The sequence below is a fragment of the Littorina saxatilis genome, linkage group LG9, assembly GCF_037325665.1.
Source record: "Littorina saxatilis isolate snail1 linkage group LG9, US_GU_Lsax_2.0, whole genome shotgun sequence".
Lineage (NCBI taxonomy): Eukaryota > Metazoa > Mollusca > Gastropoda > Littorinimorpha > Littorinidae > Littorina > Littorina saxatilis.
This window is the reverse complement of record NC_090253.1, coordinates 26,015,656-26,087,744: the sequence shown is the minus strand read 5'-3', so window position 1 is coordinate 26,087,744 and position 72,089 is coordinate 26,015,656. Positions and strand designations below refer to the sequence as shown.

Here is a 72,089-nt window from a genome sequence, read left to right as displayed (position 1 = left end):
AATGCTATTAAATTAGAACTTACAGGCTCTTACGTCGGACAATAACGAACGGATCCTTACTTAATGTATTATCTTGTGGTACATTATCACCACCTTGAAAACACTCGTTAGGGGTATGTATAATAATAATAATAATAATAAGGTTATTTATAGGGCGCAAATTCTAAAATAGTTCTAAGCGCCTTACAATCAATCTTAAATATAATGATCTCAAAAACAGCAAATGTACACATAAGCGCCTTACAAAGCGTATAACTGTAGGAGGGGCTTGGAATTCTATTGTAGAAAAAAACCGCCTTCTGACAAGTCAAACTACGACTACAAGAGTACTTGAACATAATTATTGAAACACTGTTGAACTTGCTGGGTAAAAGAACATTATAAGGAATTAAGGAACATGCCCCACAATACGCACATGCCAGATGTTTGACAAATGCAGATGCAGATTAATTGGTAAGACACTCTTAAAAAAGCTTTGCTAAAAGAGTTGGTTTTAGGACCAACATGAGTGGAGTAAGGCAACTTTGTTTCCAAGCAGACTTACAGGAATAACAACGATCCCAACGATCAATATCTTAATTCCCACGCATTGTGTTGTATTGGTGGTATTATTATTGGCAAGACAGACTAAACTGATATAGCCAAATCCACGAGATAAGAGACCCCTCCCCTGCACGCACAGAAACATCTTCAAATTGTGTGACACGCCATGCCAAGACACACTTGACAGCTGTATAGAAACACGACAAGAAAAGAGAATCGTCTCATGCATGTATGCCCACACAAAAATGTGTAGTCATTCATGCAGAGAGAGAAACATCTTCACAATACAGACAAGAAACTCCAGACATAAAACAATAGATACCTACCAGCAAAGGAAACGGGGGGCAGCGAAAAAAATCTGAAACTCAGCAGAGCAGTAGGATCTGAAGCGAAGTTAGCACTACACAGATAGGATGAGACGAGATCTATCGGACCGCCCCCAGTCCAAACGTGAATCAGAGAAAATGGAGAGAGGCTGCAGGTTTTATTACCTCGCCGGCCCTCGATTTCGGGTGGATTCTCCTTCCAGTAACGGTATGGGATGCTGGGAAACGGGTAAAAAAGGGGGGGGGGGGGGGGCGGGAGGCGAGAATAGGAGGAGATGGTTGGAAGAGGGTGGGTGGGCAATGTGGTTTTAAACGGGTAGATGGGAGGCTGAATTGAAAGGGGGGTTTACGCGGGTGGATGAAGTCAGTGACAGCGCTGGTTGACCGAAGGCGTGGGTAGCTGGCGAGAGGATGGAAGCTGCAGCACTTGCAGCGGGGAAGGAGGGAGAGGACGAGAAAGGAGAAGACGGGTGGGGGGTCAACTTCGCCTCAGCCGAGATGTAATCCAAACATCCAAACCAGTACCCTGGCAGTAGCGAGAAGAGTGTCGAGACGAGAAGGAGGAGAAAGCGGAGAAAAACAAAGAGGAATAAGGGGAAGAGGGATGGAGATACGCGTCACCTCAGCCAAAACGTAATCCAAACATCTCCGCCACTACCCTGCCTGAAGCGAGAAGAGCATCGAGACGAGAAGGAGGAGAAAGCGCGGAAAAAAGAAGAGGGGTGGAATCAGCGTCACCTCAGCCAAGACGTAATCCAAACATCTCCAACAGCAGAGCCCTGGCCGCAAGACGGTCTGACGGCAGCCCTCCAAACCACACACTCGGGTGACAAGGCGGGTAGACTCTGACTAGCCTGCTGCTTTCGTTCGGGTGGCGAATGACACAACACGTCGGGTCAGCAACCTTCCCCACCCCGGTTACATTCATACCTTACTCCTCGCGGGTGTTCCAAGCCATCGTGGTCAAGGATCAGTGTGTTCGGATTGGGGTTTACAAAGGCACCAGCAGAAGAGAATTAACACAAGAGGTTAGGGTCACTTTGTTCGTGTGTTCCTTCGAACTATTCCCTGCTGGTAAAGACACACTACCTCCCGCGTGAAAATTCGACTCACCATCTCAGGCCTGTCAAGAGGTTAGGGTCACTTTGTACGATGCATGGTTCCAAAGTTCGAACGAAGTCCTGCTGTTAAAGACACGGTCCTTCCTGTGTTAACATTCGACTCTCCATCTGAGATCTGTGGAGGCTTGTACAAGGGATAAAACCATCCCTCCACTTAGACACATACGAACAGTCAACAGCCAGGATGCTGTTTGTGCAGAGTGAGATTTTATTAAAATAATTAATTCCTTAACGGACGTTAGTGATTTTTATGAAACTATATCTAATGAACGGGAACCACAATAAGGATGTCCATTTTGGGTACGTAGCCAAGTGGAGGGACGTTCCTCAAGTCAATTCGGGGTGAAGTCGACTTCGAGAAGTCCATTTCACGAAGCTGGCTGCACGAAGCGTTGGCACTGAATTTTCAGTAAAGACTTCGCGACTTCAGCTTCAATTAAGGACTGCCTCTATCCTATGTAAAATCCGGGCAGGATCTAGGATAGTGATTCGAATAGTTTTCACGAGAAGTACGTTGTCTTGAAGTTCACTTTTTTCGCTGGTTCCTTCGAACACACCTCTGCTCTTTTCCTCACAGCTTGAAGGGATAAGGAGCCGACGCAGGTGTACTTTGAAAAGCCTGGTCGAAAACTGTGTCGTTTAGTTGGACAGCAAAAGTCAGACATGATGCGGAGGCTGTTTCGATGTTAACTCAGAGATTTGGCAGCTAGTGAATAGGTCAGAAAAGATCACTTACGTGCTGCAAACATGCCTTGATTTCGCTTTGTTCTTGTTTGCAACGCCTCTGCAAATACCTTGACCATGGTTTGCAGCGAGTTTTAATGTTTGAATTACAACGACATTTACTTATGCTTGGTACGGTTTTACACGTTAAGTGTTCTGGACAGGAACAAAGTGACCTCAGTATTAAATTATACTTTTGTGTGTGTGTGTGTGTGTGTGTGTGTGTGTGTGTGTGTGTGTGTGTGTGTGTGTGTGTGTGTGTGATCGATATTGTCGCTCGAAACTTGTAAACAGCAATGCACTTTGGCTTTGAATGTATTTCATTTGACATTTTTTTAATCCTTATATTCCACAACAGCGGATGCTTTAGCCATATGATAATAAGGTAACGAAACAAGCGTAGAGCGTATACTCTTTACTGCATTTCGTTTACCAAGGGGAAAAAAAGAGGAAATAACATTGTATTCTCTTGTCCATGACACTCTAATTGTCCTGATTAAAGGCACGATCCTTGCGATGAAAAGAGATCTTCTCACTGTCTCAGAACGGGCCAGGCTAGTACACGGGATCAGATCATCCCTGCACTTGATTACATTCCAACATTCTTCTTCTGCTTCTTTGTTCATGGGCTTAGACTCCCACGTTCACTCATGTTTTTAGCACGAGTGGATTTTTATACCGTTTTTACCCCGCCGTTCAGGCAGCATACGCCGATTTTAGGGGAGGCATGCTGGGTATTTTCGTGTTTCTTTAACCCACCGAACTCAGAGATAACAGGATCTTTTCTGTGCGCACTTGGTCTTGTGCTTGCGTGTACACACGAAGGGGGTTAAGTCACTAGGCAGGTCTGCACATAAGCTGACCTGGGAGATCGGGAAAATCTCCACTCTTAACCCACCAGGCGGCAGCGACCGGGATTCGAACTCACGACCTCCCGATTAGGAGGCCGACGTCTGACCACCCCGCCACTGCGCCCGTCACATACCTAGATTCAACATCTTGACTTCTTCTTGTGCAGTGTTGTCATTTTGTGATGACTGAATTTCGCACAATGGCACCGATATCTTTTTTTTAGAAATGAATTCATCAACAATGATTCTCCCTCCGCACTGGAAGCAACTTGGCTCTTGATTTGTGGCTGTTCATCTTTGGTATGTGCCCAAGTGGAGGGATGGTCTTATCCCATGTAAAAGTCTGGCCACATCTCAGATGTTGAGCAGGACTGTTTTCACGGCAAGTACTGTGGCTTAAACTTTTGTTTGTTTGTTTGTTCGTTCATGGGCTGAAACTCCCACGGCTTTTACGTGTATGACAGTTTTTACCCCGCCATTTAGGCAGCCATACGCCGCTTTCGGAGGAAGCATGCTGGGTATTTTCGTGTTTCTATAACCCACCGAACTCTGACATGGATTACAAGATCTTTTTCGTGCGCATTTGGTCTTGTGCTTGCGTGTACACACGGGGGTGTTCGGACACCGAGGAGAGTCTGCACACAAAGTTGACTCTGAGAAATAATAAATCTCTCGCCGAACGTGGGGACGAACTCACGCTGACAGCGGCCAACTGGATACAAATCCAGCGCGCTACCGACTGAGCTACATCCCCGCCCTGACCCTGTGGCTTAAACTGACGCTGATACTATTATCCATTATCTAGTCCCCAGTGGGCTGTTTCCATGTCTTAGTGAGAATTCCACATGTACAAGCTGAAAGTAATTTTGGTGGAAATGTGTGGAAAATGATTTAAGATTGCTGACTTTTGTTATGTTTGATTGTTCATGATAAGAAAAGTTCGGGTTATTTCTGCTTCAATGTTCCTTTGAATGGACAGGAACATATTGTATGTTGTAACACTTTCAGAGGTTTGTTTAGTTTATTGTCATTGCTACTACCTACAAACGTGTCTCTGTTTTTACTTTCGCCGTGAGAAGGCCTGGAAGAAAGAACATAGAAATCAAAGAACAGACAGATTTCCAACGTTCCAAAATTCAGAATAAAAAAACAAAAAAGGTTAGTTATTTGAACGTTTACTTTTTAACAAAGCAAGACATTCACAAGTTGATCAACCTAACGACGGGCGCAGTGGCGGGGTGGTAAAACATCGGCCTCTTAATCAGAAGGTCGAGGGTTCGAATCCCGGCCGCGGCCGCCTGGTGGGTTAAAAGTGTGGATATTTTTCTGATCTCCCAGGTCAACTTATGTGCAGACCTGCGAGTGGCTTGTACACACGGAGTGGCTTTGTGTGTACACGCAACCACAAGACCAAATGCGCACGGAAAAGATCCTGTAATCCATGTCAGAGTTCGGTGGGTTATAAAAACACGAAGAAACCCAGCATGCTTCCTCCGAAAGCGGTGTATGACTCTGCCTTAATGGCGGGGTAAAAACGGTCATACACGTGACATTCCACTCGTGCAAAAACACGAGTGTACGTGGGAGTTTTAGCCCACGAACGCACAAGAAGAAGAAGAAGATCTACCCAATACTGTTGATACGAATGAAGCTAATGAAAGAAACTTAAAAAGCCTTTCGACTCTGATCTTCTCCTTGCAAGAGATCGGATCAAAAATATACTAACATATTTTTTTATTTTGTTTATATTTGTCTCATAATTATTTAGGTTTATTTGTTTTTCCAACCTGAATACCATTGGGTCGATGTACTTGGGAACGTCTTGTTACGAAAAATATATTACATGATGCATTAACTAATCTTGCTTGTTTTGTTGAAACAGGAAATAGCAAAAGTCTATCACAACGACACGAGCACAGTTCAGACGCAGTTCTCTTCATCTCCTCTCTGTGCAAGTTGACTTAGACAGCCAACTCTAATGGTCACCGGTGTGACGATGACATCTTGGCCCCGTGGTCATATTACGATTCTCGGCCTCGTTGATCTTGTATAAACTCCACACTGAACAAAAAAACACCCTTCGATAGTACTGATGAACGACCTTGGGTACCTTACATTCATGGGGCCAAATTTGTCCAACCAATTTTTTGTATTTAACTTAGAAATTTGATTATCCTAAAATGTTTCCCCTCTCACTCAAGGGACGTAACCACTCGGTACACGTTTTCGAAGAAATCGATTGTTTGGGTAAAATCTATTAAATTTAACCACCAATTTTTTTCACATGCAAAACAACTGACATGCTGTTCGTCCTTAAATAATTTCACTTCATTATTTTTACCAGGAAACAACATTTCAGTCTCGAGTATATATCGAGGGGGTAATATTATGACCACGGGGCCAAGCTGTCATCGTCACACCGGTGTGCGAAAAATATGCTGGAATTTTGGACCAGCTGAGTTAAATGCACATACCCTTCCCATTTAAACGCTTGGGCTCACCATTTCAGAACTGGTCAGTTTTTTTAAAGTTTTTTTTAAAGATGGGATAAGGTCATTCTTTTGCTTGGATACGTTCCAAGAATGAACGACCAAGGTGCGTTCTGTGCAGCAGGGGAAGTTCTTGATGTATTAATTCTTTAAAGCCTCATAATTATTAATTGTGCAATGTCGACTTCGCAAAGTAAATTTCACGAAACTGGTTGCACGAAGTTTGGCACTGAATTTTTGGTCAACACCCCCTAACTTTGTGAAGTCTTCGCTAAGTCAATTTCACGAAACTGGTTGCACGAAGTTTGGCACTGAATTTTGGGTCAACACCCCCAACTTTGTGATGTCTTCGCTAAGTCAATTTCACGAAACTGGTTGCACGAAGTTTGGCACTGAATTTTGGGTCAACACCCCCAACTTTGTGATGTCTTCGCAAAGTAAATTTCACGAAACTGGTTGCACGAAGTTTGGCACTGAATTTTTGGTCAACACCCCCTAACTTTGTGAAGTCTTCGCGAAGTTGACTTCGGACTCAATTTAAATTCAAATTAAATCAGCAACAACAAAAAACACGAGGAAAAAAAACCCACAAACACCCAACACGTGCTCAGGTCAAAAGCAGTTCTCGTAATCTCTTTTCCCTGTGCAAACAGACATGGTCACTGGTGACAGAGAAATACTCCACAGTTTTCGAACAGCTGAGTTAATCGCAGCAACACGATTCTACACAAACCAAAGCTAAATGCCTTTGCTTGCAACAAATATTAACCCTACCCGTTTTAGACTTACGGGTGGGTCTTTTTCTGGGATGGTTTTGGGGAGAAGGCACAGCGGGGGTCAACAACACGACACTGACACAACTACAAAGGGCTTACCTCTTCTTTCTGACACCTTCTCACTGTCTCGACTGCAAATTATTGCAGATCCGGGTGGATGATGTCGTGTGTCCGTTTGCTGGGGTAGATGTGGAATACAGTCCAGTTGGATATGTGGATGATTAGTTTATGGAAGTCTGCTGATAATCACAAATCTGGGTAAATGTCGGGTAGACGTAATATGTCGGGTGGCCGTTTTCTGGGGTAGATGTAGAATATAGTCCAGTTGGACAGGTGAATTAATAGTCGATATGGAACTGATAATCACAAATCTGGTTAGATGTCGGGCGGATGTGTGATGTCGGGTGGCAGTTTTCTGGGGTAGATGAAAAGTTAAGTTGGATTTGTGATTGAATAGTTGATGGAATTCTGCTAATAACCACAAATCCGGGTAGATATCGGATGGTCGTTTGCTGGGGTAGATGTTGAATATAGTCCAATTTGGATATGTGAATGAAGAGTTGAATGAACTCTGCTGATAATCACAAATCCGGGTAGATGTCGAGTGGACATGTGATGTCGGGTGGCCGTTCGCACGGGTAGATATTGAATACGTATTTGCTTGAACAGTTGATGAAGCTCTGCTGATAATCACAAATCCGGATAGATGTCGGGTGGACGTGTGATGGGATGAAGGCTGGATAGCTGGATGAATAATCCTGTTGGATATGCAAATGGATCAATAACTTGATTTACAATTTAATGGATTCCTTGTAGTTATTCAGATCGATCTCAAGAAACTACAATGCTCAAAAGTGACACTGTCGAGATGCTAGGGTGATTTATAATTTTCAATTTACAATGTGACGATGTTCAGAAACTGCCTAATTTATGGTTCGGTTGATTTTACCTTCACAACTTCTGATTGGAGCACCGTTCTGGTCGTGGATGAGGTAATCCAAGGAAAGTGTAGCTTATTTTCGAATTTGCACTGTTGCGAGGTTGCAACGGAATGACAGCAGCGCGGTATCTATTTTCTTCACAGAAAATTAATGTTGAATAGTATGAAGACAAAAGCACTCTCCCGTCATGGTTGATGTCGCTGTTGTTCTCGTGGCCGTGTGGTGGTGCGGGGTGGTTGTCGTTGTTGTTAGTGTCCTCGTCGTTGTTATTGCTACAGCTGACGGCTTAAATGTTTGTTCAGGTTCTTTTTCTCTCTCTCTCTCACCGTTTAAGCCGTTGTATGTCACAAAAAGCTCATTTTCTGTCTCAGTTCCGCACATTTGTTGCTTGAACCCATCCACCTTAATTAGTATCTAGTCTTCAGTTTTGATTCTACACAGACACATCCAGCAGACGGAGAACACGACCAGAAGCGTTGCCAGGGAGAGCAGACGGAGAAGGCAGCAAGACGGGAACGAAGACAGCCCTGGTTCTTGCCACAGAGGGGAGGTCTTAGCGCGACAGGGGTACGAAAGTGTATGATGTTGACACGGAGCGAAAACGGCTTGTGCATGTCTTGTTTGCAAAGATGAGAGAAAGACGGGCGACAGTGTCAGGAGAGAGAGAGAGAGAGAGAGAGAGAGAGAGAGAGAGAGAGAGAGAGAGAGAGAGAGAGAGAGAGAGAGAGAGAGATGGGTTCAGCACACGTATGAGAAATATGAAAGAGAGAGACAAGGAGAGAGAGAGAGAGAGAGAGAGAGACAGAGAGAGAGACAGAGAGAGAGACAGAGAGAGAGAGAGAGAGAGAGAGAGAGAGAGAGGGGGGGGAGTCGGAGAATAAAAAAGAAGCTGGGTTCAGCACAGGTATGACAAGTGTCGGCGCGGCATTGACAACGGCGTTGACACAACTCGTTCAGTCTCATCGCCACACACTGCACTAGGCACAGTTACAGCGTCGAGAGGTGGATTGGCTTTGAAATACAGGCGGGAACCTAATCCTACATTTATTCTAGCGCAAGTCTCGAACTGCAGTCGAACTTATGGCGAAAAGTGTGTACTTTCAACTGAACTAGTTCCATTGCTCAGGCTGAGACTCAAATTCACAGGTTGCAAGTACGCCCCCCCCCCCCAAAAAAAAAAAAACCAAAAAAAACCCACCCAACAACAACAACAACAACACACTAACAACGCAATCGAAACAAAGCAAAAAAACACAAAACGCCAACAACAAACAACAAACCAAACAAACGAACAAATAAAAACAGCAAAGCTATCAACCAAGTTCCTGGGTTGTTACACCCCCGGTATAGGGGTGTGTATAGGTTTCGGTCGATGTGTTTGTTTGTTTGTTTGTTTGTTTGTGTTCGCATATAGATCTCAAGAATGAACGGACCGATCGTCACCAAACTTGGTGAACAGGTTCTATACATTCCTGAGACGGTCCTTACAAAAATTGGGACCAGTCAAACACACGGTTAGGGAGTTATTGGTGGATTAAAATTATACAAGGACTTATAGAGGGACATCTTTATGGTCAAAGGGAAATAACCATTCTCACTCAGTCACTGCCACCAACTGAGAAGGTTATTTCCCTTTGACGGGGGTGTTTTTCCTACCTCGGAGGAATTTCTTGTTTTTTTTAACTTCCGCACCTGACGTCAGAATTATCGCAACGCCGACGTTTTTGCAGGTTTGATTTCAAACACCCTAAAATTCAGGTCATCTCTCGTCACAGCGATGCGACATAATAAGACAGAAAGAGCTGCCCAGAAAACCCTGAAAAAAAAGGTGTTAGGAAATGGAGAAAGGAAGGTTTAGTCGACACAGAAAGAAAGTGAGATGGGAGTGGAAAAAGTTACCACGCAAAGGAATTGAGAAGGGCGGAGTGTTTACCTGTGTGGAAATTGCATGGGACCTTGTACTGGTTGAGTCAACACTGGATCACTGAATTTATATTCCTTGTGCTTTCTTTTCCATCACCAAACTCTCCGCTTTCTTTCCTTGCCTGTATGCTGACTTTAAACGGACGCAGTCCTTCTTGTGAAGACAATTCGAATCGCCATCGCAGATCTGGCTAGGATTTTGCACGAGATAATAATAATAATAATGATAATAAAACATTCTTTTATAGCGCTGTTCACCGCCAAATGGCAGTCTCATGGCGCTTTACATTAGACATTAAAATTTAACATTTTACATATAAAAAGCTTTCTCGTGAGAAATAACATGCAAGCATTAAAAACAACTCAGAGACAACGACCACTTATTAACAGCTATTGTGTTTTCAGCGTAGCAATAGGGTCCGATATTTAGACGAGACAAGTATAATGCCGACGAGTCGAAGACGAGTCGCATTATACTTGTTCGAGTCTAAATATCGGACCCTATTGCTACGCTGAAAACACAATAGCGATTATATAGCTGTTATGACCTTGATTTGTTGTTCCAAACTTACAAAATGACAGTTTTTGCGTCGATGCGTTGATCTCAGGTTTTGATAGCAGACAAACTTCTTACGCGCATCATGTTCGCGCAGACATGCACACCGCTACACGCTTTCTGACTTTGGAAGAAAAACTGACTCCAAGTGCATTCGACTTCACAACACAGTTGTTGAAACAGCTTTTTAAGTTGTCAGTGTATGCTGTTGTCGATAGAAACATCGCCGTGGTACAGATGGGTAAACCGGAATCATGCGTCGGCCATTTTTCTCAATATGCTTTTGGATATTGAGTAAAATGGCCGACTTCCGCCGCATTATGCTTTGATGATCGGAAGAGACCATCCAATCACAGCCCCCGAATTCCCCCACGTGTTCATCAGAATAGCTATATAGTTATATAACTTATAAGATAATCTAGAAAAATTGTTTTTAAAAATATGAAAAAAAAACCACGTCAGATAAGTAATATACACACAGTTACACATAAAAAGTCTGACAATAAAACAGAACTCACATAAAAGCGTACAGATTCAAAACAGAACGAAGATGTAACATAGACTGTGGGGCAACAAATTAAACAACTAACAACAGGCATACTGTATTATAATACTACATCAGGACTTTTAAACCCAATACACATTAAATCATCGAATTCAATTCATCATACAATACAGAGATATATGTATCCTCTTGGATACGTACAGAGAATCAGCATCCTGGCGGCTTCCTGCGCAGTCAGAATTTGTTTGATGAAAGGATTATAAAAAAGCCTCGAGCGACCGTTCAAAAAGAAAGGAAAAAAAAGTCGCGTAAGGCGAAATTACTACATTTAGTCAAGCTGTGGAACACATAATGAAATTGAACGTAGTCCGCCGCTAGTGCAAAAGGCAGTGAAAGGGACGAGCCTGTTTGGCGCGGTAGCGGTTGGGCTGTGCTTCATAGCACGCTTTACTGTACCTCTCTTCCTTTTAACTTTCTGAGCGTGTTTTTAATCCAAACATATCATATTTATATGTTTTTGGAATCAGAAAATGATGAAGAATAAGATGAACGTAAATTTGGGTCGTTTTATAAAATTTTTTTTTTTTACAATTTTCAGATTTTTAATGACCAAAGTCATAAATTAAGTTTTAAGCCACCAAGTTGAAATGCAATACCGAAGTCCGGCCTTCGTCGAAGATTGCTTGGCCAAACTTTCAATCAATTTGATTGAAAAATGAGGGTGTGACAGTGCCGCCTCAACTTTTACAAAAAGCCGGATATGACGTCATCAAAGACATTTATCAAAAAAAAGAAAAAAACGTCCGGGGATATCATACCCAGGAACTCTCATGTCAAATTTCATAAAGATCGGTCCAGTAGTTTAGTCTGAATCGCTCTACACACACACACACACACACACACACACACACACACACACACACACACACACACACACACACACACACACACACACGCACAGACAGACAGACACACACACACACACACACATACACCACGACCCTCGTCTCGATTCCCCCTCTATGTTAAAACATTTAGTCAAAACTTGACTAAATGTAAAAAGCCTCGAGCGACCGTTCAAAAAGAAAGGAAAAACAAGTCGCGTAAGGCGAAAATACAATATTTAGTCAAGTAGGCTAGCTGTCGAACTCACAGAATGAAACTGAACGCAACGCAACGCAGCAAGACCGTATATATACTCGTAGCATCGTCACTCCACCGCCCGTGGCAAAGGCAGTGCCCGTGGAATTGACAAGAAGAGCGGGGTATTCGTTGCGCTGAGAAGGATAGCACGCTTTTCTGTACCTCTCTTCGTTTTAACTTTCTGAGCGTGTTTTTAATCCAAACATATCATATCTATATGTTTTTGGAATCAGGAACCGACAAGGAATAAGATGAAAGTGTTTTTAAATTGATTTCGAAACAAAAATTTTGATAATAATTTTTATATATTTAATTTTCAGAGCTTGATTTTAATCCAAATATAACATATTTATATGTTTTTGGAATCAGCAAATGATGGAGAATAAGATAAACGTAAATTTGGATCGTTTTATAAATTTTTATTTTTTTTTACAATTTTCAGATTTTTAATGACCAAAGTCATTAATTAATTTTTAAGCCACCACACTGAAATGCAATACCGAAGTCCGGGCTTCGTCGAAGATTACTTGACTAACATTTCAACCAATTTGGTTGAAAAATGAGGGCGTGACAGTTCCGCCTCAACTTTCACGAAAACCCGGATATGACGTCATCAAAGACATTTATCAAAAAAATGAAAAAAACGTATGGGGATTTCATACCCAGGAACTCTCATGTCAAATTTCATAAAGATCGGTCCAGTAGTTTAGTCTGAATCGCTCTACACACACAGACAGACAGACAGACAGACAGACAGACACACGCACATACACCACGACCCTCGTTTCGATTCCCCCTCGATGTTAAAATATTTAGTCAAAACTTGACTAAATATAACAAGTCGCGTAAGGCGAAAATACAACATTTAGTCAAGTAGCTGTCGAACTCACAGAATGAAACTGAACGCAATGCAACGCAGCAAGACCGTATACTCGTAGCATCGTCAGTCCACCGCTCATGGCAAAGGCAGTCAAATTGACAAGAAGAGCGGGGTAGTAGTTGCGCTGAGAAGGATAGCACGCTTTTCTGTACCTCTCTTCGTTTTAACTTTTTGAGCGTGTTTTCAATCCAAACATATCATATCTATATGTTTTTGGAATCAGGAACCGACAAGAAATAAGATGAAAGTGTTTTTAAATTGATTTCAAAAATTTAATTTTGATCATAATTTTTATATTTTTAATTTTCAGAGCTTGTTTTTAATCCAAATATAACATATTTATATGTTTTTGGAATGAGAAAATGATGGAGAATAAGCTGAACGTAAATTTGGATCGTTTTATAAAAAAATATTTTTTTTACAATTTTCAGATTTTTAATGACCAAAGTCATTAATTAATTTTTAAGCCACCAAGCTGAAATGCAATACCGAAGTCCGGGCTTCGTCGGAGATTACTTGACCAAACTTTCAACCAATTTGGTTGAAAAATGAGAGCGTGACAGTGCCGCCTCAACTTTCACAAAAAGCCGGATATGACGTCATCAAAGACATTTATCAAAAAAATGAAAAACAGTCTGAGGATAGCATACCCAGGAACTCTCATGTCAAATTTCATAAAGATCGGTCCAGTAGTTTAGTCTGAATCGCTCTACACACACACACACAGACAGACAGACAGACACACACACATACACCACGACCCTCGTCTTGATTCCCCCCTCTATGTTAAAACATTTAGTCAAAACTTGACTAAATGTAAAAAGTGCATATAATCACGTCATGTCCCAAATAGTCGCTAGTACTGGTAGGGACATAAATAGCAAGTTAGCAAGCGTAGTGTTAAACAAATAATGTATCAACAAAATCCCCGTTCCGCACAGAGAGCACCCGGGCTGTGAGTTTTGGTATGTATCCAAGTGGCGCGATGGTCTTACTCCCGTGTCAAAGCTTGACGAGATCTCACATTGTGAGCTGAACTCTTCACGGGGGATAACCGGTCATAAGCGGGACTGAGGCTCTACGCGGGGTCTGACAAAAATGTCATAGGGCGGTTCATATGTGTCCGTAAATTACCATCAAAGCTGAACATGTCGGCGATCGAGCGCCGGAAATGGCTTTTTTCATTGTTTTCTCGCTCTCTCTCCGTCCCTCCCTCTCTGTCTCTGTCACTCTCTTTCTCTCTCTCTCTCTCTCTCTCTCTCTCTCTCTCTCTCTCTCTCTCTCTCTCTCTCTCTCTCTCTCTCTCTACACTCATTCACATTCAACTTCCACACCCTCACTCACACACATGAATATATACTTGCACAATTTCACATTTTCAGAGCTAAAGCCTGTAAACCCATTTTCTCAAAAACTATTGGGTGGGTTGAAATTAAAGTACATGTATGTGTTATGGGTTCTTTATTTTCAACTTTGCCATACAATTTGAGGTACATCGCCTGGTTTCATGGCCTTGAAAAGGAATGCTACAGGCCAAAAATAGTTTTACCTGAAAGAAGCGCGCAGTGCCAGTGGCGAAGCCACAAGCCTGAGCCTGCAATGCAGGCGAGCCAACTAGGGGGGTCCGGGGGCATGCCCCCCCGGATTTTTTTTCAAAAAGCGGTTAATATCTGTGCAATCTGGGCATCATTTTCAGGGCTGTAATAGTGTTGTGATCTTGTTAAAAATCCCATTTTAGCCTCCCCCCACCACCATTCAACACACCTCCAAACTGGTGAAAACAACACTACTGTGCGCTGGCTTCATTGAGACCGGCGCCCGGTCGCATTGCGCGATATTCACATGGATCGTTTTTGCGGAAATTGTTCAACTTCACCGGAATAAATTTGACTTTACCGGATTTTGGAAACGGCTTTATCGGATTTCCGGCAATTACCGGAAAAGTAGGATGTCTGACAAAATCCCCAACGAACATGACTTTGATCGTCTTTGACATGAGGATCAAGTTACCCGGCCAAACTGGCACGTCTCCCCGCCATTGTTTCTGAATTTAATTGATATTAAAGTTTACAGGCGCTAAAATAAATCCAAGCTTAATGCAAAGAAGTGACAATTAGAATCTATGCCAAGCGTGTCCACGTTGCTGGGATGAAAAACACATTTCTAGTTTCAGTTTTGGCTACACGCAGACTCGATCTCGAACCAGTCGAGGACGGTCACACTGAGCGAGTGACAGCCGGACGTGGCAATGTCGACAATGTCAATGATCTCACTCAAACTCAAAGATCTTGAACAAATTTCAAGATCTTTGCGGCCTACATTCAGAACAGTCATACAGCAACATAGATCAACATACCTTGATATTTCGTCTTCGGAAAGACCTACCCGAAGCCTGACCTTTCCACCAAGGAAGGCATTCTCGCCGCCTGCTTTGGTCTGGCTTGAATCCACAAAATTTAACAAAAGTTCGATGACAGTACCGCTGCACGCCATTTTTGATCTTCGAATTCGAATTTGACAGAATGCACTCAAAACTTTTGCACGAAGCCCTTCCATTGGATGAAATTTGGCAGACTTTTGCAATTTGCCTTCTGATTGGATCTCTTTTTGTGTGTGATTGGTTCTCTTAAAGGGAAGCAATCGCTGTCAAAATCATATTTCTGAATGTGTTGTTGCTTCCCCTTCAATCGGGATTGGCTCCTTGACGAAAAGAGGATCATAGAGTGATACAGCTGTGAAAAATGTACGTTGAAAATAAAATGCTTTGCAATAATGCCCATCACGATCACGAAAACAAATGACGATCACGATCACGAGACTTGATTTTTTTGTCATCACGGATCACGGGCAAAGTCCCATCACGATCACAGAAATGGAAATTTCGGCAATCACGGTCACAGAAAGGTCAAAAAACGCCAATCACGATCACGATTTTAAACCCTTTGGGGCCCTCATGTATGATTGCCTCCATGCCTAATATTTGCAGAATTATTACTTGAAATAATTGAACTTTCTGAGTTCTGATTACAATATGTTCAGAGTTTAGTGAGATGTTATTACTCCAAACTCAAAATGGAAGTTTGTACTTCTTGTGGCTATTTGATACACATGTTTTGGCGAAGCATTCTTAGCCATGTTGCCAGTGTTGTTGTTTCTTCTGTACATATCTGGCGATGAACAACATTGAGTGCTTTGAAATTATTTCACATAATCTATTTCTTCTTCGTAGAAAAGCTTGATACAGATTGGAAACCTTTTGTTGTTGTCAATTGTGACGTAAAGGTCAGCGGAAATACTTTTGCTTCAGAAGAAGGATGCAACGAACATGCTTTATAAACATGTAATTAATGGACTTTTAAGGACTTTTCACTAATGCCACATGTTTACATCCTAATTGTCACCCACCGTACCGGATTCTTCTGCATCCAGCATTTTACATTATACACACAAATGAGCTTAACGCATCAGGAATGCTAAACATTACTAAAAAATAGTCTCGCATTTTCAAGGACTATTCGCCAAAACATACTTGAATAAATTCCATTAATTCTTCAACCACAAAAGGCTACAAGGAACGTATTCCGGGTACCCGCAACGAGGTGTAACGCGGTAGGGAATGCGTACATTTTCCACCTACACCGACAACACTCACAAAATCTACCCTGGTACTCTAACTTTAGCCTTCTCCTTTATAAATTATGCTGGTATAGAGGTCTGAGCTGAATGAAATTGTGAGTGTTTGTACTTCAGATTGTAGGACAGAAGCAGAAGAGTCTGAGTGAGTATCACAAAAGGGGTGTTGTAAAAAACATAAAAAATCGAGAATGATGGCTGCGGATTAACGAGGATGAGAAACATATATATATATATGAGCTTGTGGCGAGCATACTTTTTGAGGATGAAAGTCGCTTGTTCATTTCAATGCTTGTTATTCTTTCGGGTGCTAGGAGATTTGTTCCGTATAATTCTCACTTACTCTGTTGCACAGACGATGTCGTCTGCATTTAGAGTGCTGACTTCCCTTTGTTTCTTAGATTTAGCACGACAAACCAGCTCTGGGCCATAAATGGCGTGCCAACAATGGGCCAATTAAGGAAATTTAGTGGCCGACAGGAGGCTATTACTGGAATGCCATAGATGGCCAAGTAATGGCAAGCCATAACTGGGCCTTAGTTGGCAAACCATAATGGTCCAGTATCGACGGGCGCTGTGGCGTGGTGGTAAGACGTCGGCCTCCAAAGCGGAAGGTCGAGGGTTCGAATCCCGGCCGCGGCCGCCTGGTGGGTTAAGTGTGGAGATTTTTCTGATCTCCCAGGTCAACTTATGTGCAGACCTGCTAGTGGCTTATCCCCCTTCGTGTGTATACGCAAGCACAAGACCAAGTGCGCACGAAAAAGATCCTGTAATCCATGTCAGAGTTCGGTGGGTTATAGAAACACGAAAATACCCAGCATGCTTCCTCCGAAAGCGGCGTATGGCTGCCTAAATGGCGGGGTAAAAACGGTCATACACGTAAAATTCCACTCGTGCAAAAACACGAGTGTACGTGGGAGTTTCAGCCCACGAACGCAGAAGAAGAGAAGAAGAAGGTCCAGTATTGGTTTTTTTATGGCCAGCTTTCCCAAACTTGCCAGCAAAAAAACATAAATGGCCCAGTTCTGGCATGTTTATTGGGTGGTTACAGAAAAAATCGTCTGCTCCAGTGAGCGCCGAAACCAAACGGTTGATTATCACGTGACACTTTTGCCATATTTAGAGTTGTTTGTACAGTAAATACAGCCGCGAAAAATAGCTCGCTTGAAACTGTCTTACATATCAATTCATTTGTAATTTAAACATTACAAAACACCATGAAAAATCATAATCGACGATCGCAAATCTGCTTATATCAATAATACATTACAAAAAGCTCTAAATATGTTAAAAAAAAAATCGGTTTCAGGCAAGGAAACTCAAGGCATCCTGTCAGGGAGAGAATGAGCCGAACTCATTTTGACCTGAGTTCACCTTGCGTGTATGTAAATAGTTTCAAACGCGGAGACCCCAATGTGAACTGAGACTAGACAGAAAACAAACTTGAATCGGTCTGGAAAAGCCAAGTACATTTAGGGTAGGCCTACATGGGCAAAAATAATCAACCATAACAAACACACTTGAATGCATCAGCAGCTGTATGGCTCGCTGCTTTTTTTTATCAGACGAATTAATTAGATGGGCTGCAGACATGGGATGGAAGTTCGTTAATGAGTCTAGCAAAAGGCTGGTTGCAAACAATGTCCTGTTGTTTACCCGTAGAATCTCCACATCGTGAAGCTAGCGAATCTACCATGTCCGTGTCTTTCAGATGTCGGCATCTTTGAGGAAACGCACCGCCATGTTCATCTCATTTCTCACAGCCTCGCTAAATACCTCATCAGCGACTTCTAATTGAATTGAGCGGCCTTCCCGGGTCAATAAGAATCTGCACACAGACTCCCCACGTCATTGAAGTAGGGGAGACCGGGGCTAGTCCGCCCCCGGGGCACATCCGTCTTTGTCTGTTTATTCTTACGTTTGCCATCTTTTAGTCATTCACACCATGTGAGAGTGGTGTCCCTTCTTCCCGCCATATCCCGGCTGCAGAAGTTCAGAGGTTGCGCGCCAATATATCGTGAGTACAGGTCACAAAAAGTGTTTTTCTTCATTTTTGTAACATGAAGTTGACTTAGGTTTTGATGCATTACCTCTGAGAAGAAATACTTAGTCTTGGTGTCGAGTGAAAGTGCGTTAATTAAGGTCGAGTTCTGACGAAAGTTTTGCTTCTTCCTTCCCATGTTGTGCTCGCTATCTGGCACTAGAGTTGCCTGCCCGTGCGGGGGCAAGTCCGCCTATTTGTCATGGGGCAAGTCCGCCATGAAGAATGTGCAGGTGTGGGAAACAGTCCAGTTTACATCTGCCATAACTGTGACTCTGATGGTGACTCCATCTATTCTCGATGGTAAAGATTGCAGATTCATGTCTAAAAAAAAGACTGACGCCGATTTGTGTTACATTCTTTCGACATTCTTTTGTATTTTGTCATTGGCATTTTTGAACCTAAATATTGAAGGGAATTAAAAAAGCTTTCCCACTGATCGGGTGCTTGTTTGACTGACTGTGTGTGCGTGCGTGCGTGCGTGTGTGTATAAAGCTTGCCCACTACTAGTCTTGTACCTACTATGGGATGAGAGCGGCGGACTTGCCCCACCCTGTAGGCGGACTTACCCCGACTTGGGGCAAGTTCGCCTACGTTAGGGTAGGTCTACTTAAAGCAGTATGTACAACAAATGTTCATGTGCACATAAAAACTGTCTGCACATTGATATCAGCTACACATTTGTCTTGATGTAAAATAAAGAAATCAGTCTTCTAGTTCATCAAACTCGCCAGTTATGCTATCAAAAGCATAAAAGTAGGCGGACTAGCCCCGGTCTCCCCTATTGTTTATTTTCGCAGTGTGTATCCTACAGTGGGGACATGTTCCGTTGCAAATAAAGATTTACATGTAATACGTGAAAAGACAGATGGAGGGAAGTGGAGATACAGAACAAAAATACAGACAGAGAGACAGACAGACACAGACAGACACAGAGACAGACAGTACAGACAAACAGACAGACAGACACACTGACACACACACACACCCGCGCGCGCGGAGAGAGAGAGAGCGGGAGAAAAATGGAGAGACAGAGAGACAGAGACAGAGAGAGATAGAGAGAGACAGAGACTAAGACAGAGACAAGGCCAGAGAGATTTACCTTAACATCTCCCCAACAGTCCATTACTCAAAACTGTCAACATATATTTTTTTTAATGTGTGTTCAGAAGTCTATGACTTGTGTCTTTGGTTTTTTTTACATTACATTAGTTTCATTGACTGCGATGTTGTCAGAAGGATGATACTGTCAGGATATGAGAAGGTACTGCACGGCTCATTCCAGAGAAGTCCGAGATGCAAACTATGTCCTGTGCAGCGTTTTTAACAGGCAGATGCGGCTGTCAGATCATGGGAGGGGATAGTCTAGGCCAGCCCCGACTGACTACAACCGAGACTTAGGACTTGGTCAGTCTAGAAATTAGACCAAAGCCAATTGAAAGGTTTTACCGTTCACTGACGCAGAAGACAAGATGTTCACAGAGACAGCTTTTTGACCCTTATTGACGTAAGGAAATGACGTTTCCATGCTGATGGACTTTATACATAACAGAAAGCACCTAATACGATTTGGAGCCAAATTACTTGTTATTTTTTTCCTGGCCTGAAATCAAAAGTTTTGGCCCAGGGATTTTAGGGATGGGAGTGCAGCCACTAGGACTGAGGTTATGGTGAAGACAGGGATTGCCAACAATGTCATGTCCTGTTGTTGACCCCTCCAATCTCCGCATCGTAAAGCTAGCGAATCTACCATGTCCGTGTCTATCAGATGCCGGTGTCCCGAACTGAAATATCCTTAGCGGATTATGACTTTATTCAGTTATTCTGCAGAAAAACAGAAATGCTGGAGAAAAACTGTTTGTTTCTGCAGCGTTTCTGCATAATGTCATCTTTTGCGAGAGCAACGTTTTTTTTCTGCAGTAAAACAGTTTTACTGCAGTAAAATTGAAATCAAGAATGCTGCAGTAAAACGGTGATGTTGTTTTACTGGAGAAAAACTGTTTACACTTTTTCTTCAGCTTTTTGGCATTATTCAGTTATTCTGCAGAAAAACAGAAATGCTGAAGAAAAACTGTCTTTTCTGCAGCATTTCTGCATAATGTCATCTTTTTCCGAAGCAACGGGTTTTTCTGGAGAAAAGCATTTTACTGCAGTAAAATTGAAATCAAGAATGCTGCAGTAAAACGGTGCTGTTGCGGTTTTACTGCAGAAAACCTGTTTACACTTTTTCTGCAGCATTTTGTACTGGCTCATTATAACGTTGGAGCACGCGAGCCCCCCTCTGTCGAGAGATGGACTCATCCAGAATTACCAATAGTTGTGCGTGACACGAATGTATTTTGTCTGTCTGACTTCCTTTCCGCCGGAAGTTCAAAGTTTCAGTCAGCAACATTATCACATTTTCCCAGACGAACGTACGCAGTAGTCCACTTCGTGTTCGATTTGCTTCAGAAATTGTTCACGTTCGGCCGCCATTGTGAAGTTGAATATAATGCCCTTATGCTACACGCCTTCTGATTGGTACACTGCGGAACCGTGAAACTATTATAGTATTACTATCCCAGGGGGCGACGAATACAAACGCTACTTTACAAGGTCGTTCGTTTTTCTCCAGAAAAACTGTCACAGACTATTCTGAAGAAAAAGTTAATCGCAATAATGCTGCAGAAAACCAAGTAAACATTATGCTTCAGAAAAACTGTTTTACTGCAGTAAAAAAAACGTTGCTTCGGCGAAAGATGACATTATGCTGAAATGCTGCAGAAAAGACAGTTTTTCTCCAGCATTTCGGTTTTCTCCAGAATAACTAAATAATGTCATAATCCGCCAAGAGCCAGTACAAAATGCTGCAGAAAAAAAATGTAAACAGGTTTTCTGCAGTAAAACAACAGCTAGCACCGTTTTACTGCAGCATTCTTGATTTCAATTTTACTGCAGTAAAATGTTTTGCTGCAGAAAAAAACGCTGCTTCGGCGAAAGATGACATTATGCAGAAATGCTGCAGAAAAGAACGGTTTTTCTCCAACATTTGTCTTTTCTGCAGAATTACTGAATAAAGTCACAATCCTTCTCAATGCGGTCAATGCGCATGCGCCAATCTTGGACTTAAAAAGTGCGACCCTTTGACCGAACGAACCATGGGTTAGGGTTAGGGTTAGTCAGTAATAGGGTTAGGGTAAGGGTTAGGTTGTTCACGACCTGATTAACCTCCCCATATTAGCGCATGCGCATTGAAAGGGATTGTTCAGGCAGAGTTTTCAGTTCGTGACACCAGCATCTTTGATGAAACACCGCCATGTCCATCCCATCTCTCCCAGCCTCGCTAAATATTTCATCAGCGACTTCTAATCGAATTGAGTGGCCTTACCGGGTCCATGGGGGTCTAAACACAGAGACTCCACTCCTTTTGTGTATTGTTTTTGACCTCTACGAACCTGTGTCCCCGGGTTTGAAGTCAACAAAAAAGTCAACCCTAAATGCCTGTGCATGTGGACTCAAAAGTCGCCGCGGCAACGAACGGCTTGTGTAATTTGGACATCAACAGGCGATGTGGATAAAAGGGGGTTCGTATGGTCAGGTTGTTTTGCACGTGAACTAAGCTTGTGCGAACGTAGATTTTAAAGGGTGTTTTGACGAAGGGATTTACTTTTTGTGTGCGTGAGTGTGTTTTTGGTGTGAGTGTGTGTGTGTGTGTGCGTGTGTGCGTGCGTTCGTTCGTACGTGTGTGTGTGTGTGTGTATGTGTGTGAATGTATGTGCGTGTGTATTTTGTGAGTGTTTGTGTGTGTGTGCGTGCGTGCGTGCGCGCGCGCGTGTGTGTGCGTGTGTGTGTGTGTGTGTGTTACTCTGTCTCTGTCTCTCTCTCTCTGCGTGTGTGCGTATCACAGAGTCTATGCGAGTATGCGTCTGTGTCCGTCTGCGTGTGCACGCAGGTGCGCTACTGCGAGTGTATAGTGGTCACTTCAGTTTAGGGGACCGAATCTTTCAAGTCTCCAAATAGTGACGTGTTTAAGTCACGTTTCTATCATGCTTCACAAAAAGCATGATACATATATTTACTATTCACTATCATTAAGTCCTTATTATCACACATCTAAGATGTTAAAGATGTTATTATGGACTGCAGACAAAAATCATGAATGAAGTCTGTGTTTAATGACAGCGCACTTGACATTCTTGAACATTCACAGAAGCGGGAAGCCAAAAAGAACAAAAGAAGAGAGTCTAGCGAAGGGAAAATTAATAACATTTCTTTCGGCAACAAGAAAAGTAAACACTTAACCCAACAGTAGCAAAGCTCTTTCTCGGTTTGAACGTGCTCACGCATTAAGACTTTTCATCGTTTGATATTGTACAGAGATTTATTCAAGGCGTTGACTATTGCTTTTCTTACAAATAAATACAAATGACGGGGTTTTGATTTGTGTTTATAAGCTCAGTCGCCTTCTCATAAAGGTAATGAGTCAGTGGGCGTATTCCTTCAAAAGATACTGCTAGAACTAGAAGAAGCCATGTTTTTTAAACTTTTAAATTTTCTACTTTTCCATGTTCCTTCTTTGGGTGTGTGTGTGTGTGTGTGTGTGTGTGTGTGTGTGCGTGTGTGTGTGTGCGTGCGCTCGCGCGCGTGCGTGCTTGCGTGTTGCAAAGTTGTTTTCCGAAAACCTTGACGGTCTTGACGTATTCATCCTAGATTTCCTTTGTTTCTTAAAGCAAGACGAACACACAAACAGAGAGACGGATAATCAAGGGATACCACATTTAAGCTAGATTTAAAAAATAAAATGAAACTTGGTCCTGCGAGGCGATCACTTTGAAGCTTTCACGACAAAACTGTGGCCTGTCGGCTCGAACCGTCGTAGCGCAATAACGGAAGTTTACAACAGAAACGCCACGCACCCCCAAATTCTGTCCTAAGATTTTTGGCCTCATTAACGAAACCACAAAAGGCAAGTGAGACAGCCTTGGCGTTGTGTTTAAAGTCACCTGGGTGAAACATTCCTCGCTGGTGCAAACGATGAAACAAGATGGCCACTGTCTGGCACGTTGCGCGTCTGCCATTGCCATTATTCCATCGGCTTGCTAATCGCCTGGTGTTGACTGGCTTGGAAGACAATGTTTTCCGCGCTACCTTTACAATTCCTCGTGGGGTTCGCTCTGTCTGCTTCAATTTTTGTCTTTCTGTCTTTGTCGTTTGGGTCTGTTTAACACACACACACTGACACACACGCACGATCGCATTCACGCGCATACACGCCGGCACGCACGCGCGCACACATAGGCTACACACACACGCGCGCGTGAGACAGATAGGGAGACAGGCGTACAGATGACAGACGAGCAAATCACAATAACAGTTTGATGACACGTGCAGTGTTCGTAAGTCTTCGTCGCCGTTAAAAAAAAGAAGAAGAAAAGAATAAATAATTCTGTTGTCTCACAGTAGACACAGTACACGAATAGGCCATTCTTCGATCACGTATAGATGTGACGTCACTTGAGACTTTCCCGCCTGTGGGTGCCCACATTCCGGCATGATATCCTGAGGGGTTTTCAACAGGAATTTGTTGAATCTCGGCCGTTAAAGTGTTGCCAACACTGCAACAGGAGTTAGTTGAATCTCGGCTGCACATTTTTTTGTCAACAGGAGCCTTTTGGAATCTTGGTGAAATTTGTACAACAGGAGTTCGATGACTATTGGAAAAGCTTTGCCAAAGGGATTCTGTTGACCCCAAGACAAGCTTTGCCAATAGGATTCTGTTCAATCTCTGTGTAGCTTTGCCGGCCAACCTCAATAGTCTTTAGAATTCTTTCTTTCTTTATTTATTTATTTGGTGTTTAACGTCGTTTTCAACCGGGGGGATGGGATAGAGCCACTTGTTAATTGTTTCTTGTTCACAAAAGCACTAATAAAACAAGAAGAGCAAACGCTCGATCGAGTCACTTTCGCAGTTCTGAATATTATATGAGGCATCAGATGGACAGGAAGAAATTGCTATTCACAACACAATGAGTCACGTTCACATAAAATTTGAGCCCGGTCACTTTTATAGTTTCCGAGAAAAGCCCAACGTTAAGTTGTGTGTTGCCGAACAGAAAAGGCTAGTTATCTCCCTTGTTTTTCTGATAACGTTCGTAAAAGGCTACAGATGTAAATACTTTGATGTAAAGAATAATCCTACAAAGTTTCAATCACATCCGATGAACTTTGTCAAAGATATAAAATGTCTAATTTTTCCTTTGACGCTGACCTGTGACCTTGAAAAAGGTCAAAGGTCAACGAAACCATCGTTAAAGTGTAGAGGTCATTGGAGGTCACGACTAAACAAAATATGAGCCCGATCGCTTTGATAGTTTCCGAGAAAAGTCCAACGGTGGTGTCTACGGACGGCCGGCCGGCCGTCCGGCCGGCCGGACAGACTAACCGATTACATAGAGTCACTTTTTCTCAAGTGACTCAAAAATTGCTCCAGGGGCTTGCAACGTAGTACAATATATGACCTTACTGGGAGAATGCAAGTTTCCAGTACAAAGGACTTAACATTTCTTACATACTGCTTGACTAAAATCTTTACAAACATTGACTATATTCTATACAAGAATAAAAGGGTAAAAGGAGAAACAGAATCCGTTAGTCGCCTCTTACGACATGCTGAGGAGCATCGGGTAAATTCTTCCCCCCGGCTAACTTGCCCGCGGGGGGTGTCTTTAGAATCTCGGTAAAGATTTGCCAACAGGATTCTGTTGAATCTTTGTCACAGACGGTGAAGCTTTGTCCGGATCCTGTAAAAAAAATCCGGCATAATCTCATACAGAACCGTACATTTTCTTCAGGCTTAAACTTGTCGGGCATCTGCGATATTATGAGATTTCAAAAGTATCTTCCGAAGTAAGTTTTGCTGTGTATGACGGTTTTGTGTGGGGTTGTTTTGTGCGTGTGTGTCACAGTGTATGTGTGTGTGCCATGTGTGTGTGTGTGTGGGGGGGTCTCTGCGAGCAATAAGATCATATAACCTGCCGCCTTCTTTCTTTCTTTTTCTACCGTACCTGACACACCTCAGTGGTTACCGTCAGTTCGAACTGACGAAGACGTCGTACCGTCAGAGATCGCCTCCACTTAAGACCGCTGCCATTCCTAATTAACCACCCCCTGTTTTGAGTCCCCTCCCGCCCGGCATTTCAGTCACTCCCACAACACACTCTATCCTCTCCGACAAAAACTCATCCGGCTGCGGCATGTAGAACGGCAAAGGACGACGACGGAGAAGCGAAAACGCCGTAGGAAGGTGCGAAAGGTTAATTGGGTTAGAACACTGTCCCCGTGTCCCCAACCCAAAGCAAATGGCAGCCAGGCAAGGGAGGCAAATATTTGTGCACGCTCTTCCGAGACCCCTGCATCACGACCCGAGGTTGTTGCCAGCTTGGAGGAATTCTCTCCCTTGACACAGTTGCTGCCAGCTTCACATGTGGCTGTGGTGTGTGTGTGTGTGTGCGTGTGTGCCGTGTGTGTGTGTAGTGTGTGTGCCGTGTGTGTGTGTACGTACGTGCGTGCGCTGACCACAACTTCAATCAACAAGGGGTCAGTCTGTGAATAAGAACCACGTAATTTCAGGTGGAAAACAATTCCGGTGACATCTAACCATGAACAGTATCTCATTCCAATAATGGGAACTAACTTTGACTTGAAACTTCTGAAGGTCAGAAGGTGGGGTGGGGGTGGTTGGTTGGTTTGTGGTGCTGCAAGAAATCGGCAGACTTGAACCATTGACACTGACAAAATGAGGATGAAGTTGAGCATACGCGACAACCGATGACCGCATGAGAAGCTGCGATGGTGGTTTGCTGCCCCGGGTCCAAACGACTTTGGCTTAATCTTTTACCAATTCAGTGCCAAAGCTTCGTGCAGTCATCTTCGTCAAAAGACTGCGCGAAGTTCATTTCGTCCAATTAATGTCAGGCTTTAATTGAGCCCAATCACGAAGATTTCGCAAAGTCTTTTTACTGAAAATGTAGTGCCAATTGATTGTGGTGGCTTTCCAGCCAGGGACACGTCCACACTGACTCTCAGTGAATTTCAGGCTGGCTGAGACAGAGACTCGGGGCACATCCGAGCTTCCAAAGCCCATGGACTCAAAGAATCTCAGCAGATGTATCAAAAAGTGAAACTGTTGAGAAAAAAAAGGAGCAAAGAAATAAGTAGCGATATATGTATGCTTTGACTGCGCATTATCTGAGTAAGTCTTTCACACTTTAAAAAGACCGATCTGTAATTCATTCCCCACAAAACCGACTGACCAAGTGAGGTCAGCTGCCGGCAGTGAAAATCAAAACAAGTCGCGTAAGGCGAAAATACAACATTTAGTCAAGTAGCTGTCGAACTCACAGAATGAAACTGAACGCAATGCAACGCAGCAAGACCGTATACTCGTAGCATCGTCAGTCCACCGCTCACGGCATAGGCAGTGAAATTGACAAGAAGAGCGGGGTAGTAGTTGCGCTGGGAAGGATAGCACGCTTTTCTGTACCTCTCTTCGTTTTAACTTTCTGAGCGTGTTTTTAATCCAAACATATCATATCTATATGTTTTTGGAATCAGGAACCGACAAGGAATACGATGAAAGTGTTTTTAAATTGATTTGGAAAATTTAATTTTGATAATAATTTTTATATATTTAATTTTCAGAGCTTGTTGTTAATCCAAATATAACATATTTATATGTTTTTGGAATCAGCAAATGATGGAGAATAAGATGAACGTAAATTTGGATCGTTTTATAAAATTTTGTTGTTTTTTTACAATTTTCAGATTTTTAATGACCAAAGTCATTAATTAATTTTTAAGCCACCACGCTGAAATGCAATACCGAAGTCCGGGCTTCGTCGAACATTACTTGACCAAAATTTGAACCAATTTGGTTGAAAAATGAGGGCGTGACAGTGCCGCCTCAACTTTCACGAAAAGCCGGATATGACGTCATCAAAGACATGTATCGAAAAAATGAAAAAAACGTCTCAGGATATCATACCCAGGAACTCTCATGTCAAATTTCATAAAGATCGGTCCAGTAGTTTAGTCTGAATCGCTCCACACACACACACACACATACACCACGACCCTCGTCTCGATTACCCCCTCGATGTTAAAACATTTAGTCATAACTTGACTAAATGTAAAAAGCTCATTTTCGACCGTACACAGCAGCACTGAGACACACACACAGCTTCACCAAGATTCAACAGAACTGTGTTGGCAAAGTTTCACCAAGATACAACAGAATCCTGTTGCCAAAGCTTTACCGAGATTCGGTGTTATCCTGTTGACAGAGCTACACTAAGATTTAATGTAATCCTCTTGGCAAAGCTTCACTGATATCATATCAAAGAATCATGTTGGCAAAGCTTCGCCAAGATCCAACAGAAACCGTTTTGCAACGCCGCTTTGCAAAGGTACAACGTAATCCTGATGGCAAAACTGTGCCGATATTCAACAGAATCCTGTTGGCAATTAACGCCGCTTCACAAAGGTTCAACGTAATCCTGATGGCAAAGCTTTGCCGATATTACACAGAATCCTGTTGGCAACGCCGCTTCACAAAGGTTCTACGTAATCCTGATGGCAAAGCTTTGCTGAAATTTAACAGAATCCTGTTGGCAACGCCGCTTCACGAAGGTTCAACGTAATCCTGATGGCAAAACTTTGCCGATATTACACAGAATCCTGTTGGCAACGCGCTTCACAAAGGTTCAACGTAATCCTGATGGCAAAGCTTTCCCGAGATTCAACAGAATCATGTTGACAGCGCCGCTTCACAAAGGTTCAACGTAATCCTGATGGCAAAACGTTGTTGATATTCCACAGAATCCTGTTGGCAACGCCGCTTCACGAAGGTTCAACGTAATCCTGATGGCAAAGCTTTGCCGATATTCCACTGAATTCACTTGGCAACGACGCTTCACAAAGGATCAACGTAATTTTGATGGCAAAGCTTTGCCGATATTCCACAGAATCCTGTTGGCAAAGCGTCAGCGATTTTTCCACAGAATCCCCTGGTATATTTAATTGTGAGTCAAGAGTCCCCTTCTCAGAAAAATAACAGTAAAAAGGTATGAAAAAATGTATGAAACTGAAAGGACATAATGGAAGTCAGAAAGTCTGTTCACTTCCATTTCATTTTAGCTTTGGGCAACTTATTTGTGTAACAAAATATAAGCAGAACCGTTGAAATGTACGTGGCTTAGTTAAATATAAACCTTTCAGCCATTCAATATTTGACGCGATTTCTTTGACCTTGTCGCCACCTCTAATTAACGTGATGTCATCAGATGTGAAAGATTGCCTCAAACCAACACTCGGACCGTTCTGTGTTTGTGGGTCGCATTGTCATTTACATGCTACATTATCATACTCTTGAAGAAGAATTTGTATTGGAGCTTGAGCTATTAAACAAGCTCGTTCATTTAAAAAAAATACAAGTTTTTGTTTACAGTAGATTCTATATATACAGACACGGGTACGCTGCATACACCCAACACTTAAGCCTCTTTTGGGGTTGGATTTCTCAAGTCTTGAAAGAGATAAAATTAGGGCAAATTAAACTTAGCAAACAAATGTCGGAAGTTGTTGCAGTATTTTTCTGCACGTGCACAATTAACTTTTGTCCACATAAAAGAAGCTGGGATCAAGTTTGTAGATCTGTGACTCCCAAGTTTGAACAGACGCAGAACCCTGTGATTGGGTCTTGGTCACAGTGACATATATCTTTGACTGTGACAGGAGAAGGGGGAGGAGATGGTATAGGGGGTAGGGGTGGGGTGGAATCAAACAGAGACCGAGCACATCAAACTTGACACACGTGTGATGTTGAATCCCGCGGCTAAATTGATGCTGCAGGCTAGACGTGAAGGCAAACTTCCAACCTGAGGTCCTTCAGAAAAAGGTAATTACTTGTTTTCACTGGGGACTTTGAACTGTATCTTTAAATCCACGCCTTTTCCGAACTCAAGAATCGTTTTACTTACTGCATTTGTTAAAAGCCCAGAGATCCAGACGCAGCTGTTCAAAGACGGGAAAATTGTGATATATAAATGAAGGGTTACTTTGGCGTAAATCTCTTTCCTTAACTGTGTCCTTTGCTTCAACTAAAATTCTTGTTTTGACACCTTACACGATCAAAGCTTGATACATAAATTTAGGGTTTATCTGGTATAGATCTTGATCTTTCCTCATTTTTATTTTTATATTTAGTCAAGTTTTGACTAAATATTTTAACATCGAGGGGGAATCGAAACGAGGGTATGGTGTATGTGCGTCTGTCTGTCTGTGTGTGTGTGTAGAGCGATTCAGACTAAACTACTGGACCGATCTTTATGAAATTTGACATGAGAGTTCCTGGGTATGAAATCCCCGAACGTTTTTTTCATTTTTTTGATAAATGTCTTTGATGACGTCATATCCGGCTTTTCGTGAAAGTTGAGGCGGCACTGTCACGCCCTCATTTTTCAACCAAATTGGTTGAAATTTTCGTCAAGTACTCTTCGACGAAGCCCGGGGTTCGGTATTGCATTTCAGCTTGGTGGCTTAAAAATTAATTAATGACTTTGGTCATTAAAAATCTGAAAATTGTAAAAAAAAATAAAAATTTATAAAACGATCCAAATTTACGTTTATCTTATTCTCCATCACTTGCCGATTCCAAAAACATATAAATATGTTATATTCGGATTAAAAACAAGCTCTGAAAATTAAATATATAAAAATTATTATCAAATTTTTTTCCCCGAAATCAATTTAAAAACACTTTCATCTTATTCCTTGTCGGTTCCTGATTCCAAAAATATATAGATATGATATGTTTGGATTAAAAACACGCTCAGAAAGTTAAAACGAAGAGAGGTACAGAAAAGCGTGCTATCCTTCTCAGCGCAACGAATACCCCGCTCTTCTTGTCCATTCCACGTGCACTGCCTTTGCCACGGGCGGTGGAGTGACGATGCTACGAGTATACGGTCTTGCTGCGTTGCGTTGCGTTCAGTTTCATTCTGTGAGTTCGACAGCTACTTGACTAAATATTGTATTTTCGCCTTACGCGACTTGTTGCCCTTTGTTTTGTGATTACTTTTTAAAAACTCAAACTTTTGTTGGACATGGGTATGGAATTGTAATGTACGTGTAACTGGGATAAAATCAGCGCTTGCACACACACACACACACACACACTGCACACACTGTACACACACACACACACAGACACACGTCTAGCTAAATACGCTCACTGAATGTCCTAGACAATTCAACAACCTTACACTAACCCTGGTCAATGAAACAAGACAGAAATACACAACACTCATTTGAAATCACAGTGGCAATTTTAATAATTTCAGTTATCCAGTTGACACTTATTGCCATGGCAGTGACAGGAATGTCAGTTTGGAAACATATTATTTTTACATGGATGCAAGAATATGGAAGTAACTTTACAAAATTACATAGCAAAATATACACAAGGATTTACAGAATATTCAGCGAATAATTTTGTCCGACAATATTGCACCTCTTTAAATATTCTAACTTCATATCTCTGTCTGTCTCTCCATCTCTTTCTCTCCCTATATTGCTTGTACACACACACACACACACACACACACACACACACACACACACACACACACACACACACACACACACACACATTAAACTTGAATTCATCACCAGCATAAAAAGTATGAACTGAATTGACGGAAAAGTCATGTCCCATATAGGTCCTGGTTACCTCAGAGGACGTAAAACCACAATAGTCACTCACTCTGACTGAAACATACCTTCCCATAATTATTCGGTCTTTGCCTTCACACACAGTTTCAAGCCATAGCATTACAATAACCCCATAACTCTCTTCCCCTTGCTACACAACCATTCCTCGGTCTTGCAATCTCTCTTTTACAGCATCTCAGGTGAAACTTTACCAAGACATCACATCAACCATGACCAACCAGAAAGGATTGAACCTGAGGGTCTCAATATATTCTATGGTGGGTGATCCTTCAAACTGTCCCTGACATCGAGACCAGCAATCACAAAGAGCTGAGAATGGCACTGTCAATATTTCATCGTGCTTGATATGTGTAGCACTTTCCCCAGACATCGCAGTCACCACTATGTACACTACATTGGGTGTGCACGTTAAAGATCCCACGATTGACAAAAGGGTCTTTCCTGGCAAAATTGCTTAGGCACAGTTAATAATTGTCTACCTATACCCGTGTGACTTGGAATAATAGGCCGTGAAAGGTAAATATGCGCCGATATGGCTGCAATCTACTGGCCGTATAAAATTTCATCTCACACGGCATCACTGCAGAGCGCCTAGAACTGTACCCACGGAATATGCGCGATATAAGACTCATTGATTGACTTTCTCAAAACATCGCAGTGACCAATGCATAGTACTTTCCACGGGCACGGAAGTAAGCAATCAGAAAGGGTTGAGAGTGACAGTTTCCACGTTCTGAGCCAGATGATCCATCATCCTTTCTCCAGACATCAGGTTGGTGGTGGCTACCACATAGTCTGTGCCTCCTGCAACATCATCTGGTATTGTCAAGGCATCAGTATGAATTCATTAACTTCATCTTACCAACATAATTGTATGTAGCAAAACACCCCATGTTGGTCCTTAAAGGTGGTCGTCTACATTTTTGCTTTTTTTCAATAATCTTATGGTTAGATTTCGCTAAAAAGTTATGTCAGATGATGAATGAACCATGGGGAAAAAAGTTATAGAAAAAAAAATATATGTAAAAAAAGATTTTATTTTTGGGTAGCGTGACTCACGCTTCCAATATTTTGTTTTCTGTTTGCTGAGAACATGTGCTTTGCCTAAAAATACTGACCAATCAAATTCATGTCACTATGCTTATAGCCACGCCCAAACAAGTGCAGCAACAGTTTGACACTGGAGCGCTGTCCACGCTTTTTTTTAAACGCACGAAATGCACGGGATTTGAGAGGAGTTTTGCCCTTGGCATTTTCCAAATAAGGATATCCTACTATGAGTACTACGCTGGAATACTACAATGAATTTTCAAACGGCTACACTGGCTTCGTCTTTCCTGATCGAAAGGGGGTGTATTGTTGATATTTGTAGATAATAGACTCTGCATTTTAATGGTCAAATGGCGATTTCGGTATAAAAATGTAGACAAGGACCTTTAGTAGATGATCTTCGGAAATAACTGCTGTGTTTGTATAAGTTGTGAAAGAGTGAATATCCTTGCTTTTATTACGGCAAACTTTCCCACTTGACATTGTAGGTGCTGACCACATGTGCCCCTCGCTAGTGACTGGCAGCAAAATGTCACATGGGAAAGTTTGCCTCAATAAAAACAAGAGTATTCACTCCTTTACAACCCATACCACCCCAATCAAGTTATTTCTAGAATTTCTCTATTAGGTATCAGCCTGTAGGACTATCAACCTTCGCCGGCACTCGTTATCGAGTACACACGGATGCACTCGTGGGTCCGTGCGGACCCAGAAGGGTGTTTGATTGCAAATATCTCCTAAACGAGTTGGAATTCTTTAATGAGCTTTTAGAAATGCTTCAGACACCTAAAAAGCTATCATCTCCTAAAAGCTCATTAAATTTCAGTGATGATTAATTAATTATACACGGTATTTGGAACAATTAAAATATTATGGGTCTGCATGGCCCCACGAGTGCCACGGAAGGGTTAGCACAATTTTCCTTCTTTGAGAAGTATGGGTCCGCACGGACCCACGAGTGCCTCGGAAGGGTATACACGCTTTTCCTTCTTTGAGAAGTATGGGTCTGCACGGCCCCACGAGTGCCTCGGAAGGGTATACACGCTTTTCCTTCTTTGAGAAGTATGGGTCTGCACGGCCCCACGAGTGCCTCGGAAGGGTATACACGCTTTTCCTTCTTTGAAAAGTATGGGTCCGCACGTCCCCACGAATGCTTCCGTGTGTAGTCTAAATTTGACCATTAATTAATTAATTAATTATCACTGAAATTTAATGAGCTTTTAGGGGATGATAGCTTGTTGGGTGTCTGAGGCATTTCTAAAAGCTCATTAAAAAATTCCAACTGGTTTAAGAGATATTTGCAATCAAACACCCTTCTGGGTCCGCACGGACCCACGAGTGCCGGCGAAAGTTAAAACCCTAGATCTGTCAAAACACAATAACTATTATTTTGAGTGCAAAACTTGTCAATTCTACTTACAGAACTTACAATTATGTCCTGTGTAATATTTTCAACATTGGCCTAATTTGCCATATTCTAAAAATCTAACCCGATAGCCTTGATTATTTCTTCTAGCGCATGATTCATACCACCAAGCAGAAAATCCAAACAAGCAATATTACATTTTTATTGTCAATTTTTGTTTGTTTGTTTATTTGTTCGTTCATGGGCTAAAACTCCCACGGCTTTTACGTGTATGACCGTTTTTACCGCGCCATTTAGGCAGCCATACGCCGCTTTCGGAGGAAGCATGCTGGGTATTTTCGTGTTTCTATAACCCACCGAACTCTTACATGGATTACAGGATTTTTTCGTGCGCACTTGGTCTTGTGCTTGCGTGTACACACGGGGGTGTTCAGACATCGAGGAGAGTCTGCACGCAAAGTTGACTCTGAGAAATAAATCTCTCGCCGAACGTGGGGACGAAACTCACGCTGACAGCGGCCAACTGGATACAAATCCAGCGTGCTACCGACTGAGCTACATCCCCGCCCTATTGTCAATTGAAATGCTCAATAACATTTTACTTTAGGCTACTGACTGAAAGCAGGATTTATTTAAATATCAAAACATTAAAAAAATAATGGGAGTTAGATTGGGTTTTTTCTTGATCACATTCAAATAACTAATGCAGTCTATGAGTATAAACATGCTCTATGATGCAATTGGAAACAAAAGCTAACAAAAATTGGGGCACAAAGATGTGTTATGAAGAGGAAAAAACAACACTAATCTGTAGGAGGCTACACTAACAGAATCAAATTACAGACATGAGGCTTAAATGAATAGTTAGTTAGCTGTTGCTTTTCGGGTCCAGCGGACCATAATAGGCCAAATCAGGACCCCCTTAAATGAATACAAATTATAAACAGCACTCATTTTTTCTGGGTAGAAATATTCCATTCAAGTCTCACATTTTTACAATCCGATTATAAGACAACAGAAAGAATGGAACAAGGGTTAAGCAATTTTAGAAAACAAAAAAGAGCAAAACAAGGGTTAAATGAAAGATAGGCATGCAACCTAAGCAAGAGACATCAAGCTTGCACAGAGCCGTGCGGTGACTGTGGTTACTGCGGTGACTCCTCCATCGTGCCACAACAGTCACCGCCCATGCTGTCCAGAAGCCGATCGCTGGTGATGATGGAAGTTGCCGCCACAATCAACTCACCGCCCACTACAACACCACAGATTAGCTATCATGCAGTTACAACACTATAATTTACAGTGGAACCCCCCTTTAACAGACTATGTTCGGAATTTAAACTCTGTCCGGTTTGTGAAAGAGTGAATACTCTTGCTTTTAGTGCGTCTAACTTTCCCACGTGACATGAGAGGCAAGTCACTAGCGATGGATGTGTCTGAAACATGTGTAGAAAGCTTGCCTCACTAAAAGCAAGAGTATTCGTTATTTCACTACAAACGCAAACCTGACGCAGTTATTTCCGGAATTTGTCTATTAAACTTAAAGACCTCAGAAAATCTCAGTAAATCAAGTTTTTAAAGGGAAGGAGTATTGAAATGGAGGTGAATTTACAGAGATTATGAACAGAAAATCTGAAGCTCTTAAAAAGGGGGGGATTTGTGAGGAGGGGGCCTCCACTGTACTTGTTATGCAGTATCAGCCAAACACAAGACAACGGTCAGCTTCATTCTCATCCTGGGCATTTGTAGGCTCCTCATTCTTGGTCACAAATTCCTTCAACAGTCAAATGTAGGTCCACTTATAAGGCTTTTTAGCAGAGGCGCTAGTTTGAACTATCATCACTGCGGTTACGTCTCCCTTGTTTCTTGTCATTGGCACTCCACCTCACTTGGTTTTAATTCTAACTGTCTCACACATTTTAAACAAAATAAATCCTTCTGGTTTGCTGGTTCTAGACTGTGACGGTTTATAGTTTTTGTCCATGCTGGTGTGTTTCTTTGATAAATGAAATAAAAACAAGCAAAAACAGACCTTTGTTCAAGTACGCAATATGGTTACTAATGATGTCATATTGGCCACCAAGTTCATCGTATACTGGTGTAGTGTCATATTCCTGGGAGATAAACTCAACTGTACAACCACAAATGCCCAGGGAACAAAACTGGTTAATGCAAGCACATGCCAGTGAGTCAAACAAACACCAAACCAAATATATGTAGGAGAGAGAGAGAGAGAGAGAGAGAGAGAGAGAGAGAGAGAGAGAGAGAGAGAGAGAGAGAGAGAGAGAGAGAGAGAGAGAGAGAGAGAGAGAGAGAGAGAGACAGAGAGAGAGAGAGAGATTGAATTGAACTTTATTTTTCGAGGGTGACAGAATAAGCAATGCAAGCATGCTTTTTTTTCATCCAGCCCTCGCTCATTGAGGGTAACTCAATAACTAGAAGAAACAGAAGTTAAGTTTTGAGAGAGAGAGAGAGAGAGAGAGAGAGAGAGAGAGAGAGAGAGAGAGAGAGAGAGAGAGAAAGAGAGAGAAAGAGAGAGAAAGAGAGAGCGAGAGCAAGAGAGCGAAAGAGAGAGAGTGACTCATCACAATTAAACTAAGATGTTTAAAAAATACAGTAGTAGTGTGTTTTGCACAAGCAGAAGTTAGACACAAAGAAAATCATGACAGAAACTGAAGACTATTAGCAAAAGAACTCAAACAGAAGTTACAATTTCTAGCCATGCAGAAACAACACTGAAGAATGAAATATAAAACTTTCAAGCAGTTCCAAGAAAGTAACTGTTATGTCACATTACACTGGCCTTCCTTTGCATTTCAACATGCACACTGTAATAAACATGATCATTAAGTGATTAACCAACACAAAACTCAAAAAGAAAAACAAAGCCCACGCTATTACCGTTTCTGATTGGGGTGTTGCAGGTAGCTCTGTTTCCTCCTTGGGGATGAAGATACCAGGGGAAGGGATTGTGTTGGAGGTGCGGGTAGAGGGGTAGCCCTTCCGGTGCTCCCCCTTGGACCTCCCTAGTCTAGGACCCTGGGTCTTCGCGAGGTGGCCATTGTGGCGTAATCCCTCCGGACTAGCATAACGTTTCCCTATCCCAAGACCGACCGTGCGTGGTCTATGACCACATCCTCTACGAGGTGACCCTATCAACTAGGCAGCGCAAGCCCCTAGGCGAAACACGGCGGATCTAGAGGAGAGAACCTCGATAAAAAATTTGAGCTGCCATGAAGACGGAGCATGTTGGCTGAGGACAGCGGGCAGACCTTCTGTGCCGACACCCATCTACAGGAGAAAACCAGGCATGCACGCATCAAACCCAACATGGCCATACAAACGGAAACGGACTGTTTCTGAAATTGTGTCTGTGACATAACTTGCCTAAAAGTAAAACTGCCTAAAGAAAACAAAGAATGAAAACTTTCACCAGCAACAAAGAATGAAAACTTTCACCACAGCCAAAGTATAAATAAGAAGTCACCAATAACCGAAAGCAACAATATTCGTGGCTTGAACACGGTACTATACCATCATCCTGCTGAGCGAGGAAACGAAGAGCAGCAATTTCAGCGAAGGTGACCCCACCCAGAAAGAAGATCAGTGTAAGTTTCTGCTCCCCTGTACTAGACTGTGAGGAAGATATGGAGCTACCTGTGGTACAAAACAAGCATTCACAATCTGATTATTTCAATGCTGGCTCTATGGTGTAAAAAAGAAAACAGAAGAGTTACTTGTTTCCTGACAGACCCTTTTCTTACCTCCCAACCCTGGAACTTTTTTGATCAGTCAAAAAACAACCAACAAACAAACACACAATTTGCACACATTTTCAAAGAGAGAGAGAGAGGGAGAGAGAGAGGGAGAGAGGGGGGGGGGAGAGAGAGAGGGAGGGGAGAGATCCAGGCAGAGAGGGAGACAGAAAAACAGAGGGAGACAGAAAAACAGAGGAAGAGAAACAGACAGAATGCGAGACAAACAGAGAGAGACTGTGAGAGAAAGCGAGAAGGAGAAAGATAAATAGAGAGAGAACAAGACAGGGAGTGTAAGTGAAAGAGGGTGACAGTATAACTCACGCCTCTTGCGCAGAGCGGCCGGAATCTGCTGCACCTCTTCCACCTTGGGTCCAGGCAGTAGGTTCAACACCTCCGTGATGCTGCGCCAGCCAGGCCGTGCCAGGTACTGCGCCAGTCGCACTGACAGCGGTGCATAGCCGCTGTACACGTACGCTATGTCTGTGGGATTCTGCAAAGAAATAAGTTGGGTTTTTTGTTTCTGCTTTTTTTTAACACGTTTTTAATTCTTTTTGCAAAGAAATAAGTTTGTGTACTAAAGGAATTGCAGTGTGTGTATGATACGGTCCGGGCATCAGGTTATACCCTTCTTTTCCGTGCCCAGTTGGTCTTGTGCTTGCGTCTACACACGAAGGGGGATAAGGCCCTAGCAGGTCTGGACATAAGTTGACCGGGAGATCAGAAAAATCTCCACCCTTAACCCACCAGGTGGCTGCGGCTGGGATTTGAACTCACGACCTTCCGATTCAGAGGACGATGTTTTATCCACAAGGCCACTGCGCCCATCACAGGACTATATGATATCTTATCCCTTATTCCTTACCTGTTCGTTGACCTCCTCTACGATCAGCTTGAGAGACTTGCGGATGACCTGGTACGTCCTCGCCCCATGCGGTCTCAGCATGCCCACCTTCTCAAGGTTGTTTAAGGTCACAATGTGCTCAAAGCCGTAGGTTTGAATGATCTCACGCTTGTAGAAGTCCATGACCTTGGGCTTCAAGCCATCGTTGCATATAGACTGAATGCAGATCAGACGCAACACCTGAAGACAGAAGATGTTCTTCTTTATTTGAATGACGACGGTATTGATACATCCACAGCCTGGCGGTGACCCAACAAGAACCTTTTTACTGCTGCTGAGACAAACTCTTTTCTCAAAATTCTTTTTCAGTTCCACAGGTGACGTGCAGATGTAGCAGAATTTTATGTGACGTTATTTGTCACATTATGAATATGATGTCTTCTCAAACTTTGTTTCGCTTTTGACATCAGAGATTTGACTTTGGAAGCGAGGGTGAAAAAGAAATATTTATTTGTTTAGTTAATGTCATTTCTCATTAAGTGGTGTGAGAAAATATATGGTACACACATTCTTTCGGATGAGACGAAAAACCGAGGTCCCTTCGTGTACACTACATTGGGGTGTGCACGTTAAAGATCCCACGATTGACAAAAGGGTCTTTCCTGGCAAAATGGTATAGGCATAGATAAAAATGTCCACCAAAATACCTGTGTGACTTGGAATAATAGGCCGTGAAAAGTAGGATATGCGCCGGAATGGCTGCGATCTGCTGGCCGATGTGAATGCGTGATGTATTGTGTAAACAAATTCCATCTCACACGGCATAAATAAATCCCTGCGCCTTGAATATGTGCGCAATATAAATTGCATTAAAAAAAAATTAAAAAATCCCTGCGCTTAGAACTGAACCCACGGAATACGCGCGATATAAGCCTCATATATTGATTGATTGATATACAATGGAACTCATTTGCGTGAACTCCCCCCCCCCCCCCCCACCCCATTTTTTACATTTAGTCAAGTTTTGACTAAATGTTTTAACATAGAGGGGGGAATCAAGACGAGGGTCGTGGTGTATGTGTGTGTGTCTGTCTGTCTGTCTGTCTGTCTGTGTGTGTGTGTAGAGCGATTCAGACTAAACTACTAGACCGATCTTTATGAAATTTGACATGAGAGTTCCTAAGTATGATATCCTCAGACGTTTTTTTCATTTTTTTGATAAATGTCTTTGATGACGTCATATCCGGCTTTTCATGAAAGTTGAGGCGGCACTGTCACGCTCTCATTTTTCAACCAAATTGGTTGAAATTTTGGTCAAGTAATCTTCGACGAAGCCCGGACTTCGGTATTGCATTTCAGCTTGGTGGCTTAAAAATTAATTAATGACTTTGGTCATTAAAAATCTGAAAATTGTAAAAAAAATATTTTTTGTATAAAACGATCCAAATTTACGTTCATCTTATTCTCCATCATTTTCTGATTCCAAAAACATATAAATATGTTATATTTGGATTAAAAACAAGCTCTGAAAAGTAAAAATATAAAAATTATTATCAAAATTAAATTTTTGAAATCAATTTAAAAACACTTTCATCTTATTCCTTGTCGGTTCCTGATTCCAAAAACATATAGATATGATATGTTTGGATTAAAAACACGCTCAGAAAGTTAAAACGAAGAGAGGTACAGAAAAGCGTGCTATCCTTCTCAGCGCAACTACTACCCCGCTGTTCTTGTCAATTTCACTGCCTTTGCCATGAGCGGTGGACTGACGATGCTACGAGTATACGGTCTTGCTGCGTTGCATTGCGTTCAGTTTCATTCTGTGAGTTTGACAGCTACTTGACTAAATGTTGTATTTTCGCCTTACGCGACTTGTTTTTCTTTTCAGGTACATGTTTCTGCAAAGTCATCTCCATTTTAAGACTCCTACCCGCCTTGGAAGTTCGTGCTATATCATCCACAGTTCCTTTCAAAAAGCAGTGGTAAAGCCTGAGACTGCTTACATGCACATAAAACATTGCCAAAAAATCCAATAAGCAATTTTTCAAATGTATTGAACAGAAAATAGTGCATACCTTTGACAGCTTTTCTGATTTTGCAATGCATTCCTCAACAAGTGGATGCACTTTGTCTGTTTCTAATCCATTGATAAACTCTGAAAAACAAACAAGAGGATTAAGAGACCTACAAGAAATCCATTTGTTGAACAAATGAAAGTCAATTTGACTGAAATACAAACAAAACAAAGCGCACTTAAAATATCCGATGCTTTGAATATTTCACACAAGAAGCAGTTCTGGGCAAACAAGTTTTGGTATCAATGGTCATATCCGTCTTATCCAAAATGACATGAGAATAGAAAAAGTGGAAATGTTCACATTAAATCTACGCATCACCATATGCTGATGCACATTACACTATACGCTCTTTTCTTAAATACAAAATATGACATACACAGCTTGAGACAGCTGTTGTTCTCTAGCGCTCAAGATGAACAATGACTGCAATTGTCAAAGTCTGTGTCAAATGTCATATTTTGGTAAAAAATACAAATGCCATTTATGCATCAATCCTGTTTAGTTGCAATTCCTTTCATTTTTTACATTTAGTCAAGTTTTGACTAAATGTTTTAACATAGAGGGGGGAATTGAGACGAGGGTCGTGGTGTATGTGTGTGTGTGTGTGTGTGTGTGTGTGTGTGTGTGTGTGTGTGTGTGTGTGTGTGTGTGTGTGTGTGTGTGTGTGTGTGTGTGTGTGTGTGTCTGTCTGTCTTTCTGTGTGTGTGTAGAGCAATTCAGACTAAACTACTGGGCCGATCTTTATGAAATTTGACATGAGAGTTCCTGGGTATGATATCCCCGGACGGTTTTTTTCTTTTTTTCGATAAATACCTTTGATGACGTCATATCCGGCTTTTTGTAAAAGTTGAGGCGGCACTGTCACACCCTCATTTTTCCATTAAATTGATTGAAATTTTGGCAAAGCAATCTTCGACGAAGGCCGGGGTTTGGTATTGCATTTGAGCTTGGTGGCTTAAAAACTAATGAGTGAGTTTGGTCATTAAAAATCGGAAACTTGTAATTAAAATTATTTTTTTATTAAACGATCCAAAAGCAAGTTCATCTTATTCTTCGTCATTTTCTGATTCCAAAAACATATACATATGTTATATTTGGATTAAAAACAAGCTCTGAAAATTAAAAATATAAAAATTATGATCAAAATTAAATTTCCGAAATCGTTTTAAAAACTATTTCATCTTATTCCTTGTCGGTTCCTGATTCCAAAAACATATAGATATGATATGTTTGGATTAAAAACACGCTCAGAAAGTTAAAACGAAGAGAGGTACAGTAAAGCGTGCTATGAAGCACAGCGCAATCGCTAACGCGCCAAACAGGCTCGTCACTTTCACTGCCTTTTGCACTAGCGGCGGACTACGTTCAGTTTCATTCTGTGAGTTCCACAGCTTGACTAAATGTAGTAATTTCGCCTTACGCGACTTGTTTTTTTATTAATAAACACATGCAAACATACACTGCTTAGTATTCTCGGCCAGCTGCATAAACATGAGTTTTAGTCAGCCTCTGATGTCACAGGGTTCAAAGAAGGAAAATCGAATGTTCAATCAAACACACAGCTGGTAAAAACAACAGAATCAGTGAAATAACTGGAAAGCCACAGTAAGCTTGAAACTCCAACAGGGAGTACGTCATACCTTGTTGACACCTGAGAGCGTCAATGAAGTCGTCAGCATCTGTACATTCCTTCACCAGTTCTGCTATGGAGGTGTCTGAAGACAGAAGAATAGAACAAACTGTGAATTGAGGAGGATTCGGTGAACAATGCAAGAAACATTTATGTATCAATCATTTCTATTTAGAATTTTATTTTTTACGAGTCATACGACTAAAAACACATACTTTAGTTGTCTCAGCCAGCCGCCTAAATAATAGTTTTAGATGGCCTCCGACGTCACAATTGGCTCAAACTCAAAGAAGAGAAAAGAACAGGAGTTAAAGTCAGATTTTTCTATAGTGGTGCAAAACTGAGATGGTACCAAATTACATGTGTTGAGGTGTACATATCCCACTGTGCTGTAGGCAGTCCTGTACAACAATATCTCGATCTGTGTCCAAGGTCAAATTTTGGTCTAAAACGCAAATATCGTATTGATCTGACAGTTTTCAAGCATATTCTGGCAAATTTGACTAATTTGAAGAATCTGGACCTTAATCTAGAAGCAGACGGCATGGTTTGCTTGAAAACACAACACAAGTATGGTAATTAATGTAAATAAATAAAAGTGAGTGAATGAGAAGGCACTTCTTCTCTCCGATGCTGGAAACAAAAATAGTCCAGAGGTACCGCCTGGTGGCTAACACCCTCTTTAAAGCAGTGCTCCTATAGACACATACACAAATGCTACCTTGCATCAAGGGAAGTAACCAAAGCAAACCCTCACAAACAACGCCATTTCTTTGCCAAGTTTACCAAATTCAATGAAGCTTTCAATACACTTCATTTGCTTTGCAAAGTGAACACAGTTCTCCTGCACGGTAGCATTATTTGTAATGCAGAATCTTGTGGTTTTACTTTGGAAGCAATCTGAGGGTCTTCTTTCTTAAGATATTATTCCTTTTAGCAAACTTGACTTACGTGTGGCCAAGGACTGTCTTGTTGCCTGGAGGTGAGGCAGCTTGGACACAAATTGCTTCATCTCACCAATCGTCTTGGCTGCATGTCGTTCCTGTACAGAAATAGAAATAACCATAAAATCAAACGTATATAAAAACAGATATATATCTACAATGATGCCCCGAAAATGACTATGGCTGCCTACATGACATCGACAGGGTGAAAAGCCATGATGTAAAATGTACATGGGAGTTGCACCACACGACTACAAAAGAAGACAAAGAAGAAGAGGAAAACGAAATCTACAAACTGTCATAATTATCTCGTAACAATTAACAAAGGGGAATAATCTGACGGTGGTATGTTGAACTTTCAATTTTACTGTGTGAATGCATGCAGCTTAACTTTCTCTTTTTGAGGCACCAAAAACTGTGAGGTTTGTCCGAACATCATCAGAAAGATTGTACACTGATTCCCGCCCCTCTCCTCTTCCCCCCCAGCACACACACACACACACACACACACACACACATATACATGCACAAGCTCATCCGCACACACACACATATACACACCCACATACTCACACATGCACTAGCACATACTCACACACACACACATACACGCACAAGCACATCCACGCACGCACGCACGCACACACACACACACACACACACGCTCACACACACACACACACACACACACACACACACACACACACACACACGCTCACACAATTGAAGTAAAAACACAAGGAAAAGAAATCTACCTACTTACCCCAAATTCTGCTGTAATGAGTTTAGCCTTCTTGCTGACTATACTGCCCACAGCGTTAAAGTTTTTGTCTCGCAATTCAGCAAAGAGAGTGTCTGCCGAGTTGAGGATGACTTTCTTGCTTTCTACCCCTTCTTGAGAAGGCTGAGGTCCCAGGCGTTCAGCTGGCAGCTTGATACTGGCTGATAGATTGAATAATAACAAGAAGAGCAAACGCTCGATCGAGTCACTTTCGCAGTTCTGAATATTATATGAGGCATCAGATGGACAGGAAGAAATTGCTATTCACAACACAATGAGTCACGTTCACATAAAATTTGAGCCCGGTCACTTTTATAGTTTCCGAGAAAAGCCCAACGTTAAGTTGTGTGTTGCCGAACAGAAAAGGCTAGTTATCTCCCTTGTTTTTCTGATAACGTTCGTAAAAGGCTACAGATGTAAATACTTTGATGTAAAGAATAATCCTACAAAGTTTCAATCACATCCGATGAACTTTGTCAAAGATATAAAATGTCTAATTTTTCCTTTGACGCTGACCTGTGACCTTGAAAAAGGTCAAAGGTCAACGAAACCATCGTTAAAGTGTAGAGGTCATTGGAGGTCACGACTAAACAAAATATGAGCCCGATCGCTTTGATAGTTTCCGAGAAAAGTCCAACGTTAAGGTGGTGTCTACGGACGGCCGGCCGGACAGACTAACACTGACCGATTACATAGAGTCACTTTTTCTCAAGTGACTCAATGATATTATACACCTGTAGATGTTTGGAATTATATAGTAGTACTCCGCTTTTTAGATAACTAAAGATTTTTTTTTTTAGGTCTTAAAGTTAAAAAGAGGTTCATTGACAGACACCATCAAGAGAGAGTCTGAGAAATGGGGTCTCAATGTACTGAGTGGTCTGAAAACGTAAGGTCTTAAAACAGAGGTTTCTTTGTGGCAGCATCTGTCTCGATTTGAACCTGTACATGGGCGGGGATGTAGCTCAGTCGGTAGCGCGCTGGATTTGTATCCAGTTGGCCGCTGCCAGCGTGAGTTCGTCCCCACGTTCGGCGAGAGATTTATTTCTCAGAGTCAACTTTGAGTGCCGACTCTCCTCGGTGTCCGAACACCCCCGTGTGTACACGCAAGCACAAGACCAAGTGCGGACGAAAAAGATCCTGTAATCCATGTCAGAGTTCGGTGGGTTATAGAAACACGAAAATACCCAGCATGCTTCCTCCGAAAACGGCGTATGGCTGCCTAAATGGCGGGGTAAAAAACGGTTATACACGTAAAATTCCACTCGTGCAAAAAACACGAGTGTACGTGGGAGTTTCAGCCCACGAACGCAGAAGAAGAAGAAGAAGAACCTGTGACTCGAGGATCACAAATGAAGTGCTCGACAAAATGAGCTACTAGGCCTTACTATACCCATAACCAACCAGTAACCATTCTCTCCCAGTTGTTATGAGATTCGTCACAACATAACTTTTTCCGGCCGAAAAATGTCAAACTTTTGCCGAGACTGATAAATCTTATCTAACATGCAAAACACAAAACTAGGCAATACCCAGACATACTCCTGTCCTGTGTGAGATTCGTCAGTCATCACACTTAAAGAATAAAAAAATAACTTGTTCCTACAATAATAATTTTTTTTTTTTTTTTTTAAAGTTATACTCTTTGCTCGGACCAAGAGATCCAGTGAAACAAACAAAAGAAGCTAACTGTGGCCTTACTATTGTTGATGCCGAAGATCTCGTCAATGAGACCCTCGTAGGTGAGCTGGTAGAGGAGGGGGGTGAGGAGGTCCACGGTGCGGTCCAGGATGAGGAGGGTGTCGATCTGCGGCAAGACTTGAGGCTCCCTGCCGCCCATCTCGTCCCGCATGCGACGCATCATGTCCACCACTTGCTGGAAACAAGCAAGTTATTATGGCATCAGGCAGGTCAATCACACTTGTCCATAATTTGTTGACAGTTGAGGCACCTTCTTTTTCAATGTACATGAGCTGAAACTCCCATGTTTTTTTTTTACGTGTCCGACAGTTTTTATCCTGCCATTTAGGCACTTTCTGTTGATGAATACTTGGTATTTTTGTGTTTCCATAACCCACAAAACTCTGAAATGGATTACAGGATATTTTCTGTGCGCACTTGGTCTTGTGCTTGGGTGTACACACGAAGGGGGATAAGGCACAAGCAGGTCTGCACATGAGTTGGCCTGGGAGATCAGAAAAATATCCACCCTTAACCCAACATGCGCGGCCGGGATTCGAACCCAAGACATTCCGCTTGGAGGCCAGCATCTTACAGGCTATTGCACCCGTCTATTCACTACAGTCAAACCTGTAGATAACAATCACCCAAGAGACCAACCAAAAGTGGTCGTTATACTAAAAATAATCAGGCATCCTTTGGGGCGGTCTTTGAGAGCAGATGGTTGTTATCGAGAGCTGGTTGCCAAGGCAGGTTTAACTGTTTTGATATTTGATATACTCATTGCCCTTGAGAAATGTTGGCTGCTATCCCTGAGGATAGCGTGCAGACATTTTAAGAATTGCACTATCTAAGTTTCCAAGCCCTGAGACTTTAGCCGTGAGCTTGGGATCTTTCTTGTGTCCATACGTGCACACGTGGTCATTCCGACACCTGGAGCAATCTCAGGGATCGCGCTAGGATTTTTCAAATTGCGTACAGCTTACGCAATGTCGGCCAAAAAACGCGTAAAGCAGAACCGATTTTGCGTCACACTATAACACAGTTAAATCATGACGATGTGCGAAAAAATGAGGACAACATTCGCTGCATGCCGTTTTGAATGAATCAAAGACAGGCTTGAACTGAAAGCGTCTCTCGGCCTAGATTTGGCGCCACACGCCCAGGGCATTTTGGGTGTATTATGTTCTGTTTCAGAAAACCGACCGGCGTTGCTTTGCGTCGCTTGCGACACTCTATGCCGAGAGCACGTCACCTCATTTTGTTTTATCCAAAACAGACTTTAGATTTGAACTCGCGCGCTTATGGTTTGATCCAGAGCAGACTAGAGATTCTAAACTCGCGTGCGTGTGCTATAGTCTGATTCAGTATTGGGATGTGCTGCTGAGCATGCCGTTCTGAATAGAAGTTGTTTTGAGTATGCGTTACGCATAAGCGCCGGGAAAATGCGTGGGCGGATTTTAAAACGCGACAAATACGCAAAAAACATGCGTTAACGCGATCCCTGAATGTGCACAAATTTGACTCTTGTAACAAAATTCCTTTCGGAGACCTTGGTTAGATATGTGAATTTATCTTTCACATCTTAATGGTGAAAATGTTTAATGTACGTATGAGATGTGGATTCAATAGTCCGTCGCGATATAACCTTGAACGGTTGAAAACGACGTAAAACACCAAATAAAGAAAGAAAGAAAGAAAGATTCAATAGTAATACAGCAGACTTCCACTAACTCGCGGTCCACTAAATCGCGAATTCGGCTATATCGCGGAGACCTCTTGGACCCCGAAAAAAACAGGACCGACCTTTAAATTTTTTTTTTTTAAATCCTTTTTTTTTTACAAAATTTGTCACGTAAAGGCCAAAAAATAGTACAGATCATGAAAAAATTTTCTATCATAACCACGCTATCTCTCTCTGGGTCCGATGGCTTTTCATCATGCAGTAAATTGTTATTTCATCTTATCAGTCTCTCTCTCTTTCTCTCCCTCAGTCTCTCCAAATAGTGTTCTACGAGTGTGTGTGTTTTCAGGTTGTGTACATTACGGGTTGATCGAGACCTGCGAACAAAAGAAAAACAAACCTTTCACGCGCACATGCCCTACTCAGTCAAGAACTTTCCTGCCACGATCGGTATCGTCAAATTGGCCACGTGCCTATAGAGGTTAAGTGTCTGGCCAGTCAGTATGGCCAGTCAGGCGTGCAGTTGAACACCCGAGTCCAGCTAATTGTGATCTCTGCTAGACGCCCCGGATTTTCTACAGGCGCCATGAAGTGCTTCAGCTTCTTGCATTTCCAAACGAAATAAAATAATGTGGTAATTCACCATGGCTTGCGTTCTGTTCATTGTCAGTTAGTGTGTGTGTGTGCAGCAGTGAGTCGCTATACGCATACAGTGTAAGTCTGTTTCTGTCTGTGTCTGATTAACTAGTAAGTTTGTGACGACGTATGAGTCGGAGAAAAAAGAAAAGAAATCGTCATCTGCTGATAAAAGAAAACGTGTCATCGCAGTTCATCTTTTGAGAACTTAGTTGCCAACAGAAGTGTCACACTTGCGAGAAACGCAGTAACACATACACATGAACATTGTAGCAGAACCACATGCCAGGCGTGCGTGCGCACGCGCACACACATACACACACGGCAAACGCACACACGCCAACGTGACGGTCACAGGCTTTTTGTGACCAACAAGGGAAATAACCACGTTTTTCTCTGACAGAAGAGAACGCGGTTGCTTCCCTTTAATTGGACCCCAAACTGCATCGCGAATCGGATATATCGCGATCAAAAATCTTTGGACCCCAAAGACCGCGAGTTAGTGGAAGTCTGCTGTACTAAATGTTGACATACAAATTTAAATACATACAATGTTGTAGTGTTATGTTTTACGCACCACCACTGCAATTTCTCATGTTTGAGAAAACACAGCTAATTTGACTTGATTTCTTCTACTTCTTCTTTCATGGGCTGAAACTCCCACATTCACTCGTGTTTTTGCACAAGTGAGTGTTTACGTGCATGACCGTTTTTACCCCGCCATTCAGGCAGCCATACGCCGCTTTCTGGGGAGACTTGATTTGATTGACAGCAAGTTGTTACCTTGGCACAGTCCCCTTTGCCGTGAATGTACTGGATGGTCCCGTACAATGCCTGCAGAGTCATAAGGGACTGGGCCGCGTAGTACATGGATGTGAAGTCGTTCTCCAGGTAGCATTCCTGTAACATGTAACAGTATGAAATCATTGCCCTGTTGCAGAGGCTTGCAAGCAAAAATCATACACCCAGATAAGACTAAGAAAGACAAATTTAATGCTGACCTTATTTTTGTCCTCTCTCGACCCTAAAACTATTCTGACCCTTGCTTAAAAAAATTTAAAAAAACTCATTTTAGCAGACTTTCAAGGAAAGTTGTTCTTCCCCAAAATCCAGGGGACACAGCTCGCATGATTTCTGGCCAATAAAAAGCAAGTGTAAAAAAAACAACCCCATCAATAAAAAGAAAAAAAACTTAACGACCTACCGTTCCTAATTTTGAAGGCCTTGTCAGCAGAAATAAACTTTTTTTTTAAATTTCATTTTAAATTAATTATTTCATTTCATTTTATTAGGCCCAACCAACCTTGAAGGCATCGTTCATCTCCATGGACAGCAGGTCAGCATCAAAAGGGATGAGGGTCATGTTGAACTCCTCCACTGTTGAAAACGAGCCATACACTCCCTTTTCCTGAAAAGAATTAGAACAAATGTAAACTCAAGAATTGCTCTTTCTGGTGTACAAAGCGTTTTTCCCCCACCATTTCTGCTATAATCAATCAATCAATCAACATGAGGCTTATATCGCGCGTATTCCGTGGGTACAGTTCCAAGCGCAGGGATTTATTTTTTTATTTGTATTTTATGCAATTTATATCGTGCACATATTCAAGGCGCAGGGATTTATTTATGCCGTGTGAGATGGAATTTTTTTACACAATACATCACGCATTCACATCGGCCAGCAAATCGCAGCCATTTCGGCGCATATCCTAACTTTTCACGGCCTATTATTCCAAGTCAAACGAGTATTTTGGTGGACATTTTTTTATCTATGCCTATACAATTTTGCCAGGAAAGACCCTTTTGTCAATCGTGGGATCTTTAACGTGCACACCCCAATGTAGTGTACAACGAAGGGACCTCGGTTTTTCGTCTCATCCGAAAGACTAGCACTTGAACCCACCACCTAGGTTAGGAAAGGGGGGAGAAAATTGCTAACGCCCTGACCCAGGGTCGAACTCGCAACCTCTCGCTTCCGAGCGCAAGTGCGTTACCACTCGCTTTCAAAAATCCCTAATTTAAGACTTTCTCATTTTTAAGACCTTTCTTTTTCTGATTTTCTGTTCATAACCTTTGTAAATTTACCTTCTTTCTAAGACCTGATTTTATTAGATTTTGAATGAATAATGAGAACCGATACTCAGTGCTGTTCTCAGGCCTTGGTAACGCAGAAGAAGTTCTCAGGTCTAGGTGTTCGATCACTGACGCATACTTTAATCGAAAATTTCAAAAGTAAATTTTCATTTGATTAATATACTTACCCAATTCTCATCAATGCATTGACTTTGATCTCAGGACTGAGAACCCCAGAAAAGAAGCCTGGTTCAACACGATCTGAGTGTGCCACTGGCACACTGCCTGACTCTGATTCAACACCCACGGTGCCAGCGATAGGCCAAAGGGCAGAGCCCTGAACTGAAAAATCTGATGACCCCAGCGAAAGCGAAGCCACTTTCTGTCGGTGGGGTGCATGAGGACGTGAAAGTAGGCGTCCGTCAAATCCACCGAGGTGGCCCAGTCGCCCGGGCGAAGGGCTTCCCTGACTGAGGCTGGGGTTTCCATACGGAATTTGATCTTTCTGAGGAACGTGTTGAGCAGGGAAAGATCCAGAACAGGCCTCCACCTGCCCGAAGCCTTGGGAACTACGAACAGCCGTCCATAGAACCCTGGGGAGGTGTGAATGACAATCTCCTCCACAGCCGCTTTGGCCAGCAGCGAATCGATCTCCGCCTGTAAAACAGACTTGGCCTCCAGACTGGCCGGGAAACGAAAGGGAGGAGGCTCCCTGGTTAAGGGGGCTTTGTCTTCCTCCCACAACAGCCTGAAGCCCGACCGCACCACCCCTACTATCCACTGGCTGTGCACTGACGCCTGCCAATGTTTGTTTGTTCGTTCATGGGCTGAAACTCGCACGGCTTTTACGTGTATGACCGTTTTTACCCCGCCATACACCGGTTTTGGAGGAAGCATGCTGGGTATTTTCGTGTTTCTATAACCCAACGAACTCTGACATGGATTACAGGATCTTTTTCGTGCGCACTTGGTCTTGTGCTTGCGTGTACACACGGGGGTGTTCGGACACCGAGGAGAGTCTGCACACAAAGTTGACTCTGAGAAATAAATCTCTCGCCGAACGTGGGGACGAACTCACGCTGACAGCGGCCAACTGGATACAAATCCAGCGCGCTACCGACTGAGCTACATCCCTGCCCCACAGCTGTCAATGAGGTGGAGCCCTGGAGGAGCCCCCTGCCACAACAAGTGTGGGGGGTGAGGGGGTGGTGCGACCGGGAGCGCATCATTGGGGGTTGGGCTTACGAGCCCCCCCCCCTCCCTTTCCGAACAACGGCTTTTTCGGATAAGGGGTCCCCCGAGAGGGTGCCGCCTTGTTCGCCTGTTCTTTCGGGCGTTGGGAACTGTGCTGCTTCTTGTTTTTGGATGAAGGATAAAACTGAGACTTCTGGGGGGGCTTTGCCAAAAACCCTGCCAAATGCCTGTCTCTTGCCTCCTGCAGCTCCTTCTGCCGGGCATCAAGGGCCACCCTCCCCAGGAGGGAGCCTTCAACAAACGGGGACGACCGCAGAGAATCTACGGTAGACTGCTGAGAAAACCCAGCCTGAGAAAGCAGAAGATCACGCCGGGAAAAAACAGCGAGAGCATAGAGCTTTGAAGAAGAGCTCATTCTCTCAGAATTGACCTTTGCCAGCGCTGAAAGCAGAGTGGAGACGTCCCTAGCCGAGGCGTCATCCCTGAACGAGAAAGGTTCGAGAGAAGCCGTGATAGCTCGTGTGAGCGCACGGAGGAGAGTTTCCGCAATAGACGCTAACTCTAGACCATACCTGCCCACCTCCTCCAGAGAGGAGAGAGAGTTATCACTGAGCGAGAGACCCGCTTTCCCGGTGGGTGGCTTAGGAAGAAGCGAGACCAGTTCCGGCATAAACGGAAAAGTGGCCCTAGGAAGGGAGAATGTTTGAATCAGGTTACGAGATCTGGCATTCCAATCCAGCCGTTTCTGAACTAACGGCGAAAAAGACGTGGCCTGCGAACCCGAGGCCAACCATGGGCCAGCCGCAGGCCCATGTGCATGCAGGAGAGGGAAGGGGGTAGGCGGGATTCCGCTACCCTGAGGTGCGGGTCTAGCCAAAAGCTGAGCCATGTGGTAAGAGATCGCAGGAGACTCAACAAATCTAAAAGATTGAGAATCAGACCGTGTAGGCCTAAAGTCATCAGAGGCGGATGGGGGAAGAGAGACCCCCTGGCCCGAATCCACCACCCCTTATGGGAAATATTTGGCCGCAACCTCAGCTGCTTTTTGCATAGCGCGCCTGAAAGAAGCAGGCAAAGCTACACATTCTTCCTCCTCCTCTGCGGAGTCCGAGTCCCCCCCCCACCACCACCGTGTCTCGACATGAAGGAGGGGAGACAGGAGAGTAAGCTTGCTGAAAAGATTGTTGATCCCACTGTCCAGTGTGAGAGAGAACCGCGTGATCTACCCCTGCCTGCTGACCCCCACCGCTCACCTGCCCCGAGGAGGGAGGGGGGTGGGTAGCCAGCACCGAGCCCTGTTGGGAGGCAGAGTGAAAAGAAGCAGTAGGCAAAGCCAAGGCCGGCCCACTATAAGCCACACGCTGTGCAAGAGCCGCGTCCCCGTGCATAGAGCCTGTCTGACTGGTCTGGGCCACGCCCCGACCCGAGAGAGGAGGGGGGTGGCTCGTCACCGCAGAGAACCCCGCCCGAGGGGGGAAGGATGGGGTGAGGGACGCAGCAACAAAAGGCTGTCCCCACCCGTCCCCCTGCTGCAGCCACACCACTCCCCCAGGGGGGGGGGGGTTGGTTGCTGGCTGAGGACAAATCCCGCTGGTAAGACGGTAACGCTCTTGACTGAGGCAGCAGCCCCGCAGTTATCACCCGATCCGGCCCGTAGGGCGGGAAAGAGTGACCAACCGACACATCCCCTTGCCCAACCTGTGGCAAAGCAGAGGTATGTAACGTAGCCTGGGAAGGCCTACAACACCCCCGGGCTGTGGATGAGCAAAAGAAAAACCAGACGGGCATGAACCCGAAGCATGGTAGTGATCGGGTAGACCACACTCACCGTGCCCCCCCACTCCCCCTTGAAAAGGGGGCTGCATGTCCAACAAAGCTGCGCTCGAGGCGAGGTAAGAGGCAGGCGAGGAGCCGACCCCCCCTCCAAAAGGAGAGGGTGCTCGCGACCAACCCCCACGCTACCCGAGGTAGAAGGGGTCGGACCGAGATGGCCAGGAGCACTCGACCAGTGCGAAGAAGAAGCAGAGAGGCCTTCCACCGCTGCCGAAGAGGCCGGTACCAAACGTGCCAGAGAGGAAGAATCCCCAACAGACGGGGGCAGCGCAAGACCTGCCTCCCGTGACGCCAGCTGCTTAGTGATAAAAACACAAAGTTCATCCTTAAGCGAGTCTAGGGCCGAGGGCTCAGGCAAATGATCTTTATGAGGAGATGCATGCTGAGGGGGAATGGGTACCAGAAAAGTAGTACTGTTAGCAGGGTAACCCGCATAGCGGGTAGGTCAACCTCCTTTTCTTTTGACTTTCCTTTACCTTTACCCTTTCTTACAGGGCTAAGAGCCAAGTCGCCTTCCTGCCTCGCACTGAGCTTGCTATCGGCCATAATGGCTTGACTAAGTCAACAAACAGTCACCCAGAAAAAATATTTGCACGTGTCTGTTAAAGCAAGCAAAAAATACAATTACAAAACCAAACAAGTCGCGTAAGGCGAAAATACAAAGCTGTCGAACTCACAGAATGAAACTGAACGCAATGCCATTTTTCAGCAAGACCGTATACTCGTAGCATCGTCAGTCCACCGCTCATGGCAAAGGCAGTGAAATTGACAAGAAGAGCGGGGTAGTAGTTGCGCTAAGAAGGATAGCACGCTTTTCTGTACCTCTCTTTGTTTTAACTTTCTGAGCGTGTTTTTAATCCAAACATATCATATCTATATGTTTTTGGAATCAGGAACCGACAAGGAATAAGATGAAAGTGTTTTTAAATTGATTTCGACAATTTAATTTTGATAATAATTTTTATATTTAATTTTCAGAGCTTGTTTTTAATCCAAATATAACATATTTATATGTTTTTGGAATCAGAAAATGATGGAGAATAAGATGAACGTAAATTTGGATCGTTTTATAAATTTTTTTTTTTTTTTTACAATTTTCAGATTTTTAATGACCAAAGTCATTAATTAATTTTTAAGCCACCAAGCTGAAATGCAATACCGAAGTCCGGGCTTCGTCGAAGATTACTTGACCAAAATTTCAACCAATTTGGTTGAAAAATGAGGGCGTGACAGTGCCGCCTCAACTTTCACGAAAAGCCGGATATGACGTCATCAAAGACATTTATCAAAAAAATGAAAAAAACGTTCGGGGATTTCATACCCAGGAACTCTCATGTCAAATTTCATAAAGATCGGTCCAGTAGTTTAGTCTGAATCGCTCTACACACACACACACACACACAGACAGACACACACACGCACAACGACCCTCGTCTCGATTCCCCCCTCTACGTTAAAACATTTAGTCAAAACTTGACTAAATGTAAAAAGGAAAGGTCTCACCAAAACGGCGAACAGGTAAGGCCCCCAAGAAACCAGCTAGTCCAACAGACAGGTCAGTAAGAGAAGGCCGCGAGAGTAGTAAATCCAAACACCTCCGACCGTGAGTAGTCGAAAGTCGAGAATGATTCTTCAGGATGCTGCTGCCCACGTGGCGCGCGGGGTATTGTGGGTAACCAGGCTGGGTCAGGCCATAGCAACGGCTATGGCGTCTTTTTTTTTTAAGCTTGGTTACCTCCCTACAAGGGCAGGTAATTTGAGTAGTTTTTTGACATCTAGCATCTAGCTATCACTGTAGCATAAAAACACTCATGATGATCATACAATAAACCTGTGAGTGTGACTGCTGGACAGCCACCATAGAAAATTGTATCCGCTTTTGCATCTCCACCCTCCCTCTCCATAGTCCTGACCTCAGAATCTATTACTTCTCACCTCATGCATCATCCGAACATTCACAAAACATCTTTCAATATGCAATACATACCTTCAATTTTCTCTCACACAGAAGACTCTTTCTTGGCACGAATATGAGATGAAATTCCTTTTTGTAGCCACCTTTAGTTTCCTCACTGCAAACAAAGTCACCTAGTTCAAACTTCAATCTCAAATGTAGTTAAAGTCTATCTTATCCTTAGCTGAACTAATAAACCTCCAAGCTTAAAATATGTCTAGTATAAAGTTGCATCTTGCCAATTAACCTACACATTAATGTACTAGCATACAAAAAGCTAGGTTGGTGGAGCTCAACTAATGACATCTACACATCTCCTTAGAAAACAATGTATAAGTTCTATTGTAATTCAATCTTCTTCTTCTTCTTTTCTTCTGCGTTCGTGGGCTGAAACTCCCATGTACACTCGTTGGTTTTTTTTAACGTGTATGAGTCTATGACCGTTTTTTATCCTGCCATTTAGGCAGCCAAACGCCACTTTCGGAGGAAGCATGCTGGGTATTTTCGTGTTTCTAGAACCGACCGAACTCTGACATGGATTACAGGATCTTTTCCGTGCGCACTTGGTCTTGTGCTTGCGTGTACACACGAAGGGGGTTAAGGCACTAGCAGGTCTGCACGTGAGTTGACCTGGGAGATCGGACAAATGTCCACCTTAACCCACCAGGCGCGCCCGGGATTCGAACCCACGACCTTCCGCTTTGGAGGCCGGCATCTTACCACCAAGCCATTGCGCCCGTCAATAAATCACTACCAAGCCATTGCGCCCCGTCAATAAATCAATCAAGTAAATGGGTCTAACAGTAACATGAAACAGATTCTGGGATAAATCAGAGTACGGATTTGCAATTCTTAATTAATAAACTCCAAATAAGCACTGCTTTTTGGAGGGAAAGAAAATTGTTTTGAGTTTGCTGTCCATCTGTAGTACTAACAATAAGTAGCATGCCAGACTTACTGGTGCAAATTCTGTGCAATTTTCTCCATGAGTTCCAGTCTTGGTCGTGTGAGGAAGACAATGTTCTGCACGTTGCTAGGAGGCAGACTTCCTGTCCGTAAGGGGAACATTTTCTCCACTTCATGGTCCTGTGGGTAAGCACAATATTGTGTTGATACCACTGTCATTTATAGAAATAATCGCAGGATCAATGCCCTAAATGTACAAATGAAGGCTTTAGACTTTAGTTTGAAACTCATTCACGCATGAGTAATTTTCCTAAAAGTTAGTAACACACCCTAGTCCAATTGCAACAAAAATAGTAAATGCACAAAGTGTATTCTTTTATTTCATTTTTTAATAAGATTTTATCAATTCTGCACTGAAGCATACTTTATATCATGAAACATGACAGCTACCTTTCAGTTTCACCCTCAGTCAAACTGAACAATTATCAACAAAACATATAAATTATATTTTTATCAAATATCTTTGATCCATTCTTTTCTGTGATGCAGAAGTGTTGCAAGATGCTTACCTTCAATAGTGAATACTCAGCGATGAGTCCAAAAGGGCCTGTGAGACCATCATCCCAAACTATTGCCTGAAAACAAAGGTTACATTGTTACAGTGAAACTTCTCAGTGTGCACTAAATCAGGACGTGTATGACAGTTGATACACAAAAGCAAACTTAAACTAATTTAGAGTGTGAAAATTAAAATTGAAAAGGGAAAATCCCTTGTTTAACTTTAAAGAGAGTACACCTATTGACCTAAGGCGCCATTTTGGAAAGTTTTCTAACAATTGGACCTTAAATAGTTACTTTAAGGGACATCCGCTGTACTGTAATTTAGAAACACCTGCAATGATTTGCCCAAAACTACTCCGAAATTATGCCAAATAATTAAATGATTTTTAATCAGCGAGCTCTCCTGTGACTTCCGTTCGTCATAGTACTTTATCTAGTCGTCATAGATACGCATGTATACGTCAAAGCAGATTAAATTTAAAACTGTTGGATTGAGGAAGTCAATCCTATAGATAGTCTAGCAAACGCACGCACATCCCATGCTATACAACGCTAAAACGCTTCGCATTACATAAACAAACACTGTCCTGTGACCATTGGAGATGATCAATATCACCGTCACAGCATTTAGATTTGAAAAATATAACGCTCAAACACGAATTCTAAGACCTTTTTCGTGCGTTGTCATCTATTCAACACCCCGAAGGCCCCCCCCAAAAAAGTCTGTTTACGGTATCCCGACCGACCCTATTTTTTTGCGCGACCGTAGGCTTTTTTTTTGGCATTTGGGAGAAAAAAAAGAAGAAAAAAAAGTCTGTTTTTTGGCAAAATAACTTAAAAATATGTTTAAAAAAAAAATAAATAAAAATATATCCCGACCTATCGACCCTATTTTTTTTGCCTATGTTGCCTAAAGTCTGTAGCTCTTGGCTTAATTTCAAATAGATCTATATCTGTATCTCTAGGAACAATCAGGGGCGAAAGGTAGGATGAAAACTATGACTGGCACCAAAAGGCTTCACAATGAGAATTACAGTTTACAGTCTGGAATGCACACTCAAAACACAGCCGTTTTGAATTGGAGTAAGGGTGCGCTCAAACGTCTGCTGTGCGTTGCATAGGATTAGGAATTAATGCGCTTTTTCTCAGCCAAGTCGCTTTTTTAGGCCTATGCAACAAATCGTATCAGGACTGAGCGCTGATGTCGTCAAAAAAAGGAGGCGTTGATCATGATGTGAGATGTGAAGGAAAGTGTTCTATAAATGTAATACTTTATACCTAGCACTGTAGCAGATGATTGAACGCATTCGGTCAATGAAATTGTCAGACAAAGCGTCGTTATGGTTGATACCATGAATCGAAAGTGAAGTGTTCCTTCGCAAAATGGCGTCGAATGACGCTCCGAGTGTTGATGCGGTTCAGTGTCTGGTCTTTTAAGTACACCCCGACAATGTAATCTACGTTACAGCTAAGGCTGTGCAGCATCAGATTGTTTAAATTGTTTCTTTGTACTCTTATAATCAACTGCTCTGCGTTCCTATCGCAAAGTGGTGTTGAATGGCAAATTCGATTCACGGCCAGAAGTTAACGCCGGAGTGTATACAAGATCCTGACCCCTGTATACATCGCCAGTGCGTTGTCACATAGTCATTTATACATTTACAACCCCCAACCTGAGTGAAATGTACACTGTACAGGTCCTTGGGCAATGAGAGTTTCTTTGCTAGATTATATTACTTTAAGCAGAATATTAACTAAATCACACTGATGCACAATTACTAAAACTGAAGCATTCAAATTTAAAGCAAAGAGAGAGAGAGACTCAGACTCAGAGAGAGAGAGAGAGAGAGAGAGAGAGAAATCATGTGATACAAACACTGTGGACAGTCAAAAACAAAAGCTAGTTATCACGAAATAATGCAACACAGCTAGGGCAACAACTTTTCTCAGCGAGCTGACCTTCGTCCCCAGGCACTTGTCAATGCATTCCAAGAATTCTCTTCTGTAAAAATCTCTCAGCAAACCGAGATTCAGTTTGGAGGAACTGAGGTGGGCTGCTCCGGTCGCCATGTTTAGGCTAAAGCTAGTTCAGCAGAAAAAGGTCAAATAATGACCTACTTTCAAACTCAATGTAGAAGTGTGTTTTGTCTGTAAAAATGAATATATCGAAAGCAGCAGTTGATTTGAAGACCTACTTTTAAATGCTTCTGCTCGTCCTTGAAGTTTTTTTTGAAGCCTTTGTATTTTGTACCTTCTATTTTCTTATTTTATTTATTTCATCAATCAGAATGTGAACAATCTATATTAGCACACCGACCAAAACGTTAAAGTAAAATTAAAATGCAAAACATAAAAAGTAAAAAGTGTTATTTTGATGGCAACTCGTTTTATTGTATTCTCAAAAATACATAAATTTACTGCGTGATAACTGTGCTCATTAATAATTCTTTTTGACCGAAAGTAGTTCAACTCGGCAATTTAGAAATATAAGATTGTCTTCGCCTTTTAATACAATATTCCGTAAAGGTTCTTTTGTCATGAAAGTATATTTTATCATGTGTGAGCTCGAGAGGGAAGAATATACTGTGGACGTTTGGCGAACTACTTTTGATTGGGTATAAATCCGTTTCCGGGTGTTAGCAGGCTAACAAATGCGGAGGTGTGTGATAGGAAAATGTCAAGATGAGCGAGCGAGACTGATAGGAGTTTTGATGCTTATAACAAGGAAGCATTTGATCTACTTTGTGTAGTGCTTTGAACACAACAAGAAGCATGTCTTCTACCGAAGCAGAGGCCCGACAGGCCCTGTTGAGAGCTGTCAAAAAAGAGGTAAGTGGAAGATTGTGCTTTCACTGAAGGAATGCAAATCAGTACAGTGGACATAGTCATAATTTATTAAAAACATCGGTGTCCAATGCTGTCGCCTTACGAGCAACACACGACAGAGAAGACAGATTACGGCTAGCATATTGTCAATTATATTTTTATACACAGAACTGAATGGGTTTCATTTTCTGCACAGCTGAGACCATACTGAAGTCATTGAGTAAAATTAACTGGAAATCATAACATTACTGCACTAAGTGACCGGAATTTCAGTACACCGCAGTGTCAACTTCACATACTAATTAACATCAGAACTTGGGAATATCGTTGCACGTCAATTATTTTAGCATGTATTTAGAGACATTCATGAAAACCATGTGCTATGATATGTTGATTGTTGTTTCTCATTGACATTGTCACATTGTTTTGTCTGTGTAGTAAACAGACCTACATTGAAGACCTCAGTAGATTAGCTTTAACTGAAGAGGGGATTCTGTTTGATTATAGATGCTGTTGCAAACACTGTTGGGTATTCTTTTTACTAGTGAAGCACTGAGATTAATTTAATTAACCTCTAAAGTTGATCGCATTTTGAAAGGATAACGTAAGAGTCTTCTGATAAATAAAAATACTCAGACAGAAGGAAAGGGGGTAGATTGTAAGTAACACTGCACAAGCAAACTGGGATGCCCTTACACCACTTTCACAAGCCTTTTTATTTTTAATAAAGTTTTTTGTTTTCAGTATTTAACCATACTGTACCTAGCTGTATGCATGCATGACTAGTGAGTGTTCTGTGTATTCCACAAGTCCAGTTCAGTTTTAGGTTATTAAGGATGTTAAAAGCATTTTTCTGTTTATAATTTGAACATGGCACTACAAATGACAATACTCACACAACTTTAGATCTTTGCGTCTTAGATTATTAATGAAATTCCTGCAGTTGAGGCTTTCAATCATATACAGGTCAGATACATGTGATTGCTACATGAAGACTATTAGTTTGCACAAAACTGTTGCCTACCTTAAAGCCCCAGTCCGTCTCAAATAGTTTACAGAACAATTCAAATCTTCTCGTGAAAAAAGCAGTTCTAACCATATCGAACACACTTGCAATAGCATTTAATAGCATTAAATGACACAGTTAGTTTGAATGGCTATTTAGCTCGCGTAAACCACACACCTGTTTTTGTGGTTTATCTAACCCCTGAGCCACTGTCCTTTTTTCACAATTTAGTAGTCACTTTGTGATTTCAATGCGACTCGCTGTATCTGCAATAGTACGTTATTATGTACCTCTGAATCTAAAACGCAACAAACGGCAGCGAGTCACATGAACTGAGCAGTGGTGGTTGACAGATCAAAGAAACTTGCGACATGCAGAACATTCGTCTGCTACGAGAACCACGTTTTGCGGGACACACTTTCGGGATATCTTATTTTAAACTTTCAAAACTTAGAGTTGTACTGATCTTGTCTTGATGAATAAAGAATTCTTTTATGATTTAAGAATGTTTGTGTAACAGTTAGCTGTCAATTTATTATTTAGATTTTAAAAGTTTGGTCTAGTGCCAAAACGCGCCGCCCGATTGTCTGATCCGGTTAGCCACGCAAAAATAAATTCTTTCAAAATTGCTCACTCTTTATGTAGAGCACCTGGGAAAGAATGTTCTCAAGCGGTGATTGTTCTAACGAAAGGGTGTTTGTACTGTGTGTAAAAGCCTGACAGTTTCTGTGATGGTTTACGGGAGGCTTACTGTGCCTAAAATTAGGCTGTCACTTTCTAATTTGTTTTTAGAGAAGCATTGACTGACATGACAGTGTTGTTCCCAGAATTGTTTTTGGCCATTGACACAAATATACTTTTTTGATATATGGCGTGTTGCTCTGGCCAGTTGATGGTCCAAAAGTTTTGACAAGCACGAGGAGGTCTATCTGTCAGTGTCACTGTTCATTTTCCTGCAAAGTAGACAAGGCTAGGTTTATTTGGACCTATACATATTTTCGATCCAGGTCCAACTAACCTTTTGTCCCCTGAGGCTGTGAACAACATTCTCATTTTTAAGACCTGATTTTCTCAGAGTTTTGGGGGTCGTAGAAGGGAGTTCCACAGTACAGACCTGTTTACCCTTACTATTTTGGAGTAATTTATTACTATTTTAGGATGTTGGGGAGAAAATACTCCATTTGAGTCCAGACTACGATTTTAAAATATGCTTCAAATTAGGTTTGTGTTGCTAATGTTGGCGTTTGTAACCACTAGGTTACTATTTTGGTCATCAGATTACTATTTTTGAGTCACTTGAGAAAAAGTGACTCTATGTAATCGGTCAGTGTTAGTCTGTCCGGCCGGCCGTCCGGCCGGCCGTCCGTAGACACCACCTTAACGTTGGACTTTTCTCGGAAACTATCAAAGCGATCGGGCTCATATTTTGTTTAGTCGTGACCTCCAATGACCTCTACACTTTAACGATGGTTTCGTTGACCTTTGACCTTTTTCAAGGTCACAGGTCAGCGTCAAAGGAAAAATTAGACATTTTATATCTTTGACAAAGTTCATCGGATGTGATTGAAACTTTGTAGGATTATTCTTTACATCAAAGTATTTACATCTGTAGCCTTTTACGAACGTTATCAGAAAAACAAGGGAGATAACTAGCCTTTTCTGTTCGGCAACACACAACTTAACGTTGGGCTTTTCTCGGAAACTATAAAAGTGACCGGGCTCAAATTTTATGTGAACGTGACTCATTGTGTTGTGAATAGCAATTTCTTCCTGTCCATCTGATGCCTCATATAATATTCAGAACTGCGAAAGTGACTCGATCGAGCGTTTGCTCTTCTTGTTTTAAACTTTACCATTACTCTTTACAAGCTTTGGGGGTAAGCCGGTCTGCACAGTATTATGAAATACTGTTCTTCCATGACTTGGGACTTTGCATAGCTCTGTGTAAGTTTTGTCAAACCCAGTGCAGATTGACTGCTGTGTGTGTGTGTCACTGTGTTTGTGTTTGCATGAGTGTGTGTGTTCCGATGTGTAACCAGAATATGTATTGATGTTCAGTTGATGTTCTTTTGATTACAGGTGAAACAGATAATGGAAGAATCTGTCACACGCAAATTTGTCCATGAAGGAAGCAGCAGTATTACTTCTCTTTGTGGTGAGTTTTACAATGTTGAGCTTCATGCACATAAATTGTCTTTTGTTATGCCACCTGATTCTGCATCCATTTCTTGATGAGTGTTAGGATGTCGATGGAAGGGTGGTCTCTTGTCACATCTGCATAGTTTCAAGGAGGAAGCTCACAGAAATTGTTGTAATTATGCAAGCATGAATGTACGGAATATGTTGTTATTATTTTCTTATGTTGTTTGTTTGTTGGGGAAGGGGAGGGGGCTATTTAGTTTATTACCAGCTGTGGATTTGCACATCTTTTGGTTGGGCTTGGGTTGCATTGGCTTCTCAGCAATTCGTTTAAAATATTTTATGTGAATGTTGTATCACTGCTTTTGTTTACTTGTTTGTTGCTGTCGTCTGGTACAAAGAGTAACTATTGTTTTTATATTTAGTCAAGTTTTGACTAAATATTTTAACATCGAGGGGGAATCGAAACGAGGGTCGTGGTGTATGTGCGTGTGTGTGTGTGTCTGTGTGTGTGTGTGTGTGTGTAGAGCGATTCAGACTAAACTACTGGACCGATCTTTATGAAATTTGACATGAGAGTTCCTGGGTATGAAATCCCCGAACGTTTTTTTCATTTTTTGGATAAATGTCTTTGATGACGTCATATCCGGCTTTTCGTAAAAGTTGAGGCGGCACTGTCACGCCCTCATTTTTCAACCAAATTGGTTGAAATTTTGGTCAAGTAATCTTCGACGAAGCCCGGACTTCGGTATTGCATTTCAGCTTGGTGGCTTAAAAATTAATTAATGACTTTGGTCATTAAAAATCTGAAAATTGTAAAAAAAAAAAAAAATTTATAAAACGATCCAAATTTACGTTTATCTTATTCTCCATTATTTGCTGATTCCAAAAACATATAAATATGTTATATTCGGATTAAAAACAAGCTCTGAAAATTAAATATATAAAAATTATTATCAAATTTTTTTTTTTCGAAATCAATTTAAAAACACTTTCATCTTATTCCTTGTTGGTTCCTGATTCCAAAAACATATAGATATGATATGTTTGGATTAAAAACACGCTCAGAAAGTTAAAACGAAGAGAGGTACAGAAAAGCGTGCTATCCTTCTCAGCGCAACGAATACCCCGCTCTTCTTGTCAATTCCACGGGCACTGCCTTTGCCACGGGCGGTGGAGTGACGATGCTACGAGTATACGGTCTTGCTGCGTTGCGTTGCGTTCAGTTTCATTCTGTGAGTTCGACAGCTACTTGACTAAATATTGTATTTTCGCCTTACGCGACTTGTTTTTAAATTTATATACAGTAGTCCCTTCCATTTCCGGCCCTTTCGTGGGCGTGAACCTGCCCGGAGCGGCCAGCTTTCCCATGACTAATGAGTTTTCCTTCTATAATTGACTCTTAATGGCCGTTAACCTGTCTGACGCGGTCAACGGTCACTGACTTTTGCCCTAAGGTGCCCCTCTTACTCGACAGGAGCGGCCACTTAACGGCCACTTGTCACTTTCGCGGGCGAGCGCCTGTGGTGTGTGTGTTGTGTGCACAGACGGCACAGCACGAGCAGACGACATGAATACTTACGCATGCGCAAACTGTAAATACAGACATGCGCATACATGTACATTTACGGCAGTCACTTCCGGATCGATCACAGCTGATGTGAGTTTGAAACACTTGTTTATCTGACACTCAAATACATATATAATACTCCAAACAACACACATAGAAACATACGAAACAATAGCTTAGCCAGGACGATCGAGTTAAACACGCAAATAATTAAGATGTATAAACGAAAGCAAAACTAACAGAGACAATGAATCGGCGGCTCATGGATGATCGCTTTCTTTTCTTCATGAAAACTTGATCGTGTTTTTGGTGTTTTTTTTGGAGGAGGAGGGGGCCTGTAATGGACGGCCACCTGATATTTGCGGTCACCTTTGCAATGACTAATGGGTGACCGGATATGGCAGGTACTACTGTACCACACACTTCCAAACCAATTTGACTGTGATAACAGCAGAGTGTGTGGACCAAGCAAGACAACTTGTGGCAGCTGCAGTGAAACTTGCTCCAGACATGGTTTGTCTTTTGTTTGGGGTGCAGTGCAGTGCGCTAACAACATTTTGTCATGGCTTCACGGGATTAACAGCATGTAGCTTGGACAAATCTTCCATGATTTGTGTGAATATATATATTGGATTTTGAGGGTGGCTGACTAACTTTCATGTCTGCATGCATCCTGTGGTGATTTGACACTGGTCTTGCATGGCCTTCTTTTACCCAGCATTTCTGCCATAACAGTCGCTGGAGTCGTATGAGTGTGAAGTAAGACTTTGATGTACATGATGATGAACTCTGGTTTGGGTTAGATTCTCCCACTTTTCTGTGGTTTCCGGTACATTCCTGAACATTTAAACCACGGCTTCATTAACAATGCTATTGCTTAATTTTAAAGCAGATTCATTTTGCTGATGTTGGTGTGTTTTGCTGGGTGACTCGGGTTTATTGACCCCTCAAATACTGCATGCACGACCCGACCATCTAACAAAGTTTGCTGTGGATGACCCTTAAGAGCATGATGGTCATCTGTCAGGATTGTGTGCCAGAAGCAGGACATCTTTTGACTGGTCCAGCCCCCCAAAAGCTCTGTGTGTCTTGAATAACGGCTTGCTGCCTGGTGGGAGGTCTGGTGCTTGTGGATCAAGACTGGCATTTCCATTGATTTTTTTCCTGAGCCCTTGAGCTGGCCCTACAGGCTTCTGTGTACACAGCCAGCGCTCACCTACTATTGAACTGTTTCCCCTTTTCTTGTGTTATTTCAGTCTCTGGAGGTTTCATCCTGTCTGATTTATATGCTTAATCTCGGCCTGTATCACTTATGTTCTGTTTCTTATCCTTGTCAGTTTTGTGTGGATCAAGATTGGTTTACTAATGAAGTTTATAGGTGGACTGAATACTGTGATTTAGTGTGACGGGATCATATATATGATTAAGTTGACACTAGCAATGTGTTATTTCAACTTATTACAATGTTTGGAGACATTATAGGTGGGATATTATTCTTATATAAGATATATATATACAATGTATATCCAAACGGATTACATGTACATTTTATAGGGTTTCTTGAGTTGCGTCAAAGACCAGGTAAACTCTTTGTCAGGTGGTGTCAACCAGTTTTTCTATGGCGTGTTTTTGTCTGGAAAGTATAGAACAGACTACAGGTGAATTAATATTTTAAAAAGATCTTCATTTTAATGCTTGTTTCTTTAAAGTTAATGCAGGTGTTTGAAATAGGATGTATGGCAGTGTTTGCCGCCATTTCACATATATACAATGTACATGCTGCTCATGATCATGAATATATATATACCAGACTCATGTGACTGACTGTAAAATGTAAAAGAAGGGTTTAATTTGTGTTCACCACACAATGAATTCTCATACAGTGTAAGCAGGGAAATTCTGTATAGACCGTCATAAACAGCCGTCGTTCCCTTGACAGAATGGGCTAGGGGCATTTTTTTCTTCTCAATAAGTCTTGTATATGTATCAGTGTACAGCATGAAGTCTATAATGTCACACGCTTTCCTTCTTTGCCACTACTAAAGCAAACGTGTGCAAGATTGTATGTTACACGCTTTGGAGCATGTGCAAGAACGGATTCAAACTCGAAATCGTCCCCCCAAAAACCCCAAAATGCACACACGACTTTTATTTCTCCTGCTGTTATCGTTTCTTCTCCTTACAAATTCTTCAACGCTGAGAACACTGAAAACGGCATCCCAGACGACGGTACTGTTTCCATACGCGAATTTAGCTGCCCTTGGAAAGTGGCTCGCTCAGGAGGCTTGTTAGTCTGAATCTAGAAGGACAGAGTTCTGAACATAGATGACAAAGATCCCGGAAAGAACAAACATTTCGCGGATGCAGACACAGAAAGACGTCATGAAGATTGCGATGCTTCAAAAGATACAGACTGTGACGATGACTGTGACGTCATTCACATATACCGAGACGTCATTTATAGTTGTTCGGTCACTTTCGTCAAAAAGTAGATCTCTCCACAATGGCTGCTCCTGTGTTTAGGTTTATCAAGCGTGAGTACGCAAAACGTGTTTGTTCTCTCCTCTGTTGAAGCTGTGAGACATAATCGCCATTACGAGCTAGTCGTGTGACAGAGAGTTTTCTTGCACACTCGACTGCTGCTGTTTCACTCCGGCTAAAGCCGTCGTGAAACATCTACAGTCTCGTGTGCAAGAAAACTCTCTGTCACACGACTAGCTCGTAATAGCGGGTACTATCACATGGTTTTTTTTGTACGAGAGTAGCATACAGCATGAGTGCAGTTAACAACACAGCTAATGGCTTTAAGCTAACAACAGCAGATCTGTTAGGTTAGTGCCCCAGAGCACTTTATTACTAATTAAATTACATATTCTTACTCCGAATCACATAAAGAGCATTGACGCAGTCTGAATAGCTAAGGTCTGAAAAGGCTACCCGTCTTAAAGTTTAAAAGGGAAGCAACCCAACCACAAAAAAGGTAAACACAGCTATGGCAACGACCATATACCCGGGGAGTTACCTCCCCTGCCGGGTATGTGACGTCACTTCCATTGCTGCACCACATGGTACACTCATTCGACATCTTTCAGTTCTGACGAGAGGTCGTGTTTTCCATAGGCTCTGTGCGTTGTTGGAGTTTTCATAACACCCACCGACCACCTACCCGTCTGCTTTCCCTCTACTTGGTAGTTGGTGAGCTCTTTCCATTTTACCTTACCTATCGTAAGAACTTTTGGCTGGTTATTGATAATTTTCGTCCTTTTCGGACTTGTGAAATTTTGTCAGTAACTGTTGTTGTGTTGTGTTGGCCGCCATTTGCATTTTGGCCGGCATGGCAGAGAACGCGAGTAGACGTGGCAAGGGCGATGTTAAGGGCAAAATTAAACCTAAATCATCCTCTCAAGGTTCTAAACCTGTGTTAGTTGTCCTTTCGGACAAAGAGAAGAACACTGTCATGTCTGTTACCATTTCTCCTCCCGGACACGCTAGCGCGAGCGGTACTACTTCTACTTGCGTTACGTCGGCGGCTTGCTCGTCCTCCGTTTCTTCAGACGGGCAAGCTTCACTTGTGTCTTCGTTGTTGAGCTCTTTAGTTCCAGAGATTCGCAGTTTAGTTCGCGACGAACTTAAGCGTGCTACTCCACCGGAAAGCACCGTACATCCGCCTGCAGTGAGCGATGCCCGCTCTTTGGCTTCTTTTTCCGGTTTTGTGGTGACGGCTTCCTGTTCTACCGGAACTTCGACTACTCCTTCGGCTTCTGCTTCCGCGGGGAGCTCTCAAGGTACGTCGAGCTTGTCCTTCGGCTCTAGTGAAGCCACTGGACTGTCCCTGCTGGGACGGAGCTCACCTGGCGCGGGTCACTCCCGCTTTCCTGCTCAGTCTCGTTCAGTACCCATTGAGCGTGAGTTCGTTTCTGAGCAAGGGCGGTTTCCTTCGGAAGTCGCGCTTCCGGGTTTTTCCGGAAGCGAAGGTCCTCCTTCACACTCCCATTCAGCGGCAGGTGTTGGAGTTGACTGTGGACTGGCCTCCGGGCAGCAGGGCTTCCGGCCTCAGTCATCACGGCCAGCGTTTCCACATCAAGGTGTGGCTTCGCCTGCCGTGTTTCCGGCTCAGACCGGATCTGCTTTCTCTCTTCCGGGTACTCCTTCTCGGATGTCCTTGGTTGAGAGTCAGCTTCCTGACTACGGACGTTTGGGGCATTCTTCCCTTCACTTTGGTGTTGGGTCGACACCCCTTCCGGTTCCGGCGGCTTCAAGCTTGCCGTCAGCGCTCCCTTCTCTGCCTGCTGGTATGGTTACGGGACACGACGGTTTGCGGTCTGGGGGGTTTCCGGTTTCGGCTTACCCTGACCGCCAGCTTGCTTCCGGTTCAGTTGACTTTGGTCAAGTTGATCATGGCTACTCTGACACTCAGTCTGTAGCCAGTGAGCAACCTCGCTCGGGATTTCCGGCGCAGCTCAAGCGCGCTTTGGAGGCTGCCGCGGAAGTTACTTCCCGGTATTTTCCGGAAGGTGCTTCGGCTAAGGGTTCTTCAACCTCAGCGGCTCCGTCAGCTATGGCTGACTTCCGGTATGCGAAGGAGGGCGACGAGAGCTTCCGCTTTGCCGAGTCTCCTTCTGTGGCATATCAGCTGTCCCAGGTTTTGGCTCGTCCATCTCCTGCCGGAAGTGGTCTCCCCTGCACGCCTGTTCCGTTACTGGTTCCGCACGGTCCAGTTCCGGAAGAGGCTCAGTCTTACCTAGCTTCTATGGCTCACGCTTCTTCTTTTACCCCCTCTGGTCTTAAGAAGTTCGTGCTGCCGAAGTTTTCTCGCAACTTACTGGCTTCTTTTGCTCTTCCGCGTACAACTCTGTCTGTTACGCCGGACTTGCAGCCTCTGTTGGCCAAGCCAATCAAGCCTTCCTCGGGTGTGGTTCTACCTGATCACACTCTTCTGGCTTCTGAAGAGATCAGTCGGCAACTCCTGGAGTTGTCCTCCATCTCGGAGACTCTGATCAGATCTCTCTCTCGCGCTCTTACTGAGACGCTTGATCCTTTCTTGCTCAGTCGCGAGCAGGACGCTGATGACGTGTCCACGCTCCTCTCGGCCCTGGCCAGGGTCAATGAGGAACAGATGCGTCTGTCTGCCCTTCAGTATGTGCACTCTGTTTCGTGTCGTCGGGATTTATTCCTCGCTCACTCTCAGTTTTCTGAGCAAACGACGCTGGACACACTCAGAGCTTCGCCGGTTGTGGAGGGGTCTCTGTTCGGTCCTCTGATTTTCGATGCGCGAAGATCAGAGATCCAGTCCAACAGGGATCAGCAGTTTTCGGACTTCTCCCTTCAGGCTTTCAAGCAGGCTAAGACTTCTAAGCCCAAGCCTCCTCAGGCTTCCGGCTCGTCTAAGCCTGCCGGCACGAAGCAGACAAAGTCTTCTTCTCAACCCTGGAGGGGTTCGAGAAAAAGATCAGCGTCCGGCAGGGGGCGGGGTGGCTCTAGCAGCAAGCCCCACCCCCAATGAAGTGTTCCCGGTTTCACCCTCCCCCCCCGCCCTCCACTCTGGTGATGGCGGGGGGCCCCTCCCGGGCTCTATCACACTGGTCGGCCACCATACACAGCCAGTGGATAGTGGGCGTTGTGGGATCGGGTTTTCGTCTACTTTGGCTGGACAAAAAGGCGCCGCTTTCCCGGCGTCCGCCGGCATGCAAGCCCCCCTCCTCGCAGGAGGCAAGGTCCGTCCTTCAGGCGGAAATTGTCACCCTGGTGCAGAAGGGCGCGGTGGAGAAAGTCCTAGACCACAGCTCTCCGGGCTTCTACGGGCGGCTTTTTGCCGTTCCCAAGTCGTCAGGAGGGTGGCGTCCCGTCTTGGACCTATCGCAGCTCAACACTTTCTTGAGAACGATACGGTTCAAGATGGAGACGCCGGCTTCGGTCAGAGACTCCCTCCGTCCAGGAGACTGGGCGACCTCCATCGATCTGACAGATGCATACTTTCATATCCTCATGCATCCGTCCGACCGGAAATGGCTCCGTTTCCGGTGGGGCGATCAGATCTTCCAGTTCCGCGCTCTTCCTTTCGGGCTGTCTCTCGCACCTTGGGTCTTCACCATGGTCGTGAGACAGCTATGCGCACTGGTGAGGTCGCAGGGTATCCGGCTCAGGGCATATCTGGACGATTGGCTCATCATGAACCAAAGCCGGACAGGTTGCTCGGGTCATACCCAGTCTGTTCTTCGTCAAGCCCACTTGTTGGGCTTTTCGATCAACACAACAAAGTCGGAACTGATTCCGTCGCAGACGTTCACTTATTTGGGAATGTCTTTCAGCACGGTCCCTTGGACTGTCCAACCCTCTCAGCGGCGGGTGGACAAGCTCCAAGCGCTTATCAGGTCCACTTTGCCTCTCCTGCGGGCTTCCCTCCGGACGCTGGCTTCCATCTTGGGACAGATGGAATCCATGGCTCTCTTGGTGCCTCTGGGCAGAGTTCACAAGCGGCCTCTTCAGCTTGCTCTGAAGCCGTATGTGGACTCTGCTCATGTGGACTGGAACGTCCTCGTCCCTCTCCAGGGATGGTTCCAGTCAGCGACCCTTCCGTGGTTGGACTCGGACTGGGTCTGCAGAGGTGTGCCGATCGCCTTGCCTCCCCCAGACACGGACCTCTTCACAGATGCGTCTCTGTCGGGGTGGGGAGCGCACACAGACCGACAGACTGCGTCGGGCCTGTGGTCGGCAGAGCAGAGCCACTGGCACATCAACCTGCTGGAGCTCGAGGCTGTGGCCCTTGCTCTGGAGGAGTTTCGGCCCTCCCTTCACGCCCATCATGTTCGTCTGTTCACAGACAACACGACTGTGGCAGCTTATCTGAACAAGCAGGGGGGGTCGCGGTCCCCTTCTCTTTCGAGAAGGACCTGCGAGATTCTGGTCTGGTGCTGGCACCATCAGATCACTCTCACAGCCAGGTACCTTCCGGGGAGCTTGAACACTTTGGCGGACGCGCTCAGTCGCTCCGACAAAGTGATTCAATCAGAGTGGACGATCACTCAAGGGGCACTGCTTCGCCTTTGGGCCCTCGTCCCAAAGCCTCTGGTGGATCTCTTTGCCACCCGTTTCTCGAAGAGGCTGTCAATCTTCGTCTCGCCATTCCCGGATCCCGAGGCTTGGCAGACAGATGCATTGGCCTTTCCCTGGACAGGGCTTCAGGCCTACGCCTTTCCTCCCTTCCAGCTACTCAGTCGAGTACTTCGGAAGGCGGAAATGGAGGGTCCGGATCTCCTGTTGGTCGCTCCTCTGTGGCCGTCTCAGGTTTGGTTCCCGGACCTTCTAAGGCTCGCCCACGGTCCACCAGTTCCGCTCTTTCTCACAAAAGGGGAACTGGTGCAGCCTCACACCGGCATACCACACGAGGATCCCTCGTCTCTGAATCTTCACGTGTGGAGGTTGTCCGGTCCTTTCTGAGGCGTTCTGGTGCGTCTGAGCAGACTCTCGACTTAGTGGAACGCTCTCATAGGGCTTCTACGTCGTCAGTCTATGCTTCCCACTGGAAGGCCTGGGTTGCCTGGTGTCAGGCCCAGGGTTTGAACGCGCTAGCCCCTCGGTCTATGCACGTGGCAAACCATCTTTCTTCGCTTGCGTCTCAAGGAGCCTCTGCTTCCTCCTTGAGAGTTAGGAGATCTGCCATTGCGGTAACCTTACGCCAGATGGGCCGCTCTATTGACGTCAGTGGAGTCATTTCACGGGTGATTAAGGGCGCTGCCCTTAAAGAGATTTCTACTCGTTCCCCCATGCCAAAATGGGATCTTTTCCTGGTACTCGAGTTCTTACGTTCTGCACGTTTTGAACCTCTGGTCACGGCGAGTTTCGCTAACCTGACGCGCAAAACTCTTTTTCTGCTACTAGTAGCTTCTGCGCGCAGAGGAAGCGAGATCCATGCGCTCTCTGGAAACCCGGAGGATATCTCTAAAGAACCTGATGGTTCTATTTCCTTGCGTTTCCGGCCACATTTTCTGGCTAAGAACCAGACCCCTGACCAGGCCTCGCCTCTGGTTCGCGTCAAACCTCTGACTAGCATACTGGCTCCCGGAGATCCGGACGCCCTTAATTGTCCTGTGCGAGCCCTTGACATCTACCTTGCCCGGTCTCAACCGCTTAGGTCGAAATCTCAAAATCTCTTATTTATCTCCATTAATACTGTGAGAAATAAGGATATTGCAAAGACGACAATGGCTCGGTGGGTGTCCGCTCTGATAAAACAAGCATATGAGTGGAACCTTGCGGAAAAGGGGGGGGCACTGCCTGCTTTCCCTCTGAACTCTGCTAGAGCTCATGAAACCAGAGCTTGGGCGTCATCTCTGGCCGTCCTACGGTCACGAAAGCTG

The 72,089-nt window shown here is 43.4% G+C and overlaps 2 protein-coding genes across 6 annotated transcripts in view; both read right to left on the bottom strand.

The window, feature by feature from the left end:
* The window catches only part of LOC138975709 (balbiani ring protein 3-like), an 88,720-nt gene extending 81,110 nt beyond the window's left edge, over positions 1-7,610 (bottom strand). For 3 of the 4 annotated variants that reach the window (XM_070348461.1, XM_070348464.1, XM_070348463.1), the window contains exon 1: positions 870-1,026. The gene's annotated coding sequence lies outside the window, so the exon portion shown is untranslated. Of the gene's footprint in view, positions 1-869; positions 1,027-6,928 lie in introns of those variants that run through there. The other variant, XM_070348462.1, reaches the window with a different exon arrangement.
* A 23,184-nt stretch (positions 7,611-30,794) lies between these two features.
* Positions 30,795-58,272, bottom strand: LOC138975708 (vacuolar protein sorting-associated protein 33A-like). 2 transcript variants are annotated; one of them, XM_070348458.1, is made up of 16 exons: positions 58,151-58,272; positions 56,200-56,265; positions 55,683-55,810; positions 54,758-54,842; positions 48,974-49,078; positions 48,454-48,570; positions 45,372-45,546; positions 43,653-43,831; positions 42,897-42,987; positions 41,956-42,030; positions 40,313-40,392; positions 38,256-38,474; positions 37,715-37,883; positions 37,170-37,292; positions 34,734-34,887; positions 30,795-32,023 (listed from the first exon to the last, which is right to left on the bottom strand). In XM_070348458.1, the coding sequence occupies exons 1-15, from the start codon at positions 58,259-58,261 to the stop codon at positions 34,781-34,783; spliced, it is 1,830 nt and encodes a 609-aa protein (XP_070204559.1). In that variant the 5' UTR covers positions 58,262-58,272; the 3' UTR covers positions 30,795-32,023; positions 34,734-34,780. The 2 variants fall into 2 exon arrangements, with proteins under 2 accessions (XP_070204559.1, XP_070204561.1); XM_070348460.1 differs by lacking the exon at positions 34,734-34,887.
* Between the last annotated feature and the right edge of the window lie 13,817 nt (positions 58,273-72,089).

What these genes read in the sequence shown, in the direction of transcription:
- LOC138975708 (XM_070348458.1), bottom strand. Translation starts at nt 58,261, where the DNA reads ATGGCGACCGGAGCAGCCCACCTCAGTTCCTCCAAACTGAATCTCGGT. An exon ending in AGATGAACGATGCCTTCAAG is followed by an intron (nt 48,571 to 48,973) that starts GTTGGTTGGGCC and finishes TACATGTTACAG; the next exon opens with GAATGCTACCTGGAGAACGA. An exon ending in CGCTCTCAGGTGTCAACAAG is followed by an intron (nt 40,393 to 41,955) that starts GTATGACGTACT and finishes TTTGTTTTTCAG; the next exon opens with AGTTTATCAATGGATTAGAA.